Consider the following 72089-nt stretch of genomic DNA (forward strand, 5'->3'; position numbering starts at 1 on the left):
TATATTAGATTTTGGATTTGATGCCTATTTGTTCTAATTATGAATGCTGTCATTTGAGTTAAATTAAAATTGCACCTATCTTAAAATGACTCCTAGGTATTAACTACCTTAGGGAGAGCAAGCAATCTAAATTAAAACTTGTTACTCATATAGATAAGAACACAAAAGGCTTTTGAAAATGTCAAGGTTTTTTAAAAAAAAAACTTTATATTTGTTGATTTTATATAAGAATATAAGCATAATGAAACATAACACACACACACACACACATATATATTTCATTATATGCACAAAGTGGCAATAGCATATAAATAATAAATGTCAATGTTCGTTATCTGAAGAACCTGGGGACAAAAAAAAAACCCATTAATTCTTGAAGTGACTAAAAAGATAAGTAAGTGAGAACATAATCTACAAGTATCAGGGACTAATATTAAACTGCAGGGATACTGAATAGTTTCATGTGTTTCCAACCATTCTTGTATTTTTTGACAAGTTTCTATTAGTCATTTTCCCCATTAATGCATTAGTAAAGAGCTCATTCAGCTAGTCTGTGTATGAGGGAGGAATTGCAGATTTCCATTTTCTCAGAATGACTCTTTTGGCCACTAGAATAGTTACTGTAACTCATTTCTGAATGTTCTAGTAATTCCAACTCATCCAGTACCCCTAAAATGCACAGGCTTGGAGAAGGGAAAATAGTTGTATGAATTGTTGTAGTCGTGTTGGTCCCAGGATATTAGAGAGACAAGGTGGGTGAGGTAATATCCTTTTTGGAGCAACTAGCTTTTTGGGACCTAACACCGAGCTCTTCTTTACGTCTGGGAAAGACCTGAAGAAGAGCACTGTGAAAGCTCAAAACTTTGTCTCACTAACAGAAGAATAAAAAATATTACCTCACCCAACCTCTCTCTCATGGGGAAAAAGTGACACTTATAGTTTGAGACAGCACTGAATATAGTATTCCAGAACACATTTTTGACAGATATAGAGGAAGTACAAAAAGTTGGCATGTGGCACTTTGCACTTCCAACACTCACTGTATGTTGTTAATCTAGCCTTAAATAAATGCTCTGCAATCCAGTAGTACCTATTGAATATCTTGCTTTGGAAGAATCACAGGGATAAAGAACTTGAAGTATCTTTCACCTTAAGCCAGATATACTCCCAGATTTCTGTTGTGATAGTAAGACTTTCATTCTCCCATTTTTCTTTGAGACTAAAATGGAGAGGGAAATATAAAGAATTAAGCCACCTATAAGTAAATCCTACAAAGTGACTTTTGTTTCCATATTTCTTAATATGTTCTTCCAGAAAAGAGAAGGTTAAAACAGACCACTTGTCCCCTATCCTTACATGAATCCTTGAGCATAGTCATTGAAAGAAGGAACTGTTAGACAGAAGTAGCTGGTATTTTTTACACATGTAATCCAAGAATGCTGGTCTATCATTTTGTAGGTTTAATTTTAGTTAATCCCTTTCCTATATAAATTGTATTAAGCATGGAGTTAATCTACACCTCAAGATCAAGGGCATCCCATAATGGTATGAAAAGAGAATTAGTAAAATAGGATGTTGTAGTCACCTTAATGTGTTTCATAATGCCCCATGTAAATGAAAGATGAGATTTTTCCTTAAGCATGTGGATATCCTATTGAAGGACAGAAGCGCCTCTTTGTGGCCTGGGCTAAGGATAGTTGAAGAATGCCTCCACTTTCAGCTCATGTGAGTCCCTCTTCTCTGTATGTAGACAAGTTTTTTTCATTTAGAAACTGAACTATAAAAATAACCTATTTTCCAGTAACCCATTTTCCCTTTCTCTTCTCTCTTACTCTCTCTTTCTAGGCTTTTCAAAAATCTGATTGTAATATATATATTTACAGAGTGTCTAATGAGTGAATGTATTCCTAGATGCTTACTGTACCTTCCATGTAATGCTGTTAATCATTCTGTCCTACTTTCATAGTATTATCGTGTTGCTACATCTAAGATTAATGAGGCAGTTATTAGCATAAAAAAAGCTAGCATAGCTAGCTTTTTTCTATTGGTAACGTGGGGAAAATCTCTTAATTTTTTACTTTGGGGAAATTATACCTGTAGTTAAATTCTGTAGTTCTTCTTGCCAGGCAGTATAAAATGTTTGCCTTGATTGTGCTAAAAAACTCCTGTGCAACATAATTTTGAACTGTAGTCACATAGTGAAACCTATGAAAAATATATGGAAAGAATTTATTTTGTTTGCTTGTTTTTTTTTTAAGAAAATTAAGTTTATTGTATGTATAAATTATGAACCAGGTGCTACCATTTGAACTATCTGAATTTAGCCCATACTGCACAAAATACGTTTATATCTATTTCAGTAAATATATGTTTAATATATTCCATATATAAAAGAGAATCCATAACTTGCCCTAAGCAACTCAGTGTATTTATTGAAATGTGTGAAAATTATTTCTGTACAGTATTACCAAATTCAGATATTTATAATGACAACATCTGGTTCATTATTTATACATAGAATGAACTTGCTTTTCTTTAATAACATCCACACTTTTAAAAATAGGCTATATGGATTAATTTCAGTTTAAAAATATGTTGCAGAACTATTTTAACAATCAAGGGAAAAACTATAGATTAAATGATAAAAAATAAAAACTAGAAATTCTGAGTGCTCCAGCTTTTGTGTACCCAATTTTGAGACTTCCTAAAGAGACTTAAAGAGGGGACCATGACACAGAAAGCCAATTCTCTTGTCCTATTCTCTGACCCCGTCCCAAAGCCCTGAATAGTTTGTAGCCCAGGAAATATCTTCAATTGGATTGGGGGAAAGGGAAAACCCTGCTACAGAGCTGCACTTCATAACTTTCTTCTCCACAACTGCTGCAGGTACGTACTCTCAGTGACTCATGCAAGTAGAGGGGAGAATTGCTATTGGATTTATTTAAAAAAAAAACTATCCCCAGCTGGGGAATTGAATTTCCCACCTTCCTATGCAAAAGTACCTTAGCAAAAGGATCCATTTCCTAAACCAGCTTTGCTGGACAGATAGGAAGAATGGTTGAACTAGTAATGACACTTGGATTATGTGTGTTAAAACTACGTGTGGATGGAAAGGTGCATTGTCTGGCCATTATGATAACAGCAAGAGAATCTTCTGCACATACAGAATTATCATGAGGCCAATGCAGAGTGCTGGTTTTAACTCTCATCAATCTATACAGATTCTTTAAATGTTCTATTTGTTACAATTTAGATCTTATAGAGCCTGACCATTTTCCATTGAAATCAATGGGGATTGGATTAGTCCCCAAGTGTCTACAGTGTAATTAGAATTTAACAGCCTGGATGCAGTTGTTTCATTTCTCTACAAAGTGAGAAAAAGGTTAATATAAATATTTGTCTTTGATTGAAATTAACATTTTTATCAATCCTTAATTTGAATGTGTTCACACATCCATGTAATCCAATCTAGTGCATCAGCAACATTTTTCTGATGTGTAATTTCTGCTAAGTGTTTTCTGCATGTTGCTGTATCTTGTGACCAGTAAACTCTGGATATAAGATGGTATTTACATTTTATGAAAAGGGACTGTAGCAGAGTGCAGCTGGTCCCCCTTGGCTCCTGCCTCTGGTAGGTCCACAGATCAGAGGGGTAGCCATGTTAGTCTGGATCTATAAAAGCAACAAAGAGTCCTGCGGCACCTTATAGACGAACAGACTTACCGGACCATAAGCTTTTGTGGGTGAATACCCACTTCATATGCATCTGACAGTATGCATCTGATGAAGTGGGTATTCACCCACGAAAGCCTATGCTCCAATACATCTTAGTCTATAAGGTGCCACAGGATTCTTTGCCGCTTTAATAGGTCCACAGAATCACTCTGAGACCCTGGGGATAGTAACCACTGGTGCAGTTTATTTATAGACTTGTTCCCACCACTGTTTCACCATGTACAGTTGGGCCTTCTGTCAAGGTTCCTTCCCCACTCTGAACTCTAGGGTACAAATGTGGGGACCTGCATGAAAGACCCCCTAAGCTTATTTTTACCAGCTTAGGTTAAAACTTCCCCAAGGTACAAACTATTTTACCTTTTGTCCCTGGACCTTATTGCTGCCACCACCAAAAGTTGAACAAAGATAATAGGGAAAGAGCCCATTTGGAAACATCTTTCCCCTCAAAATCCCCCCAAGCCCTACACCCCCTTTCCTGGCGAAGGCTTGATAAAAATCCTCACCAATTTGCATAGGTGAACACAAACCCAAACCCTTGGATCTTAAGAACAATGAAAAAGCAATCAGATTCTTAAAAGAAGAATTTTAATTGAAGAAAAAGTAAAAGAATCACCTCTGTAAAATCAGGATGGTAAATACCTTATAGGGTAATCAGATTCAAAACACAGAGAATCCCTCAAGGCAAAACCTTAAGTTACAAAAAGACACAAAAACAGGAATATACATTCCATCCAGCACAACTTATTTTACCAGCCATTTAAACAAAACAGAATCTAATGCATATCTAACTGGATTGCTTATTAACTCTTTACAGGAGTTCTGACCTGCATTCCTGCTCTGGTCCTGGCAAAAGCAATACACAGACAGAGAGAGCCCTTTGTTTTTCCCCCCTCCAGCTTTGACAGTATCTTGTCTCCTCATTGGTCATTTTGGTTAGGTGCCAGCGAGGTTATCTTAGCTTCTTAACCCTTTACAGGTGAAAGGGTTTTTCCTCTGCCAAGGAGGGATTTAAAGGTGTTTACCCTTTCCTTTATATTTATGACACCTTCACTGTCTTCAGGCAGGGGGGAAGGAAGAACTACCTTCTTGCTTCCACTCCCTGCCTTCTCTTTCTTTCTGCTTTTCCCCCTGGCTTCCTTCCCCTGAGGCTTTTATACAGCCCCAGGCTAATTAGATGGCAGCTTTCTCTGCCTCCCCAATTAGGGCCAGGTTATCTCCAGGCAGCTGTATCCCCTTAATGGGAGCTGGTGTGACAGAGGGCTGAATCGGCAATGCTTTGCCTAGCACCCTGTCACACACCTCCCCTCCCCTTCCAACTGCCAGGTTCACCTCTCCATGTCCTCTCCTTCCTCTACCAGGGAGGGGGGCCTCTATGGGGGAGTCTTTCCCCTCTTTAGGGTCAGTTCCAGGGTTTGCCATGCAGAGTTACTTCATCCCCCATGCACAGAAAGTACTTTTTGTGGGGGCTGGACAGCTCCACCAGAACCCACAGGTCCTCAAACCATTCATATCCCCCTGGACGTTCTCATGTTTTTTCCTACTTCCTTTCCGTCAGGAGTTCGGGGTTGATCCCTGCCCTCTGTTGAACACTCAGGACTTCCTGTCCCCCAAGCTCGTCCAACGGGGCATGGGTCTTTTCCTTTGGGGGGTCTGCTAATAAGGTCTTTCTTTGGGCCTTGCTCTCCAGTTGAGGACCCTGGGATGGATGTTTCTCCCATAGTTTCCCTCTCTCTTCTTGGGCTCTGTTGTCTAGGGGTTTTCTGTTCTGGGTCTCTACCCCCAACCTCATGGAATCTCCCCTATTTCTTATCTTAGGCTTCCTCCATCTGCCCACCCTCCTGGGAAGCGGTTCCAGTCTGTACCCATCACCAACGGATAAGAAAGGCCCTTTACTACCCCAACCTGTTGCCACTTAAACTTGCTCTGATGCTTAGGGGCACCTGGGCCATAGGGTATTGTCTCCTATCCCTAAGGATGCATTCTACGTCCATCTTCGCACCGGGAATCCACCAGTGCGACCTCACCAGCTTCCCCAGAAGACTTCTAAAATATATTGGGCATAGTCTGTTCCCTTAACTCACAAAAAAATTCTCTCTCAGTCTCGGGGAGAAAGTCATTTAACAGTCCTTTTGATCACTCCTTAATCCTGAGACCAAGTCACTTTTGTAACTGTTTATAGGCCTGTGATGTTAGCTCTCAGCACTGGCAGAAGAGGTATGAAACTTGCTGGAGACAGACTGTAAGATACCTGGAGCCAAATTTTTGACCATTATCTTTCAAATATATGATGGGGCATGTTCTTATCTGAGGCTATTGTAGTCTTTCTGGGGCCAATCTTCCTTGAATTCAAACATTATAGGCACATAGTAAACATTCCATTATTTCCAATAGAAATTAGATCAATACATTCATACAGGAAATGCACCATAGCTCTACAGTAACTTTACCTCACTGACAGCACAGTGTTCATAAAGTTCTTACTGAGCAGTATTCTTAGATTATTACACAGCAGTGCCACATCTGTCACAGTAATAATTACCCATTTTTGTACAGAACTGTGATTTACTTTGATGAAAGAAGCTATGTAAGAGCATAGTATTTAAGTGGAATGTGAGATTTATTTTAATCATTTCCTGATATTACTGTTCCTTCAAAATTGTACTTACTGCTAGGAAACTATTATCTTGACATGTTGCAGTTATGGTCATCTAAGAACAAAATTTCGGCAAACAAACAATTATTTTTTCAAGAGGTCTGTGCCAGAACACATTCAAAACCCTTATGTGATACAGCTTACTTCCATCACCTGTTAGGTAAGGAGTTAAAAGCTGGTTAGTGCACCTGTGACTGACTGAATTACGCTCTCCTGGTCAGAGGGGGCGGAACTAGGTAAGGAGTATTAGGCACCTAGGCCTTTTTTAGGAACCAGAGGAAGCTCATAGGTTAGGAAACTGTAGGGGAGGTAGGATTCTTCCATAGAGAGGAACCCACAGAGAGCAGGTCAGGCACTTGTGAAGAATGCCCTGAGGCAGGGTCAGTTAAAAGTGCATCAGTGAAGCCTAAAATGGATTAGTTCAGTAGAGAAAAGAGAAGCTGGGAGGATCTAGGGCAGGGATTGGCATACTTTGGCTCGTGTCCCACCAGGGTAAGTACCCTGGTAGGCCGGGCCAGTTTGTTTACCTGCTGCGTCTGCAGGTTTGGCCAATAGCAGCTCCCACTGGCCGTAGTTCACCACTCCAGGCCAATGGGGGCTGCAGCCCGTGCCACTTCCCGCAGCCCCCATTGGCCTGGAACAGTGAACTGCTGCCAGTGGGAGCTGTGATTGGCTGAACCTGAGGACACAGCAGGTAAACAAACTGGCCTGGCCCGCCAGGGGGATTACCCTGGAGGGCCGCGGGGCAAAGGTTGCTGATCCCTGATCTAGGGAGAAGCCAGAGGCTTGAGAACCAAAGGGAGATTATGTTAAACACAAGCTGTGGGAATAAGCACAAGGGACCTTAGAGGTAGAGGGGGCCCAGGAGACCAGCAGTGTGTCTGAGAAAGTAGACCTAGTTGCTTAATACATGGTCACTGGTCTAGAACCCATGGTAGAGGGTGGGCCTGGGTCCCCCTATTAGCCCCTGAGGAAGGATTGTGGAAACCCCAAGGCAAGAGTAGATTAGGGTCTTCTGGGAGAAGCCCTGGGGGAGGGCCAGTAAAAATGCTTTAGCAAATCCTGACAGAGGTTGAAAAATTATTTGAATATTTACTGTGGACTTTCACTTAAACCTTTTGTTAACTTGGAAGGGGACTGAACTTTATGTGACTTGGCTAGAGGACCCAGCCATGGAAGATCCAACAAGAAGCAGATGAGGTGTTGCAGATGAGGACCCCTTGCAGTATTTCACTCTGACACAAGGGGAGCGCACTACCTTACATCTTAATTCTACATGTAATTCCCTGCATTTAATCCTTATGGAAAGGTAGTCCGTTGCTATTTGAAAGCTCCAGAACAAGGGTCCCCAGTCCCCAGGATCCCAAATGTCTGTTTTCTCAGGTGCCTAAGATGAAAATAACCTGTGGGGGCAGGGAAAGAAGTCTGACAAGCTAGGGCATCCAATTGCAAGCCCTGGATAGTTTGCACATCATGGGACCATCCAGAAAAAATGAACTGATCAGAGACCTCTCATGTTAGAAAAAAAGGACTTGACTGAAGATAGTTGGCTTCCAGTAACAGCAATAGATACCTCTCTTTGGTTGCTTTTGAAGGGGAAAAAAAGGCACACAGAGAACTCATAGCCCACTGTTCCAAAGGTGAACCAGTGATGAGACAGGTGGAATCAGTAGATTCATCCCGTCTTGGGGACATAAGGGTTACATAAGGTTAACTTTGTGAAAGAGATGTTCCCCTCCACACACATTAACTCCATATTTCATTATACACCAGATGACAAAAGACAACTCCATGTCTGCAAATTCAGCAAGAGTTTTCATTTAATCAATACATTGTTTCTCCAGTATGAAAACTCTTCTTTTGTGAAACATAGAAAATAATATTTCTTCCCTGAATTTTGGGTTCAGGCTTATAATCCCTTGATGTTCATAACTGTGACATTACCCAGGATACAATCTGTGATGATAACTTCAGTTCCCCATACTGAAGTATCTTTTATACTGTTTTACTGTGAGAACTACCACTCCTGGTCTGCTCACACACAGCCTACAGAATGTAAGTTACTGCCAGTTATAGGGAGTGCTATACCCAGCCATTCATGCATTACACTGCAGAGTAACACCAGCAAATTCCCAGTCCCAGATTTTCCCCAGAAATGTACATCATGTACCGCTCAGCTCTCTCCCGGAGAATAAAAGCTCATATAAAGTCAATCATTTCATTAATAGAAAATGGTATGCACAAATCCAGTTCTCCCATGTGGAGTTTCCCAAACACACTGGTTTAGATAAAACCCAATAACAAGTTTATTAGCTATAAAGAATATATTTAAGTGATTACAAGTAATAAGGCATCAGTCAGAATAGGTTAAAAGAAAATAAAAGTAAAATGCAAATAATACCAAACTTAATAAGCTAAGTGAATTCAAAGCAAAGGTCTGTCTCACCACATGTTCCAGCAGTCTTACTGGCTGAATTTCAGTCAGGAGTATCCTCCCCACCCCAGTCCAATGCTGCTTCCTCTGTTCAAGTGTTGTCAGTGCCATGAACAGATAGAGAGGGAGGAATAATTTGTGGTGCTCTCCCTCTTTTCATAGTTCTTTCTCTTCTTTGAGAAGCATCTCCAGCTGAGGTTCAGGAAAGAGAAAGTCTGTGTGGATGGGAACCCCCACATGTTTTTTCTCAAGATGTGCATTTTCACCCACATCCTCTTTCTTGATAAAGAATGACCACTTAACCAGCTGATGGTCCATTTGATTACTTAACCAGCTGATGGTCCATTTGATTTGGTTGACAACTGGCTGAGGAGTTGGATAGCCTTTTGTCTCTGGGTAACTAGTTTATGGCTGCTCCCCGCAGACTTGGGACATGTCTAGTAAAGCTTACAGAGGAGTCCTCTAACTTTAATGTGATGTTGCCATACATATTTTACTGGGACAATAATGGTCAGCAGGTTATTTGTTTTTGAATGATACCTCACAAGGCATGCTTTGTAAAAATGTGTCATAGCCTTGTAAAAGGGGTACAAACTGTCACTGTAATGGTGCCATTTATGCCATCCTTCTTTACATTAATATATCTTACTCCTCAGCTATCCTGTCTGAAATCAGAAATTCATGGAGTAAGTTATGACCCAGAAATACCCTTGACTGGAACTATGCACATACTGTACTTTTCCAAAACTAGTTTGGCAGATTTCTTAAAAGAGCAAGATTAATTATTTCTGTAAGAAAATGGCTATTTCCTATAATCAATTCAGAGTTAAATCTGCTAAAATTATTGCTCATCATAATTCCTTGCAGGATTTAATGCTATAAGCACTTTGTATAAATTGGCATTGGCCTCTGATAAAAAGTTCATTAGCCAGACTTCATTGTGTCTGAGAATTAATCTCCTTTCAGTATTTTGGAGACACTAAAGCATCTCATAAACACAGACATTAATTTAACAGACATAAACAAAGATAAGACACCATAGCCCCTTTGTTGAATGATAAAACATTGTGACTTTAGTGATACCAGACGAACAAACACACTAAGCTAATGGAGGAGGATAATCAAAGTGATATGTAGGGCAAGGTACAGAGCCAAATTTCTGAGCAGTGATGCAAATACATGTGATTAAACTAGCAGTAAGATAAAGCAACCCTATTTTTAAGTTCCTCCGTTTACTGAGAAGAGGTACAGCATGGGAAGGAGGCTCACATGCTTTCCCATGCTGGCCCAAAGTTACACAGCTGTGGCTTCAGATTTTCTGCTAAAACTACCAACATCCTCTATCTTTTATCTTTCAGAGTAACAGCCGTGTTAGTCTGTATTTGCAAAAAGAAAAGAAGTACTTGTGGCACCTTAGAGACTAACCAATTTATTTGAGCATAAGCTTTCGTGAGCTACAGCTCACTTCATCGGATGCATACTGTGGAAAGTGTAGAAGATCTTTTTATACACACAAAGCATAAAAAAATACTTCCCCCCACCCCACTCTCCTGCTGGTAATAGCTTATCTAAAGTGATCACTCTCCTTACAATGTGTATGATAATCAAGTTGGGCCATTTCCAGCACTGGAAATGTCCCAACTTGATTATCATACACATTGCAAGGGGAGTGATCACTTCAGATAAGCTATTACCAGCAGGAGAGTGGGGTGGGGGGAGGTATTTTTTTCATGCTTTGTGTGTATATAATAAGATGATCTAAACTTTCCACAGTATGCATCCAATGAAGTGAGCTGTAGCTCACAAAAGCTTATGCTCAAATAAATTGATTAGTCTCTAAGATGCCACAAGTACTCCTTTTCTTTTTACCTTTCATCTGTTTGTCTTTAGGCTGTAAGCCCTTCAGAATAGGGATTGTCTTTCAGTTTTTGTTCAGTGCCCAGCACAAGGAGGCCCCCAAGCTCCATTGGGGCTTTGGATGCTACCATTATACAGTGTCTAGCTCGACACTGAACTTAGTTGTGCATTCTAGATGCTACTGCAATACAAATAATAAATAATGCCACAGTTATCACGATGATTTTGTGATATGGACACCATTCGTTAGAAACTAGACACAGACCACCAACTCAGGTGTCACTTATGCTGCTGAAGAGCTGTCAGACTATAGGAACTTTTAGTCCACAGTGACATAGGGCAAATTTGTCTCATTGGCCTAAAAGTGTGAGGTTTTGTGTCTCATAACGAATCACATAAATCCACCCAGTAGTCCAGTTTAAAAGAAGAGATAAGAGGAAACAAATCCAAACTTCTGAATTTTGGAAGAGATAAGCTTAGGTTTGAATTACTGGGTCCAGATCTGATTCTGTGCCTCTGATTCTGAAAACAGCTTGTGAGGTTTTAATGCCACCGAATCTAAACTGGATCCCTAATTCCAGTTCAGCTTCAGATGTGATTGAACAGATAAAAGAGATGAACACAACATGTTGGGGAGGAGTCAACAGGGCTTTTGAAAATGAAAGTCATTTCTTACCAACAAATTAGAATTCTTTGATGGGGTTAACAAAAATGTGGGCAAGGATGATCAAGTGAATATGGTGTACTTGGATGTTCAAAAAACTTTGACTAGATCCCTCACCAATGGCTCTTAAGCAAAGTAATCAGTAATCAGTTAAGAGGGAAGATCCTCTCATGGATCAGTAAGTGGTTAATCGATAAGAAACAAAGGATAGCAATAAACATGAAGTTTTCACAGTTTAGAGCAGGGGTTCCCAAACTTGGTTTGCGGCTTGTTCAGGGTAAGCCCGTGGTGAGCCGCAAGATGCTTTGTTTACCTGAGCGTCCGCAGGTATGGCCGCTCGCAGCTCCCAGTGGCTGTGGTTCACTGTTCTCGACCAATGGGAGCTGAGGGAAATGGTGCGGGCTGGGCCACTTCTATGGCATTGAGGCAGTACTTCAGGTCAGATTTTTTCATGATTTCTGTGTGTATATAAAGTCTGCTGCAGTTTCCACGGTAAACATCTGATGAAGTGAGCTGTAGCTCACGAAAGCTCATGCTCAAATAAATTGGTTAGTCTCTAAGGTGCCACAAGTACTCCTTTTCTTTTTTTAAAATAGTGCTTTAAGATGCAGCTAGACACCTAGGCATGTTTGAAAATCCTAGTAGGTGCTGATGTGCATCTTTAGGCACCTAAATAACTTTTAAAAATAAATCTGACCCTTCCTCTATGCTTCCAGGACTCTTATCTGTTAGTTCCCAATAGTTCTGCTTACAGAAGTGGAGGTTGTGACAGCCTGCAATCTTTTGTCTAATGGTCTAGGCCATTTTAACAATTAACTTGCAAAAAGTATAGGAACTTATCAGTGTCAACTCATTCCACTGAGATCTTTCCAAAACAAAAGTCATACTAGAGACCTGTGGTTGCTGAATTTTGTGGAATAGCTTTATTGGTACATACAATATATTGGGGGCAAGAGTCATACTCTACTGATTGGGCACATGCCCTATACTCAAGATTGAGGGCATAATGTACCTCCAGTAGAACAGAGCAGGCTTTATAATGTGTAGAGTATGTTAGAATATAACTAAGTCCTGTCTTATTATGGACTTCAAAAAGGTTAAGATAAAACTGATGAGGTAGTTTTTGCATCATCTTCTTTTAGAGATCATTCTCCAATAATCGCCAAGATAATTTCATCCATACCTAAGCAAAACATATGATAAACCTCTCCACAAATGGTCCTTAAGGTTTAAGGGCCTGATCCTGAGAGCTACTGAGCACTGCCAAGGGGAGTTGTTGGTGCTCAGCATCTCACAGGATTGAGCCATGGGAAAGCTGATAATTTTATAGAGCAGCAATATGTTATATAAAGATTTCAGAAGCTTTTTAGTATTTTTAAAATACAATACTGTAATTTGTTACTCCTCATTCTGAATTGTGTCCTCTTGAATATCTATAAAAATATAGATAAGGAGAATTGAGTCAAGAAGATGGTGCTCACTTCTGGACAAGGTTTGTGCTAGAGGATTAGCATAAGAACATAAGAATGGCCATATTGGGTCACACCAATGGTTCATGTAGACTAGTATCCTGTCTGCCAATAGTGACCAATGCCCAATGTTTCACAGGGAATGAAAGGATAGGGCAATTTTCTAGTGATCCATAGCCTGTTGTCCAGTCCCAGCTCCTGGCAGTCAAAGGTTAGGGACACCCAGAGCAAGGTGTAGCATCCCTGACTATCTTGGCTAATAGCCTTTGGTGGAGAAATCCTTCAAGAATTTACCTAATTCTTATTTTTTAAACTCAGTTATATATTTGGACTTCACAACATCCCCTGACAATGAGTTCCACAGGTTAACAGATCATTGTGTGACACATTACTTCCTTATATTTTAAACCTACTGCCTATTAATCTCATTGGGTAAACCATGGCTCTTGAGTTATGTGAAGGGGTAAACATGTTCTCCATGCCATTCATGATTTTATAGAGCTTTATCATATCCCACCGCAGCCATCCCTTTTCTAAGATGAACAGTGTTTTTAAATCTCTCCTCATATGGAAGCTGTTCCATACGTCTAATCATTTTGTTGCCCTTCTCTGTATTTTTGAAATGTGGTGACCGGAATGGCATGAAGTATTTAAACTGTGGTGGTACCATCAATTTATACAGTGGCATTATGATATTTTATATTTTATTGTATATCCCTTTCCTAATGGTTCCTAACAGTATTAATTGTCACTGTACATTGTATAGATGTTTTCAGAGAACGATCATTGATGACTCCAACATCTTTTTGAGTGGTAGCAGCTAATTTATACCATCATTTTGTATGTATCATTGGGATTATGTTTTCCAATGTGCATTCATTTACATTTATCAACACTGAATTTCATCTGCCATTCTGTTGCCTAGTCTTGTGAGATCCCTTTGTAACTCTGCATAGTCAGCTTTGCATTTAACTATCTTGAGTAATTTTGTATCATCTGCAAACTTTGCCACCTTACTATTTACCCCTTTTTCAGATTTTTTTATGAATATGTTGAACAGCTCTAGTCCCAATACAGATCCTTGGGGAGTACCACTATTTACCTCTCTCTGCCATAGAAGTATCTCCACAGGGTTTGCACAAGGAATGGGAAGGTGAGGGATAAACTACAGAGACAGACATGGAGATGAAATCTTTCCCCCCACCCTGTGACATTTATCACCTTTTCCCCATTTGTTGTGAAATTGCTTGGCAATGTGGCAGACAGGGGAAGCCCTATAAGAGTCAGACTGTGAGGAAAGCACTGGGAGTCACAGCGGAGGAAAATAAATGGGGACAGCAGGATGGGATGGGAGTTCCCATAAATTGTGAATTCATAACAGTAATTTAAAATAAGTTAGTCCCTCCTGTGGGTTTCCCAGTGTCCACTATCTTGTAAGCTTTTCAGGGCAGAGATTCTTTATTCTGTGTTTTATACATCACTGGGCACTTGCTTGCTGCTAAATTAATATTCTAGTAATTTGATTTGTTTTTAAGCTCTTCATACACAAAACAGCCAAATAAAAATCAGTTAAGCTACAGGAAGATGGTACTACTGACCCTTTTTAATCTAATAAGGCTTAGCTATCCTATACAAATAGACAGATGGTCTCAGAAGTATTCAGTTGTCATTAATTAAAGCAATATTGCAAATCTACTGGGATCAAGTTAGGGGACTTCCAGGATCTCAAAACTAAAACCATTATTGTTTAAGTGTTTTTTTTCCTGCTTTAGCAGCAGCTATGTAGCTTTAATGAAGCAAGAAACTAAATCTCCAGTAGCTTGCTGACAGTGAGATTTAAGAACTTCTTGGTGGAAGATTAACTGTACGGAGATCAAAGTGTACAATTCAATATAAAATGAGTTTGATTTTTTTAGAGGTTTTTCAATCTTTATTTTCTTTGCCAGAATTAGTTATGTTCTTTCAGTTTCCTTCAGCAAATACCTGTGTGACCGGGTCCTAGTGGTGAACCAGCTGTGGTCACTCAATTAGGGTGAACTGCAAAGAATGGGGGAGACAATCCCATTGAAGATGGTGGATAGTCTCATACTTAGATTCACCAAGCCAGCATAAAACAGCTTCTTTATTACCTTATTGGTTACTCAGAAGTCTAAACAACACAGTTCCCTTAAAGTGATAAGCCTCAGGCCTCCATCCAGGTACCCACGTCAAATATAATGAAAATTTCTGCAAATCTTATTTCATCATATAAAAGAAAAGGTTCTACTAATCCCAAAGGATCGGACACATTACCTCCCAGGTTAATGAATGTTTCAGTTCTTACCCAAATACATGCTACAGCCAATTCTTATTAACTAAACTAAAACGTTTTAAAAAACAAGAGAGAGAGTATCGTTAAAAGATCCATATACTAGAGACATAAGTTCAATTCATTGAGGTGCAGATTCATAGCAGAGCTTTGTAGTTGCAGAGTTCCTTTAGAATTCAGTTTATAGGTCATAGTCCAATGTCCAAATCTTTTATTCAGGGCGTATCACCATAAATGGGACCTCAGTCTTGAGACTCAAACTTCCCCTGATGAAGCCTAAGCAGACCCAAGAGTCTTTTTATACAGTGTTCTAGATCCACGTGACCACACAGTCCTGGTTAAACAGTAGGGTTTTGATGTAATCTTTTGCTTTCTAAACACCACCAGTAATTAGTTACACAAATTAACATAGGGCAATTTCTCCATTAGGTAGTCTGTTACAAACTTCAAAGAGGCATATAGACAATGACCTTTTACCCAACATTCATCCAAATGTTAATATTCCCTTTCGATTTCTGAATCAATAGTTAGAGTGACAGACAGGAACTGTCTGTTTGTGGATAGCATCTAAGATACACACAATTAGTATTACTTCTAACAATATAGGTTTGCATTTCAAAGTTCTAGCCTATTTAGCATGAATGGCCCTAATTATCATTCCCATACCTTTCTAACATGCCTTTAAAGGTGTTTTTGTGTCATGCAGCCTGCAAGCTATTCAACCCTTTCTAGCCATGTGTTGCAATGTGAATTCACCAAGAGTCACATGAAACACCTTTTACTAGCTTTTTCCCAATATCGTCTTTCAGTTTTCAAACTAGGCTACTTTATTAGAGCGCTTCTCTTCAGACCAGCGGTTCTCAACCCTAGCCCCTGTGCAAAAGGTCACAGGGGCCAGGTCCAGCTGCCCTGCCACACAACGGGCTCTGGGCTTTTGGCTGCCTTGCCACGTGGCGGGCTCTGGGGCCTGTGCTGCCAACTGCTGCTGGCTCTGTGCAGCGGGCTGCTGCCTGGCCCCACACAGTAGGCTCCGGGCTCTGGGCTGCCAGTTACCACACAGCCCCACACAGTGGGGTCCACCTTTGTAGCGGGGTCTGAGTCCTGGCTGCCCCCGAGCCCACATGGCGGGGTCCAGGGTCCCTGCCCCCTGCTCTGCGCCTGGGTATTCACTCCTGTGGAGGGGTCTCTGGGCAGAGGGGTTTGTGGGGAATGGATTAAGTGGGGGGCACTGTGGTTCTCAACCTGCAGCCCAGATAGGACTTTGAGGGCCGACTATGTGGCACACAATGATAAATAGGTTGAGAACCCTTATTAAGGATCAATAAATAATACAAAATTCCAGATGGTCTGTTTGGTGGTCTGCAATGTCTCTGGATATTGTTTTGTTGTGCTTAGAGGCACTAGCCATGGAGCCAGACCTTATTGTGCTAGGCACTTCACACATACAACAAAACTCACCAAAAATAACATGACAGTCTGCATTATTTTTCCATCTATAATGTAGATGTAGAAGGTGTAGGAAATTGGGCTGAATCTGTAATGGCCCTATGACAAACCCTGGAAGCTGCTTTTTTGAATAAATCCCTGATATCAGCTTGCTTACTTGTCTCTTTCTCTTCTGCATAAAAGTAGAGTGCAGAATGTGCAATTGCATAACCTCCTGGGCAGTAGATTGCTATTCCTGGTTACTAGACTGAAGATTTGTATTGGGAGATATCAGAAATGCCAGTTAGTAGAGCTTTCTGGTTGGTAAAGTGCCAGATAACACAGTTTTGACTGTACTTGGGTTACCCCGGGTTACCATCCACCCTCTGAAACCCAAAATCTCCTCTTCTCAGACCCCAGGAAACCTTCTCTTGCAGTAATGTTTGTTTTCTGGAGGGATTGTCTGGTCACCAGCAAAACCCATCCACTCACTCCACTGCTGCTCGTGTTCTGGATCTTCACAGTTGTCCATCTAAATTTAGTTTATATTATATGTCCAGTTGCAAAGGCCACAAAGCACTGGGTAGCTGTTTCCCCATAGAATTCTGAAATGACAGGGAAAGCAACTGTCCTTCATCCCTTGAGTTAATGTCCCAGATGCCTTATAGCAGGAATAACCATGGGATAGAACTATTGTGGGGGTTGTTGGAGGATAAGGGACCTTTTATGCTTGGATTCATATTCAGTTCATATTATTTATGCATCCCTAGCCCTTATAATTCAACATGTGCTTACTGAGGGGTTTTTGTGATGCTAAAGAATGACATTCCAAAGCCTTTCAGGAAATAGAAGTATTAATTACTGTTAATAAATGCAGCACCACTGGTGATGGGTGAGACATTATGTACAGTTTCATCCTTTAAAAATACTTCAAAGCTTTTGAAAGAACCTCCATAAATAATACAAAGCAATGTGCAGCATGATGTGCAGAGAATAGCTATACAACTCACTAAAGTTGGTCATAAGAAGTAAGTGCTAACTTATGTTGTGTGGGAGTTAAGGGGATTTGAATTGTATTATCCGTAGTTTTTGTATTTCAGTAATGTTTCTTTTTTCCATAATTAAATTTTCAAAGATATATTAGAACATTCAGTGCACAGCAATACAGCCTGGAAGAGTAGGGCAAGTTTTGCATCTCAGGTGTGAATGAAGATTTTATATACACTTACGTTTTTTCTTTGATATTGTTGTGCGTGCTTGTACCAGTTTGTGTGCACTGCTATCAAGCTGTGATGAGAGAGAGAAACTGACATTGCCAAGTCATTTTTCAATTAATAAAAGTGTAACTGGAGCTGTCACTTATTCCTGAATGATTCATAATAAATGTTTCAGAATAGCAGCCATGTTAGTCTGTATTCACAGAAAGAAAAGGAGTACTTGTGGCACCTTAGAGACTAACAAATTTATTTGAGCATAAGCTTTCATGAGTATTTTTATGGTCTTATGATCTGGTTTTGTCTCTTTAACAGGAAGCCATGACTTACCATAAACTAGACATTTTAAACAAAGTTATCATATATTCCTGACAGTTCGGGGTTTTTATATATTTATACTGGAATCTGTTCCTTTTGGATTTTTCCTTTTTAGTTCTCCACAGTTTGCCTGCACATCTGGTTAAAAAGATTGTATAGCATTTTTTTTTAAGTTTTGCTTAGTTCTATTGTTAGTATCCTCTGCTGTGTTCCACAAGTATTTTTTTCTTGCCTTTTCCTACCTCTTGTTTTGAATTACCTGTACCTATATTTTTCTACTGGAATAGCTAGCTGATGCTGGCTTAAAGCAGATGGATATCTCATGGATACTTAATTTACAGCAAGTTGTTTAACTTCTTCAGTGGACATCTGTCTCTGGTGTTGCTCTTGTTTAGCTGATAGCCTTTTAGATCTGCTGATTTCAACTTCCTGACCAATGATGCCAATTGTTGCTGCTGTGCAGATGTCTCAAACATCTGTTTTTGCAGTGTATTTTTGTCCAAGTTTTGAAATTACGGACACTCTGGGGATTAGAAATGGGCTTCATTCCCCTCCTGACATAATAGTGGTACTTGGGGATGTTTCTACCTTTTTTTAAAGCTACCCAGAAAAGGAATCTATTTTGTACAGCGTCTTCATATAGAGCTTACAGAGAGTCTGTCATGACAACCAGAGAAGTAATTCAGCAATGAGATACCGATGTCTATTGTTTATAGGTTGAATTCAAATGGGCCGGCAAGTGCGCTTGCTTACAGTTGTAGTCTATAAAACAAATATTTATTTTGGTGCCTATAGGCTCCAGCAAAGATGAGGGCTCCATTGTACTAGACATCATACAAACACCTAATAAGTGGCCGTCCCTGCCTAGAAGAACTTACACTTTAAATTAAAACTTCAGAGGAAAAAAGGTGAAAAAGGAAATAATTTAAATCCCATTTTACAGATCGGAAAATTGAATCAAGGGCTCATGTTGAACAGCATGTACATAGGTAGAGACCTGCACCCAGATGGAGGCCAATTGGAGTCAACTTCAACTTCTGTTTAGCTGGGGATGAGGAGAAAATATTTTAAAACAGTTACCCTGGTGGGGTGGGACATATTATTTTTAAGTCACAAGAAAAATGACCAAAGGTTCAAAATAAGTATGTGAAACCTACAGATTCAAAACCTAAAATGTCAGGATATTCCCTCAACCCATATCCTAAAACCCACCAAGCACAAGAAATGGAGCCTCTTAATATCTTCTCAGTGTGCTATATATGTCAAAGATTAAGCCTACATAGTTTAGCAAGAAGATTAAAGAGGGAGTCAGATATATAAAATGTGTACTTTAAAGAAAGTTATTCATGAGCTCCTAATTTTGTAGCAAACTAAATTAAAAGATGACAAATATAAAACTGACAAATATTTTACACATAATGCATACTTAACCTATATAATTACCATTACAAGATATTTTTAATATATCTTGGCAAACTTTTTTCAGCCAAAATAGTCAGATTTGTGTCAACCAAAACACTTCATGGATTAATGCCAAATTTATTAAGTTTCTTGGTCAATTTCCTCCCCAAATCAAAGGTTCATTCTGACACTTTTGAAACAATGTTGTTGTTGGTTTTTTATTATTATTTTTTATTTAAAATGACTATTTTGGATTTTACTACACTTTCTTTTTACAGTGACTTAAAAAAAACACGTTGTTTGTCTCAAACTTTTTTGATTGAGCCATCAAACCAAAAAATCAGTTATTTACACAGCTTTAATCATTAACCTCTGAAACTCACTAACACAAGATATTAATATCAAAAGATTAGCAGGAATAAAACAAATATATATTTTATATGCAGTTGCCTACAGTTACATAGATAGGAGGATTTATAAGGTATATAAAAGCATTATTCCTCAATGTAGAAACTAACCACAAATTGTCTGTCTGTAATTAGACAAACCTCTCTATGCACAAGGTGTTCTATACTTGTCTATTATGGATGAGTGGGCTGTCCCCATGTGGCAGGGTGTGTCTGCTCTTCCCTTTTTTGTCCCTCTTCCAGACCCTTTTTACAAAGACTCCACACACTTGCTTGTCCAATTGCCACCTTCACAGGGCTCTGGGTTTATTCTGATGGCAGCTCTGAAGTAAAACTCAAGAGTCCCAAAAATCTGTCCCAAGGCATGGCTCTTGCCTCAAAGCCTGGGTGAATGAGCGGGTTTCTTCATCTAGTGCTCATCCTCTTTTATAAATTGTTAGTGGCAACATGCCCGTGAGTTTGGATTGCAGCTGTCCTGTTCAGAGCTGACTCCCTGGTAGACTTACTAGAGTCAGTATCTCCAAACAACTGCTTTTGCCCACTTATAAGGAAGCAGCAGCTTGTGGATCTGTTTCCACACTACATGGTAGACTACACTACTTGGTAGCTCATTTAGCAAGCCTGTTCCAAGTTCCACGTCTACTGCAAGCAGCACTCCTACTCTCTTTTTTTTTCCCTCACACATGGGGTTTCTTACACCTTCTGCTGAAGCATCAGATACTGTTCACCATCTGAGACAAGATATGTCAATACTTAAAATGCTGCAGTTGCACAGCTGCATCTGCACGGCTGTAGCATTAAGTGTTAGAGACAAGGTGGGTGAGGTGATATCTTTTATTGGACCAACTTTTGTTGGTGAGAGAGACAAGTTTTCAAACTTACGCAGAGCTCTCTACAGCAACAGGAGGGGTTCTCCCATTGCTGTAGTTAATCTTCCACCCCAAGAGGTTGTAGGTAGGTTGATAGAAGAATTATGCCATTGACTTAGCATTGTCTACACTGGTTAGGTTAACATAGTTATGTCTCTTGTGATTTGGGTTTTTCACACCCCTGAGAGACAGTAGCTGAGGTAAGGTTTACAGTGTAGACCAGTCCTTGGCAACAAAGTCTGAAAAGTTTTGTACTGAGTACCTGAAAAATAAAGGTACTTCCTATATTCATAAACAAGTTTTTCTAAGTGCTAGCCAATACTGCAGGGTGACTTTTTTTCTTCATAACTCATAGAACATGTAATGCACACAAAATAAATATGCAGAATGTCGTTATTGCAGTAGAATACCTGCAGAGCCTAATTCAAACCAGCAAAGAGCAGATAAAGGAACTCATTCTTTGGCACTCAAATGAATAGTTAGTCCCTGAGTTAAAAATAACTGGACCCAGTTGACTTGTGGGTGAACAGAGGGTTCCTGGGTCAGGTTGTAACAATGAGCATTTTTATGATTGTTAAAACCTTGCCTGATGGAATAATGTGAATAACAGCCCTATTTAAGGACTGACTTTTGCAGTCCTTGACGCTGCAAAGTCAAGCCAGTGGGAGTTCTGGATATGTAAAAAACTAAGGATAAGGCCTTGAATATCTATTTACCCCATTTTAAATAAATATTATTACAAATGCTCTGGTTCTGGTTATTTCTCATCTAATCCTATACTCGGGCCTTGGATCATTAACTTTTTGGGTTAAGTAGTGGCCTGTCATAAAGAACTTTATTAATAGTTTTAAAGAGCTATGGATTTTGTCACATGCACTGCACTTGTTAATTTTGCTGTCACAAATCTCTTTAAAAAGAAAATCAAGATTAGTTAGATATGGTCTGAATCACTGATCCTGAAGTCATCTTGATTTATAAAGAAATACCTAAACAAATTAAGCAAGACTTAGCCAACATTTCTTTTTATAGAACTGAGAAGAATTAATGAAGTATAAATAATGGGCTCAGAGTGGTTATGACCTCAATTTAAAACCTATTTTAAAATTGAATATGCCAGTATTTTTCGAATGTCATTTTTTTTGAAGTCATCCTTATTCCACCATGCCTATATTTTCCTTAGTGAATAGGCATTATTTGCATGCCTCAGCTGTAGAACCTTCTGCGTTTCCCCCATCAGACACCATTCATTTTTCTTATGAATAGATAGACCTTGATGATTTACATATTTAGTTATTGTAGGTTAAGGAATGTGTGCTAATTTTATTGTCATTTCTCATGCTGGAAAGCATAGGTTGTTTACCCCTTTCCTGATAAATGTATATATTTCCAAAGTTTGAGGGCAAATCCCAGCTTGCTATAACAAGCCCATGTATCTTTATCATGTACCCAAAATAGAGTGCAAAAAATGTCAGACACAAGCAAGATAGGCTGATTGATTCCTGTTGTAACTTCATTGTCATCAGAGGAGTTACACCTGGGATGAAACTGGTCTGACACTTCTGTTCACTGAGAAAATGAAAAGATAGAAAACAGATGAGGCTGACCAAAAGGGAAGCCTTGAGGGAAATGCAGACTGGCCATTTATTTTGCTTTTATATTAAAAACTTTAATAAATTTGACTAGCTAGGATGGCAATCATGGTAAATATTTTTTATTTGTAAGATACAAAATATTTTAAAAGCACTGATGACAGAACTGGTTGAAGGGGTGTGTGGTGTCTTTTTGTTTGGATTGTTTGCCATAGGAACAAAGTAGAAATGTGATGTCCCTCACACAATTCAACAAGCTGACTTACTTTGCCTGAAGTTGGTTGCTCCATTGACTTCAGTGGAAACAGTGCACAGTACAGTTTCTCTGCAGTGAAGGGTTTATACAATCCTGCAGGCATTTAAGGCAATCTATATTGACTCATTCTAGCCTTCAGGGTTTCTCAAACTGTGTGAAACTGCTTTTCAGCCACCAGTACAAATTTGCCCATACAGTGATGTCACTACTGGAAATGTATCTGGCACAAGCAGTACTTTGGCTGACATCCAAGGCCAGACTGAGCATTTTGGATATGGGTCTGTAATACAATTATTTGTTCATCCAGATTTAACTAACTTCTGCTCACCTGAAAAGGGAATGGTGGGTATTCAGCACTTCTGAAAATCAGACTCAAGGTGCCTCACACTGGAAACTCAAATGCAGTCAAAGGTAGTTAATACTTTTGAATATTTTCATCTAAGTATTTGACATTTTCTGTGTTCTTAGTAATTTCAGAGTTAGATGAGACCACAGGAATCCTATGCGTTAACTCTCATGCTTAGGACTAGTCTGCATCTCTCATTGAGCTGCATCTCTTGTTACCAGGGGATACACAGCTTGCAGAACAGATGTGTAGTCTGGGAATAACTGAACAATTAGTGACAAATTTTTAAGCTTAGCAATCATTTTACATTTTCAAGGCAATCTTCATCAGGAAAAGGACTAAACTTCCTTTTTTAATAAATGAAAACTGAGAGATTAGTCTGTGTACCATATCTGAATGTTGGAATGAAGGGGAGAGGAGACCCACAGCTGTGGACACACCTCTCAGCCTGCTACATGATTCAAATGTGGGCCACAATGTGACAGTCACAAATAGACATGAAAAACTCTAATTACGTGGGAAACTTAAAATTACGGGGACTTCCTTCTCTTAATGTAAAAGACTTTCTGTAACCTCACTGCAATGATTCTTCATTCCTGATATAAATGTTCAGCAATAAATTTAAGAAACATCTAATCTCTGTAGAATATCTGTAGTTTTGGGATAAAAATGAATGGTATTCCTCATAAGATGTGGCAGAGGGCTTCACAGGCTCCAAAGGTAAGTTCTGGTAACATAAATGTCAGCCTCCAGTCCCTACAAGCAGATAAATATTTTAGGGATATCTATAATAAGTTTAAATGAAAATATTTAGAGGAAAAGTTTGCTTTGAAATATGGGAACATTTATTGTATATAAAGGAGTTGGTAAGGTCTGAGAAAGTATTTTTTTAAATTTCTTTTTAAATAGGCATTTTGAGTGGTAAAATAAAAATCTGGATTTTGAAACCCTGAGATCAAGGATGTTTTTCATGAAGAATTTTTTTCCAAAGGAGAAATAGGGAAATGACATTTGTTTTCAAGATGCACCCTGAACAATGGAGGAAAGCAGATACTGTAAAATAAGATTTTTCAATGTTTTAAAAAAGATATTTACAAATGATGGCTTGGAACAGTGTCTGATCTGGGGCATGTGCAAAATAAAAGAGTAATCTTGCCATATAGAAATTGGGGGGGGGGGTGAATGGTGTTTATATACAGCTGATTTTGTACACACTATTGCATTTTTTATATGGGTGAGTTTTTCTTTAGCCACAGGCACTACTGTTAACACTGTCACTTTTCTTTTTCCAACCTGGCTTTCCTTATATGTAAAGTATTATTTAGCACAGCAAAATAAAGTTGATAGTAGCTAGTAATATACTATAATGGCATGGATGGAAGGAGAAAACAGTAGAAATCTTAAAAGGACTAAAACTCCCACAGGATTTTAACACAATAACACCTCGTTTAGTAATTGGAACGTGAAACTATTGCTTTACTTACCTGTCAGTAACAGGGAATCCTTCTGGGATGGATCTGTCCGCTGGAGACAAGATGTATAAGTAATAAAGATAATATGTAGCCTATGTGTTCTGCTGGATATAGGGACTGCCTTTGTGCCCTCTTCCATTGTAGGGGAAAGAATGCAATATGGCAGGGGACACTTCTTATGCCATCCTCCTTTCTTGCACATCCATGCAAAGACAGGGCTTGGTCTGTCCATAATCTTTCCTAAAAATCTGTAGGGATTTTGCATCTATTCATTTGAAGTCCTCTAGGGCACAATGTTTCATGACGGCAACAAACATATTGATACCAAATTGAACTCAAGGTCCACATAATCTGAACATCATTCCTTTGTCCAGATGAAAATATACATATTTCATGGAAATCAGACTTTTTCGGCTCTTACCCCCCCCCCCCACAAAAAATAATCTTCCTACATTACACTGTATCTAAATTTCTCTGACAATACCTATTACAATGATTTTTACATTTGATGTTATAGTAATTACTGTAGGTCAGTGCTAATAGATGAAGCAAAATGTCAGTACTTAATGTTAAGACAGTACCCCAGATTCCCCATCAAATGCTGTCCTTTTATGTATTTTCTGAACTGTTTTAAAGATAGTGACTATCAAGTGAACTGATATAATTAGTAGGAGTTGGTGGCAGCACAGTTAGGGTCCATTAATTCAACTTAAGTTCTGTAACCCTCTTCAGTGGACATTGTATTGGTCCTTAATGCCACTAAGCTATTCTGATTCATGAATGTCATGGGTACCTCATTGTCATACATATAAAGGGAAGGGTAACAACCTTTATATATGCGGTAACATCAAATCCCTCCTAGCCAGAGGTAAAGAATCACTTACCTGTAAGGAGTTAATCAGTTCCATTAACCTACTTGGCACCTGACCAGAAGGACCAATGGGGAAAGAAGATACTTTCAAATCTGGGGTGGGGGGGAGGTTTTGTTTGGGCTCTCTGTGTGTTCCCTTTTGAGAGAAAGAGAGAGATCAAGCAAGTAATCCAGCTTCTACTGAAATGATACATCTAAAATTACAGAAATTGTAAGTAGTAGCAAGGAAATGTATTATATTATCCTTTGTTTTAGATTGTGAATTTTCCCTATGCTCAGAGGGAGATTTATTCTTGTTTTTTGTAACTTTGAAGTTTTACCTAGAAGGGATCCTCTGTGTTTTAAATCTTATTACCCTGGAAAATTAGCTTCCATCCTGATTTTACAGAGGCGCTCCTTTTACTTTTTTCTTTATAATAAAGTTCTGCTTTTAAGACCCTGATTGGGTTTTAGTGTCCTAAAAGCCCAAGGTCTGTGCTCACCTTGTTTACCTATTGATGACATCTTGCCAGAACTTTCTAAAGCCAGAATGTTTATGGTCTGATGTGAGGAATGGGTTTTGGCACATAAGGCTGGATAGGGAATCCAGCATGCTGACCACCTTTGGAATGCCATTTGGTCACTACAGATAGCTGAGTGTGTCAAAGGGCATGGCTCAGCACCAGAGAAGACTTACCCAAGTGCAGGAAGGACTACCTAGGGCAAAGATTATTGCAGATGATATCCTTATTATAGGCAAAGGGAGCAATGATTAGGGTGACCAGATGTCCTGTTTTTAAAGGGACAGTCCTGTATTTAAACCCTCCTGCAGGTGTCCTAACTTTTTCTTAAAATTGTCCTGTATTTTCTGTCTTCCCCATCAGTACTGTCTGGTCCTGCTTCTGGCCCGATCCCTGCTCGCCAGCCACCCACCCACCAGAGGAAGGTGTGGGGGATTGGGTCCAGTGGCTGACAAGGCGGGTGGGTGTGCAAGGATGGTGGTGGGGCAAAGATGCAGCACACAGGGCTGGCTACTCCCCCTGCTGGTCCATCAGCACCCTGCATCCACTGCATCCGCTGCATGCTGGCTCATGACCAGCAGGGCCCTGCCCCCTGTTCCATTTCTAGCCGGTGCTGGCTGTGCACCATGAGCTGCTGTGGCTAGTGGGTGCAAGCAGATGCCAGGCAGCAGCCAGTTTTGTGTAGCCTCTGCTGTCCACCCATTGGCCCTTTACATGCTCCAATTCTCTCTGTCCTCTCCCTGCTTTGCCCCTTCATCCCCCCACAGCTCCAGTGCTCCTCCATATACCCCTCAGCAAGGCGCATCCCACTCCCAGCGCTGTGCGGAGAACCAGCCCCTGGTCAGAGCACTCAGCTTACTAACAGCCTGGCCAACAGGCTCCTTCCTTTTCCCCACTGCCTCTGGCTGAGCCGGTGCCTTGGGAAAGCCCAAGATCCTCTGGTCCAGGGCGCTGGCCAGGAGCCAAGCCCTGCATGTGTCAAAGCCCTGCACAGTGCTGGTTCAGGGAAGCCCCTCTGCCCCTCAACTAAGCTCTGGAGTGGGGGTTGGGGGAAAGTTATTTCCAGCCTGTTCCCACCCCGAACCTGCAGGCTCCACAGCAGCCCCTGGGGCAGGGTCTCTCCCAGGTGCCCAGCCAGGCATGGAGGGTGGAGAGCACCGGGCAGGGATGGTCAGGTAGGTCGGTCACACCCCACCATCCCCCCATGTGAGAGAGGTGTACAGGAGTGTGGGTTGGGGGGAGTCACCCCTACCTAAATTCTTAAAGATAAGAAGGGGGGGTCACACCCCAACCCACCCTAAATTCTTAAAGATAAGAAGGTAAATAAAAAAGAATCCAACTACACAGTATTTATTTTTAACAGGATCTCAGTCAACTTAATGCTAATTTGAATGTTTGTACTACATAGTTCTGATTGATTGCTGTTGAACTCACTTGAATATGAGTAATTTTACCAGGTGTCCCGTATTCAGCATAGGGAAATTTGGTCACCCTAGCAATGATAAAGAAGCTGAACAAGACCATGACAGAAAGTGACAAGCTTTTCTACAGCAATGCAGGGTCATTAACAAAACTGAGCCCAGAAAAATATGCTACTCAAGACAGTGTGAGGTGACATACATTGGACAGCTACTCAGAATATGCACAGAGACTGAAAGCAGATCCCAACAAGATCAAGAGAGTCAGACATGCCAGCTCTAGTGGATGTAAGACCAGTATAGCACTTCATAGGAATGATAAGTTTTCTGTCCAAGTTCTGTCCATTCCTGGCTACAATTGATATAATAGGCATCACAGAAACTTGGTGGAATTATGATAATCAATGAGACACAGTAATATTAGGCTACAAAATAGAATACAAAAAAGAATATGTTGTGCTGGTGGGGATGTGGCACTATATGTGAAAGAATGCATAGAGTTAGATATACAAATATTAATCAAATTGTACCATATAATTTGTTGGTGGAAATTCCTTGCTTGAAAATTAGAAGTATAGCAGTAGGAGTATACTAGCGATCACTTGACCAGGCTGGTGACAGTGATTATGAAATGCTCAGGGAGATGAGAGGCTACAAAAAACAGAAAGCCCAGTAATAAAGGAGGATTTCAACTATCTCCATATTGACTAGGAACTTGTCAGCTTAATTTGGGATGCAGAGAGAAACTTTCTAGATAACATTAATAACTGCTTCTTGGAACAGCTAAACAGCTAGTCCTGAAACCCACAATGGAAGAGGCCATTTTTTATTTAATTTTAAGGGGAACACAGGATCTGGTCCAAGAGGTGACTGTAGCTGAACAGCTCAGTAATACAGTGTAATTAAATTTAAACATACTTGGGGCAGGGGAGGGAATAACAAAAAAATCCACCGTAGCATTCAAATTTAAAAGAGGAAGTATACAAAAATGAGGAAGTTCCTTTAATTTCCATTTAACTGACCATCACAGAAGTGAAATGCCTGAAAGCAGCATGGAAGCTATTGTAAAAACACCATAGAAGTTCAGAGGCAAAAAGGCAGCATTTCAAAATTGGAAGTCAAATTATAGTGAGGAAAATAGAAATCAGCGTAAACTCTGCCAAGTCTAGTGTAAACATATAAGTAGGCAGGTCAAAGAAGAATTTGAAGAGCAGCTAGCAAAAAGACACAAACTAACAGCAAAAATATTTTTAAGTACATCAGAAGCAGGCAGCCTGCCAAATGATCAGAGAAGACAGGGGACAACAAATGTGTTAAACAAGCTCTCAGGGTAGGGTTACCATACATCTGAGTTTTCCGGGACGTGATCTCTTTTTTTGGTCTTCTCATCTCCATCTGGGAGGATTTTTGAAATATGAACAAATGTCTGTGATTTGGTACTGCCACCCTTACTTCTGTGCTGCCTTCAGAGCTGCAACGGCTGGCCAGGTGTCCTGCTCTAAAGGCAGCCCCATTGCCAGCACCAGTGCAAAAGTAAGGGTGGCATGGTAGGGGTTCGCCACCCTTACTTCTGCACTGCTGCTGGCAGTAGGGCTGCCTTAAGAGCTGGGTGTCCAGTGAGGGGCAGCTTCTGTAACCCCACACACAATTCCCTCTCTCCCTGGCAATGTACTCTATTTGGGAACTTGAATATGGTAACCCTAACACAGGGAAGACAAGGCCATTGCAGAGAAACTAAATTAATTCTTTCTATTGGTCTTCACTGCAGGGGATGTGAGGAGAGTTCATCAACAGATCCATTCTTTTTTGAGAAAATTTGGAGGAACTTTCCCAGACTGAGATGTCAAGAGAGGTGGTACTGGAAAAAAAAACTGATAAATTGAACAATTATATATCAACAGGACCAGATGGTATAAACCCATGAGTTCTGAAGGAACTCGAATATGAAATCAAAGATTTACGAACTATGGTGTGAAACCTATATAATAAGCCTCCATACCAGATTATTGAAAGACAACTTATGCTGGCAAATTAGGTGCCAGTTCTTGCCTATGCTTTAGGCCTCAGCTGAGCACTGACAAATTCATCACTGGAAACATGCCTGTTTTTGGTAGTACAGATAAGATGGGTACGTGAACTTATATCGGTGTGTTTAGTGTATACACTTTATGAAATGCTTGTAAATTGCTGCATGCATTAATCTCATGTATAATATCTTTATCACATGATATAAAGTGATATAAGTTTTTGCTTTATAAATATTTTTTTTCTCTTGAACTGTGAACCTGTCAGGAGGGATTGTGGGACACCACAATACAAAGAATTCATTAATTGCCCCTTTGCATCCATGAAAAAGGCCATGTACAAAAGGGCTTAAAAAAAAGCATTGAGTACATTAGCTTTTTCCACATCCTGTAAGGGCCCCACACTTTCCTTGACTTTCTTCTTGTTGCTAACATACCTGAAGAAACTCTTCTTGTTACTCTTAACATCTCTTGCTAGCTGCAACTCCAAGTGTGATTTGGCCTTCCTGATTTCACTGCTGCATGCCTGAGCAATAATTTTATACTCTTCCCTGGTCATTTGTCCAATCCTCCACTTCTTGTAAGCTTCTTTTTTGTGTTTAAGATCAGCAAGGATTTCACTGTTAAGCCAAGCTGGTTGCCTGCCATATTTACTATTCTTTCTACACATCGGGATGGTTTGTCCCTGTAAACTCAATAAGGATTCTTTAAAATACAGCCAGCTCTCCTGGACTCCTTTTCCCCGCATGTTATTCTCCCAGGGGATCCTGCCCATCAGTTCCCTGAGGTTGTCAAAGTCTGCTTTTCTGAAGTCCAGGGTCCGTATTCTGCTGCTCTTCTTTCTTCCCTGTGTCAGGATCCTGAACTCGACCATCTCATGGTCACTGCCTCCCAGGTTCCCAACCACTTTTGCTTCCTCTACTAATTCTTCCCAGTTTATGAGTAGGAGGTCAAGAAGAGCTCTGCCTCTAGTTGGTGCCTCCAGCACTTGCACCAGGAAATTGTCCCCTATACTTTCCAAAAACTTTCTGGATTGTCTGTGCACCGCTGTATTGCTGTCCCAGCAGATATCAGGGTGACTGAAGTCTCTGATGAGAACCAGGTGTACCTGGATCTTGGGGCTGGGAACACTGCAAGCAGTAATCTCAGCCACTCCTCAGCAACATGCATGTCTGGTAGCTTGGGGAGTTGGGATGAACCCCTGAGACAGCAGACGTCCTCAGTGGGCTCTGGCTTCAGCGGCAGAGTGAAAGTGTCTGCCTTCCCCGGCAGCTTTGGCTCACCTGGGCTACAGGACCAGCCTTTTCTACTTCCTGTTCCTGTCCCGCCCTTCTTCTTCTGGCATGGTGGGCATGGCTTTCCTGGTTCTACCCACCAGGGGGTATCTGGCTCTCCCTCACTGTCTATCTCTGAGGGAGGCCATGCTTCTTTGCTACACCCACATACACAATCACAAATTCATTTGCAAATGGATTGATAGCACAATGACATTTTCCCTCTGTTATTTCTAAACACAAATTCTGTGGCTGCAAGGTATTTTTGGTGCATTCATATCCAATCCCAGATTCTTCTAAACAGGCTCCCAATTCTACTATCTCCCACCCATGAGCCTCTTTTGATACCCATACCCTGTGGACCATGAGCTCAATCACTGTTTGATTAACATGAAGACCCAAGTCTACAATGTGGGGAAAACCATCTTATTTCTGCTTCTGACATTAGTAAAACAAATACAGTGATTCTCCAGATCCCGTATCACAGTTAAAATTTACCACTGCAAATCACTCTGTCTAGGTGGATTTTTTCCAAATAATGCTCCTAATTTCTAATGGAATCATCCCGTTCATACCATCTCAAATCATGTACATTAATACATCAGTAATCCACATCTGCCGTTTCATGCATGCCAGTGCCAAGGAAACATTACCCTGAAGGGTACCAACAGCCTGTAAGAGGCAGAGGTAGTCCTTTTCTTGGGATTGTTCCCATTCCTCTAAAACCTTTGCCACCCCATCATGTATGGAACTTAACTGATCTAAGAATACCCTTAAGGGCATTTCTAAATCCCTTAGGTGTTGCCCCATTGCATTCATTTTATTTGCAACCACCTCCTCATTTGTACTATTAATAACTCCTATCCCCATTCCAATTGCTCCCAATATGTCCCTTTTCCCCCAGTCCTTGAGGGGTCTGGGGACATCATGAAGATTAATGTAATTTTTCCATGTAATAGCTGGACAAAGTTTTTGCAAAGGGGTTCTACTGCCAAGATGTTTGCTAAGGTGAGGTCCATAATAACCCCTTTCAGGGTGTGGGTTGGATTAATCACTAATTGCTTCTTTACATTGGTTTGAACCACATATGCCCCAACCAAATTGATTACAGGTGGTTCCAAAATCTACACTTCTGTGTCTTTTGCTCCATGGGGTCCTTGGAGGAGCCATTTTCCCATCATCATATTGGGCTGCATGTTAATATCTATTTTACCAAGGCACCATTTAACCACTTTATTATCCAAACATCCTTTATCCCCATTGTAAGTTTTGTGAGAACCCAGGGCCTCCAAAGTGCAGACATTTCATCTAGTGTTTGGGGGTGAAAGGGATTGTTTCAGCCTAAAATGAATTGACTTTTCCCCTGGTGCTGTCTGGTTGGGGATGTCAGTCCATAAATGAACACATTTGTGCTTACTGTAATTAAAATAACAGTCTGTCAGTTCCGACCCAGTGACAATCATACCCACCTAGGTAGTTTTCAGTTTCTCACACTAACAAATCCACTCCTCCACTAACTCCTTGTACACACATGAAGATGGTGTTGTTGCCACCGAAGTGGTAGGGATTCCATAGTGACCAGTGTAGACTATTTGAAATTCAGACCATGGTACATTGCCAGTTCTTGCTTATTCCCACGCTAATATTTACTTTTTTCAAATCCAAGACTTTCAGTTTTGCTGAAGTGGGATCATATCTGTTCAAGGAGCCCAAAAGAGTGATTAATTCTCCTGAGATGTTGGGATCAGTGGTGATGTTGAGGGTATTGTTCACTTTACATTCCACTGTCATCCATGGGAAGTTTCCCCACATCTCAAACACAACATGTTCTGAACTCACACCACCCAAAAGATCAGGTTTGCAATCCAAGCGTCAGCAAAAGAAGCACACAGGAATGCTTTGTTTCCAAGATCTTCCAGCATCCACACAATTAATCTAAAACATAAAACAAAACAAACTTTCCCCTCCCTATATAGCATTATATCAAAACATTGAAGCTAAACGTATTTAACTTTTACTCAGACCCATTCAAGTCTTTCTTTCTCGAGCGAGGGCTATTGAATTTGTAACTGTGCTTTAAGCACCTACCAGCAGGAGAGTGAGTTTGTGTGTGTGGGGGGGGTGAGAAAACCTGGATTTTTGCTGGAAATGGACCAAATTGATCATCATACACATTGTAAGGAGAGTGATCACTTTAGATAAGCTATTACCAGCAGGAGAGTGGGGTGGGAGGAGATATTTTTTTTCATGCTTTGTGTGTATATAATAAGATCTTCTAAACTTTCCACAGTATACATCCGATGAAGTGAGCTGTAGCTCACGAAAGCTTATGCTCAAATAAATTGGTTAGTCTCTAAGGTGCCACAAGTACTCCTTTACTTTGCTGGGGATCAGCAAATTCATCAGCCCTAATTTGCTTAGGACTTTTACTGGAGAGTGGGATGTTTTCAGCAACACAGTGGATAATCCCACCAATGCTGCAAAGCCCAAACTAATGTCAAAACCTTCTTTTAAAAGGGGGTGAATCCCCTCTCTACTTCAATTTAAGGTTTGGAGGCATAGGCCGCAAGGCAGACCCCTGTTCCATGGTTCTGACTCAGTACAGCTCCCGCCCACCTCTCTGTAGTTGCCAGCTGCAGCACAAATGGCTCTCCCACTTAGGGATATGCTAAAGTTGGCGCCTGAACCAAAGCCTATATTAACTGGACCATGGCTTCTTGCTATCGAGACCCCCAGTCACACTCTGCTTCTTCTTTTAACAATCCAGGCAGTGGGGCTGCCTTCTCTGAAAACCCCTCAATTAGATCTAGGGAGAAATTAACCATTTCCTGAAAGGATTTAAGAGCAGTTACACCTGTGGGAGATGGGAGTTTTAGAATCAACTACACTCTCTGTTGGTCAGGGGAATGTCCCTCATGTCCCACAGTCACTACAAAGTAATTTACGTGTTGGGAGCACAACTGGGCTTTCCTTGGGCTTTCTGTAACCCCAATTTCCTGATTTTTTTGTAACACGCTGTTCAATACCTCCAAATTTTCTTCCCTGGTCTGAGAGCAAACCAGGATATTGCCCACATAAGAAGTCACACTCTCTCTTTCAGGCATCCCATCCCATCCCACCCCACATCTTGACTACCTGGGCATGACAAATAATAGGTGCATTGCCCATCACTGCCTAATACTTATCCACTATGGGGACCATCGTCGAAGTTACCCAATTAAGGGGATAGAAATCAACTACTAGCCTCCAGGTCCTGCTATCACTTTTAAGGACCAGCCAGAGAGCAGCAGTATTAGGGCTTGACTGTTCCACTAAAACCCCTTGGCTTAAACTATCAATTGTATCTTCCAGGCTGGCTTCTGCCTCATTTGGATACCTATACTGCTTCTGGAATGGGGAATTGGGGCCTGTAACTAGGATTTCTGCATCAATTGTACCACATTCTATTTTATTCTTGGCCCACACATCCTGGTGTTTTTCTGCAATGGCTAGAACTTCTGGGAACCACATGGGCCACTTCAGTTCTTCGGATCCTTAATGGATGCTCGCTAGTAGCTTGCTGAAATCTTTTCCCACAAGACTGTTAGCAAAATCAACCAGCATCCTCAATTCCCTTAAAAACATCAATTGCCAGGATCTCCTCTTCTCCCAAATCCAGTAAGCCAAATTGCCCTTTATTTTCCTTTGCCCCACCCAAAACAAAATCCTTCTACAAAAAGAAACAAGGCCCTCTGATTCATTACATCTCTGTAAGGTGTTAACTCCAGTCAGAGATTCAAACAGGTATTCATCAAGGACTAAGTGGCACCTGTGTCAAGGTTCCTTCCCCACTCTGAACTCTAGGGTACAGATGTTCGGACCTGCATGAAAAATCCCCTAAGCTTATTTTTACAGCTTAGGTTAAAACTTCCCTAAGTTACAAACTATTTTTCCTTTAGCCCTTGGACTTTATTGCTGCCACCACCAAGCGTCTAACAAATATAACAGGGAAAGAGCCCATTTGGAAATGTCTTTCCCCAAAAAATTCCCCAAGCCCTACACCCCCTTTCCTGGGAAGGCTTGATAACAATCCTCACCAATTTGCATAGGTGAGCACAGACCCAAACCCTTGGATCTTAAGAACAATGAAAAAGCAATCAGGTTCTTAAAAGAAGACTTTTAATTGAAGAAAAAGTAAAAGAATCACCTCTGTAAAATCAGGATGGTAAATACCTTACAGGGTAATCAGATTCAAAACATAGAGAATCCCTCAAGGCAAAACCTTAAGTTACAAAAAGACACAAAAACAGGAATATACATTCCATTCAGCACAGCTTATTTTATCAGCCATTTAAACAAAACAGAATCTAATGCATATCTAACTAGATTGCTTATTAACCCTTTACAGGAATTCTGACCTGCATTCCTGCTCTGGTTCCGGCAAAAGCAACACACACATACACAGAGAACCCTTTGTTCCCCTCCCCACCCCCAGCTTTAACAGTATCTTGTCTCCTCATTGGTCATTTTGGTCAGGTGCCAGCAAGGTTGTCTTAGCGTCTTAACCCTTTAGAGGTGAAAGGGTTTTTTCCTCTGCCCAGGAGGGATTTAAAGGTGTTTACCCGTCCCTTTATATTTATGACAACCTGTATATAACAAATTCTGTCTGAACTCCCCACTTCAAACTCCACATAAACTGTGAACTTCCCTCTCCAACCCATCGGTGTCCAAAAATGCCACTATGGGGGAGATAACGGTTCCTGGCCTCCTTCAGGACAAGTGGCACTCAGGGTTTTCCCTTTGTCCTCATCCAGACTTAACAAAAGTTCTGGGATGGGCAAGCCATCTGTCTTTTCCTTTTGCTCATACTTTAGGAGCCATCACCAAATTTCCACCCACCAGAGATCAGGGGTTCTGCTCCAACCTTTGTAGGGCCTGTCCCCCATCTTTCCTTTCTCCCCTTTGGCCTTCACCTTTCTTTAAACGGGGTTGCTTGATAAAGAGCCACCAGTCCCATTTTGGCCATACCCTCCTCCTCAGCAATCTTTGGTCCCAATCCTTCTTTTGTTAATTTACTACTTTTCTCTAAATGCTTTCCCCAGCAGGAATCAGGATCAACAGCTGAATTAACATTCCTATTGCTTTGCAACCACATCTTCAAGGACAGTAGAAATACTTTCGGCTATGGCATTGACCCTTAACTTTTAAAACAAAAAGCACACAAAAAAAGAAGCAGTGGGGGAGGGTGGAGTAAAGGGTATGTGTGGAGAAAGAAAAAGCATAAGGAGGGGGTGTGTGGAGAACAATTTAGGAAGGAAGAGAAACCTAAGCCAAGAAAAAAGTACAGACAGCAACAACAAATCTAGATGTATGGCTCTGTGGGCAAACATCTGGGAACCTGTACACCTGGCCCCGATCCTGACTTCAAGAGGAGAGTGGGGGTTGCCACCACATCCACCAGTGTGAGACCCAGGGTGCCAGCTAATCTTGCCAGCCATCCCAAGGCTGTGCTCCAGTTTAACAGGCTCAGATTTCCCTGTGGCTCTGACCTGCTCAGGAGTGAAGGGTCTGGTCTGCACCCTCCCCTCTGTTTCCCTCTCACCCCTTTGCGATTCAGTCTTCCTCACCATGGTGTTTAATATGGGCCGAGTCTTCCTCAACTCTTCCAGTGTTTCAAGCAAGAGACCATACAGGGACTACCAAGAAGGACCCAAGGGAAATTGGAAGTTTTGGGGTTCATCTCTCTCAAAATCGTAAGAAGGATATAAATTGAGGTCCTTCTCTGACCCATCTCCACTTCCCAGACTATGACTTCCTCTAATTGCAGCCGCTATTCCCTTCTTCTCTCCCAACAGGGCTCTAAGAGCACAACTTTGTCTCTTACATTCTCCATGATCTGCCTGGGTCTTATCCTGGGAATCCTTTAGTAAAGCTTTAAGGGCTGGTCTACACTAACACTGTAAATCAACCTAAATTGCACCACTTCAGTTACATAAGTTATGTAACTGAAGTCTACATACTTTACATAAGATACGTAGGTTATGTAACTGAAGTCTATGTAATTCAGGTCATTTTACAGCGATGTGTACACCACACTATGTCGATGGGAGACACTTTCCCGCCAACTTACCTTCTGCCTCTCAGGGAGGTGGAGTACAGATGTTGATGGGCAAGCACTCTGCCATTGACTTAGCTTGTCTTCACCAGATATGCTAAACTGACACTGCTGCATTGATCGCAGCAGAGCAGATTTAACAGTTCCTTCACTCTCTATTGTCTTCTGTTTCAATTAAAATACTTCCTGCTCTACCCTATTACCCTCTCACTCACTATCACAGACCTGCTTCTGCACCACCATAATCTGTACCGCCTTCCTTTATCTTTCTCAATTGTATCTTTCTTTTAACTCCTCTATTTCCTTTTCTTTCTTGACCCTATTCTTCTCTAGGTCTTCCACTCTTGACTTTAACTGATCTCTCTCTTTATTTTTTATCATCACTACGATCTGCCAACAGAGCTGCAGGAACACCCTGGGGGCCAATAAAGCTTCTGGGTTTCCAAAGACCATTACCGTGCTCCTGTACAAAATCAGTCAAGCTCTTACAAATACAGACAACCAAAGTTAAGGTCAGTTTTCCACATTTCCCCCACTTCTCATGAATCTGTTTTCACTTTGTCTATCCCAGTCAGTAAAACTGCAGTTTTCAGCTGTTTTTGTTCTCTCTGCCTAAGCAAGGCCTAACTATTCCTATGTAGTTCCTCGCTTCCAGCTTATGGAGGGGGCTAAGTGCACAAGATAGCTGTGAGTTAGGCCAAATCCCTACAGGAGATGGATCACTGGATGATTACCTGTTCTGTTCATTGCCTCTGGGGCACCTGGCATTGGCCATTTTCAGAAGACAGGATACTGGGCTAGATGGACCTTTGGTCTAACTCAGTATGGTTATTATTCTCCTATGCTCTTTCACAACAGTGCTTTCAATCCTGCTAACTGGAACAGCTGGCAGAAAGTTTAGGGAATAGGTACTGCTTTCACTCTGGCTGGTAACCCACCCACTCTGCAGTGAGGATGCAGGCTAAATCACCCCAATGCTGATAGTCTTTCAGTGCCTTCCCACAATTTCCTCCATATAACTTGAAGGACAGATAAGGTCTCACAATTAACTGGTAAAGAATCATAGAATGTATTAGTTTACTGCAGCCAAAAATAAAAAAAACAACAACAACAATAATAAAAACCTAACTATGGAAGAATGTCCCCAGAAGTCCCAGAGACACACAGGGGACTGCAGCACCAGTTAAGAACCCAGTAAGTTTCATGTGGCTTTGCAGCATGACTGCTTTCACCTTGTCTTGCTGAATAAAAGATATGACCTCTTCCACTTTGTCTCTCTAATAGCCTGAATACTGCAAGCAACACTGCAAACAAAGTATTTAAGGATTGTCTTAACTTTTATACCTGGCTAAAAATAAGGAACCCATCTTTGCAAAAAAAATCTGAAATTTCAAAGTCATTTTCATTTCTAAGTGCTTAAAACAAACCCATTTTCCATCATTTTTTCCCAATTTATTTTCAATATTTTCCCCTTAAAAGTCTAGAAAGACATTATCCATTATTTTCAATAGCATTCTTAATCTCTCTTTCTTACAAACATGCACACTCACACATAAAATACTGTGCTCTCAGTTGTCTTAATGTTGACAATTTCACACACAAAAAAATCTTTTGCTTCTGAAAACAGGATATTTTTAAAACAAACTTCTTGTTGGAAAAACTTCAATCATCTCTAATAAACTATCTGAGCCTGAATTGCCTTTTTTTTAAAAAAAAGTTTAGGGTTGTTACTTTTGGGGTGTCTCTAACATACACATCCATCACATGGGCTTTCTTGTTGACACCACTCATCCATCTCAACATTCTCATTTCTATGCAGCTGTTAATTTGGTCAAGTTTCTCCTTTGTTGTCCAACTCTCAGTGCCATACATTAAAACTGGGCAGACCACTGTTTCACAGAATTCCCCTTTTAATCTAATGGGTATTGTGGCAAGACACCTTCTCGGTCTCACCAGCCTCAGCTGTTTTTAGCCTTGGCAAGAGTTGGGTAAAACAGCCTCTCTTGGCTGCACAGGGGCAGTCCATTCCTTCTCTCTGCCAGTCTTTTGGGGTTATTTTTTTCTCCATTATGGGAGGGAATGCAGCCTCCCCTCCTGGTGAGGCTCACTGTCTTGCTGCTCCTAACTTACTGGCAGCATGACTCCTTCTCTCCCTTCCTGTTGCTCAACAGGGGAGGTTTTAAAAAGGTTTCAGGAAGCCCTTAGTTGGAATCAGCTGATCATAATTGACCTCAGGTAATTCCCTCCCAGCAGATCCTAATTGATCTCTGGTAACCCTCTTCTCAGGTGAACCTGATTGACCTGTAGTCACCCCTCCTCAGTTGATAGGGAGGAGGGCCTTTTAACCTTCTGGGACTGTTTATACCCCCTCCTTGCAGCTGTCTGTCCTGAGTTTATCACAGTATCTTCCTATCACATACTACACCAGTTATCTCTTTCCTTTTGAGAGAAGCATTTATTATTCTAGCTCTAATTTCATCCTCTTTTTCTCCAGATTCGGAAACCCCGATATTGAAACTTTGTGTTTTCGGTATTGTCTACCTTTGACAGACTGTACCGCTGTCACACTATTGTAATAATCTTTGTACAAGGTATGCTTTGTAAAGTATCATTTGAAAACTCATAATTTTCTGGTCATTATTGTCTTGGTAAAAATATGTGTGGCAACATATTATGTAAAGTAATAAGATTCAACTGTAAAGTGTTACTAAAACATGTTTCAAGTCTGAGGAGGAAAGGGGGCAGGCATGAAAAATCTACATCTAAACAAATTAAAAATGCGGAGTTCCCAGCCACGCAGTCTGCCTGTTACCATGCTTTCAGCTAAAAATGCTTCTCAAAGGGAGGACAGGACTATACAAAGAAGCGGCAGACACCCCAACATACCCCCTCCTCCTCTCTCACTCTCTAACTATCAATTCACTCCATTTCTGGGGGGAAATCTGGGAATGGGAATGTGTTGGGGTTACTCTGCAGTACTTACACCTGGGGGAATTCTGTGCCACTGTGCAATCCAGAATTTGTGCAGAATTAATGTTCTGAGCAGAATTTCATTGTTCCCTTCAGAATTGTGCTTCTGAGCCACCGGCTACCACTAAACCCAGTAGAGCCTGGCTCTACAGCTCACAAATACAGGACACTGTCAGTAGGGAGGAGGAGGGGGAGCATGAGCTGGAGGGTTCTGGGCAGCTGCAGTTCCCAGCATGTCCTGAAGGAAGGAGGTGCTGTGCACTGTAGGAAATTCTGTACAAGCCCAGGACCCAGCATCAGGCTATTTCTCTTTCTGAATCCTTGTGCTCTGGGAGGCAGGGGATGCGGGTGTCTGGGCTTGGGAGCGTCCCAGGGCAGGGATCTGTGGGGGAACGGATGTGGGTGTCTGAGATCAGAGGGACAGAGTTTTTCCCTAGGATGTGCCCGGCTGTCATGTATGACACACCCAGACTGAGATGCCCAACAAAAGCATAAGAGAGAAACAGGAATTGTGTGGTTGTAGGGGTTTCTTTAACTCTACTCCTATGAGAATCTTTTTTGTTGTCTGTATTGTGAAAGATATACTTGCTGACAAGTATTTTGAAATAAATGACCAAAATTATTGAAACTGGCATGATTATATAGTGTTATTTTGGCACATAAAATATACAGAATTTTAAAATATTGTGCACATAATTTTTAATGTTTTGATATGCAATTTTTAATTTTTTGGTGTAGAATTCCCTCAGGATGTATAATTCAGGCTGTTAAAAGCCTAGGTCTGACTGGTAGCCTGTGGATACACACAGACCAAGACTGGAGTGACTTACATGCTGAGGGCTGTTTATGAGAGGTTACAGAGTAGGGGTGGCACAGCTATTCACTAGTTTAGATTGTACCTTGGGTATGTCACACTTCACATCTAGTTTCAAGGACAAATGTGCAGTGGTCATATTATTGAAATTACCATATACTCTGTTTTTCTTCTGGTTATTTTGAGCCTATGTCTCTCCAACACATCTCTCCATTTATCAGTATCCTCTTCTAGACTATCATTCTCCTCACTGCATAGAATATAATCTAAAAACTGCATGCATCAAGGTGCCTCCTTCTCTATGATCTTCTGAGGATATTCAAGACAAGGACAAAGGATAAACAAACATAGCACTGTCTTTCCAAATGTATTCATTATTTGGAATTATATTTTCATTCAATCAGTGAGAGTACTTGCAAATATGAATTCAAAATTCACTGGCCACGAATATTCTATAACAATAGCTTGACATAAGTGGTTTCTCTGAATATTCCGTCTAGTAAACTCATTGACTATTTGCAGAAATCCAGCACAAAAGAGGCCCAACATATGTTAAACGGTTTTGTGTAAATATTCAATTAATATCATGGATTTTTTCAGTGTTTTCCCAGCACTAAATATTAATATGAAGTTGTATGATGTGACCAGGGTTTGATTATTTCGCCTTCGTCTGCTAGCGAAAGGCACTTTCATCACTTTTTCATTTGTTTTTGTTTTGTGTGAGTACTGGCCTAAGATTTCTGTCTGGTCTTTAAGTGGAGCTAGTGGACAATTTTGAATTTTAAACATTTTAATACTTATTGCAACTAGAGCTAATATTTATGACATTTGATGCAATTAGCCCTCATTAGACGTCCAAACACCTCCCCAGCATTGGCGTTTTCAGAATATGTTTTTGAATTTTCAGGCTTGTGCTCCTATTTTTTAGTCATAGTTCCAGTGATGAAGCCTTGTTTTGGGGGGGTTTCTGTCATATAAGTGTAGGGAGCAGCTTACTTGAACACTCTTACCTAAATATAATATAGAAAAAGCACATTTTAAACAAAGAAAAAAATGATATTCCTGTATAACCTTATTTATTTTTTAATTTGAAGTTGGTTCAGACGTTGTCAATTTCACTCAGTAAAGCTTAAGAAGCAAAATTATCCCATTATACAATCAACGTATAACAGATTCCAAGAATATATTATACTAGGCAATGAGACATGCCAAAGCCATAGATGGTTGCCACAGTAATATTCTTTTTTAAACCACATTTCACATATAACTAATTGTAGTTGTGCAATATGACACTGGGGTAGGAGGAGGTAGGTAGGGAGAGAGTGAGTACATTTGCCCACATTTTTAAGCCCAAAGCATGAAATCTATAATTTACTAGAGCCGGACAAAATTATCCTAATGATTTTCTCCCCACAGAGTAATAGCTTTTTTAAAGTAAATTATTTTCTTCAAATTGCCTTTCTTTGAAATATTTAATATTTTTATGTTGTTAACAATTTCTAATCATTTTTCATACTTGGTTGTTTTCCTTTTGTTCTTATCATTTTTGAAAATTGTAATATTTAGTTCAAAATTACTAGAAGGAAAAGGAAAGAGTAAGGAGAAGAAAAAAACAGAAAAGAAAAATAAGCAAAGTTTATTATACCAAAACAGTCACAAAAAATGTGTGTGTGTGTGTGGGGGGGGGTGTCAGTTTTGAACCCTGCAAAATGAAAACAACTTCAGAGCAAACTTTTAATTGAATTGCTTTTCTATTTTTCAACCATTGCTGTTAATGTCTTACATACCAATATGATTAATGGGCAGAAAGAGTATGTGATTTGGCCTTGAAAATCAAGCACACAGACCGCATTGTTACAACCACTATATAACATATATACTCTAGCTAGGGGCATGTGGAAAAAGTAATCTAAAGTCACTGCAGACTTTACGCTCCCCAGAACGCCACATATTCTCCATAGGAAGGGGACTGTGGTATTGTAGAAGGCACAGGGTGCATGGGCCTGTAATACTCAGGGAGTATCAAACTCAGCAAATCAACCTCCAATTTCTTTTAATGTCAGATCATCAAAAAGGAGGGGCTTTTCACTCAGTTCCCTGGGTTCCTCCATCTTTGTCATAGGCTCCCCAACTGGGGCATGGCTCTGTGCTGGCATAGGTCACTGTTTTCTACCCCATTTGAGAGGTTTTAGAAGGAATGGAGAGGAGCTTGATGATGCTCTGATAGTATCACCAGAACATCTTTTCTCTGGCCACACAGATTCCTTCCCAAAATGGTCTCTCTAAACATAGAGATCCAGTCATGTGTTGGCCCCATGAGAAGATTCTCCAGGCTGCCGGGGAGACGAAAACAGACAGTCGAGCTGACAATTCCCCTTCCCATAACTCAGGAGCCTTTTGGCCTCCCTTTCCTTTATGTTGCTTCCATCTGTGTCATACAGTGGAAGGGAAAATAAGTTCAATTGTTGTTGCAGAATGACTGTGGAGCTTGAGAGAACATCTGTCAGGGTTCTTTCCCCATTGTGAACTCTAGGGTACAGATTTGGGGACCCGCATGAAAGACCCCCTAAGCTTATTCTTACCAGCTTGGGTTAAAAACTTCCCCCAGGTACAAACTTTGCCTTGTCCTTGAACAGTATGCTGCCACCACCAAGCGTTTTAAACAAAGAACAGGTAAAAAGACCACTTGGAGACATCTTCCCCCTCAAAATATCCCCCCAAGCCCTACACACCCCTTTTCCTGGGGAGGCTTGAGAATAATATCCTAACCAATTGGTTACAAAATCATCAAAGACCCAAACCCCTAGATCTTGGAACAATGGAAAAATCAGTCAGGTTCTTAAAAGAAGGATTTTATTTAAAAAAAGAAAGTTAAAAATCATCTCTGTAAAATCAGGATGGAAAATACTTTACAGGGTATTCAGATTCAAAACACAGAGGATCCCCCTCTGGGCAAAACCTTAAAGTTACAGAAAACAGGAATAAACATCCCTCTTAACACAGGGGAAATTCAATAAAACGAAAGATAAACTAATCCACCTAGCCTGGTTTACCTATACTGGTTGCAATATTGGAGACTTGGATTAGGAAGTGTTGGACAAGATGGATTTCTCTCTGGCCTCTCTCAGTCCCAAGAGAGAATAACCCCATAAACAAAGAGCACAAAACAAAAACCTTCCCCCCAGCCAAGATTTGAAAGTATTTTGTCCCCTTATTGGTCCTTTGGGTCAGGTGCCAGCCAGGTTAGCTGAGCTTCTTAAACCTTTACAGGTAACAGGATGTTGCCTCTGACCAGGAGGGATTTTATAGCACTGTATACAGAAAGGTGGTTACCCTTCCCTTTATATTTATGACAACATCTTCTGAGAAATTAGGAATTAGGCTATGTCTGAGGAATTAGGTTAGGTTAACGGTAGTCAGCAGTAGACATGACCTAAAAATGGCTTTTAAAAATGCATTCTGCAGATTGAGGTTCTGCATAAAGTTTACATAATGCTATCGTATTTGAAATAAGTACTCTTACCTTTTGACTTCTGAAAATAAAGACTTTGGTTATAACGTAAGAGCACTCAGTTCAAAAGGATTTCTTTAAAGCAGTTAAAAATTCTATTAGAATGCTGCAAAGTTTTCTGTGACATATCAAAAGGTCAGCTCTTTGAAATAACCTTTTCCTAACGATTTTAGCAGTAACCCCTCCCCCTCATGAGTTTTGAGACTCTCAGAACTGGCAGGCAATCCATTTCTAAAAAATAGACACATTTAAAAAGTTAAAAAACATTCTTTTTTGAAAGTTGAATTAATTTCTGATCAGGTTAGCCATTTTTAACAATTTTCTTTCAAATGAGTTGCAAAACAAATTCAACATACATTCTAATTCTTCTGAGCTCAGATGGCCTTGTTGTAACCAATAAAAAAATAGGGATCTTTCCAGGCTGACTTTTAAGAATTGTATACAATTTGACCACTGGACCTGTTATGGGTATAAAGGATGAAAGTTTTCCCTGTACAGAGGGCCAGTAGAAAGCTCATGCACAACATAAGACTTACATAAGCATTCAGAATTCAGGTTTCAGAGTAACAGCCATGTTAGTCTGTATTCGCAAAAAGAAAAGGAGTACTTGTGACACCTCAGAGACTAACCAATTTATTCAGAATTGGGCTTTAAAGATATTTATGTGATGTATCGATCTTGTGCTGGTCCTCGCATAGGAATACATTTTACCAGTAGTGCCAAAATCTACAGATGCTTTCAGGCCATAACAAAATAAAGCTCATAAGCAAAGCTAGTTGGAATTTTTTATTCAAAACATTTGTTGATGAAAAATAGCTTTTTCATCACAATTCCCTCAGGAAATAACCATTTTTTATTATGTTTTCCTGTCTTTCATTAAAAATCCAAAACTAATTTTCAGGTTTTGGCTGTACAAAACAAACAAACAAAAATTCATCTGAAAAACAATTTTATTCAGTTGGGCGGTTTTAAATATTTCAATAAAACAGAACCTTTTGAAGAGAAATTCCAACACAAATGAAAACGTTGATGTTATTGAATTTTTTTTTTTGCACAAACAAGAAACGTTTCCCAACCAGTTCAACTCAGAAGGAAAACAGATTACAAAGTCCTGAAGGCATGGATGTATTTCATTTCTCTGTACAGACTCCTTACCCCACTATGGTATTAGTGATAAATCTTAACAAGTGTCTCAATTCAGGAAAGCAGCCCTCTCTATGAAACCATTTAAGCATGTATTTAACATGAAACATGTGCTTGTATCTCATTGAAGTCAATGGAACTTAAGCATATGCTTAAAACTAAGCATGTGGCTAAATGTTTTCATGAACAGGGATGGACTGAAACATGTACAAGTGCTTTGCTGAATTGGGTCCAACAATTTGTCAAACCTGTCAAGGTTCCTTCCCCACTCTGAACTCTAGGGTACAGATGAAAAAAACCCTAAGCTTATTTTTATCAGCATAGGTTAAAACTTCCCCAAGGTACAAACTATTTTACCTTTTGCCCTTGGACTTTATTGCTGCCACCACCAAGCATCTAACAAATATATAACAGGGAAAGAGACCGCTTGGAAATGTCTTTCTGCCAGAAATCCTCCCAAATCTTACATCCCTTTCCCCCTTGGGGAAGGCTTGATGAAAATCCTCACCAATTTGCATAGGTGAACACAGACCGAAATCCTTGGATCTTAAGGACAATGAAAAAGCAATCAGGTTCTTAAAAGAAGAATTTTAATTGAAGAAAAAGTAAAAGAATCACCTCTGTAAAATCAGGATAGTAAATACCTTACAGGGTAATCAGATTCAAAACACAGAGAATCCCTCCAGGCTAAACCTTACGTTACAAAAAGACACAAAAACAGGAATATACATTCCATTCAGCACAGCTTATTTGATCAGCCATTTAAACAAAACAAAATCTAACGCATATCTAACTCGATTACTTACTAAGTTCTAAGACTCATTCCTTTTCTGTTCCTGGCAAAAAAAAAAAAACAACACACAGAGAGAACCTTTGTTTCTCCTCCTCTCCTCTCCAGGTTTGAAAGTATCTTGTCTCCTCATTGGTCATTTTGATCAGGTGCCAGAGAGGTTATCCTAGCTTCTTAACCCTTTACAGGTAAAAGGGTTTTTCCTCTGTCCAGGAGGGATTTTAAAGATGTTTACCCTTCCCTTTATATTTCTGACAAAACCATTATAGTAAAAGGACATGTTTATAAAGAATTCAATCCAATGTTAAAATTGCAAATTCAGTTTTCCATGTTTATACTTTTGAATGCTCAGTTTCCACATCAACAGAAACTATTTTATTTGTGAGTGCAAATTGTATGTGTACAATGCCTTCCAGATTGTGTCTCAACTACCTGATCATCCTGTGTGAAAATGCAGGGTTTTTTTCTTTCACAAAACTTTTTTTTTTTTCATGCATTGAGTGAAGACATATGTCTGGTATTTTACAGACTGCTTTCAAAAAAAATTCATCATATATCATTTTGCTCTTGCTTTGACTTATGTAATTCTGAATTGAGAAGTAATGTATTATGCTGTATCACTCCAGATAAAGAATTAAATAATTATTGTGGACCAAATTCAAGGAAGTATAAATGCCAGTGTACATGATCAATAAATGGTGTGCATATGAATGAGTAACCTTAATACTAGAAATGGGCAGGAGAGCTTGGTTTTGGCAGAAAAAGGAACCAATACCTCTAGCCTTTAAATTCCTTTTCATCCTATAATCTCTCCTGTTTTCCCACTAAGCAGGTTACCAAAATATGTAACTAATATCATTTTGTTATGCTGCATTTGAATATGGCTTTTTTTGTTCATCAGTGAATTATGAAAATATTTCATATCTACCAAATTCAACAAATTATACTGTTCCAGGGGTGTTGTGCAGACTTGTTAGTGTGTGCAACTCTGTGAAAGTGTTATGCACTATTGTTATTATAATTACTACAGTGTATGTCCTTTCCCAGTGAATGTGTTTCCAGATGTAAATGCACTATTGGACAGCAGCATCAAATCATTGACCTGTGGAGTAAAATATCAGTATTTATCTTTGATGAAAATGTGCAGATATGAACACTTCTATTTATATTCTTATTGTGTCACCCATTGTCATATTGTTTAAGCACTGCCCAAGAATAAGTGCAAGTTATATTTCTCTCTTCCTTCCCAACCACCAGGAAGCAAGCTACATGGAGTGTGATTTTTTAAAATTTTATATAAAAGTGAGTGTGTTGGTTTATGTCAGAGTTCTAGTATGTGAAAGCACAAACAGAAAGTTGTGTTTTGCCTTTAGTTCTTAATATTGTGGAGTTGTTGTTAGTCACTTTCATTTCTTCTTGTAGTGATTTTCAGCCTCACTGCTGTGAAGGTTCTGTCTCCTGCAGTCATGAGTCTCAATAGCTGGTTCACAAATGCAGGTTGATCTTGCAAATGAGACCTTAAATGCACACAATAGTAGCTAGAGTATCATGTTTTACATGCCTCTAGTTTGCTCATCCATTTTGCTTAATATGCTTTTTCTTCATCTTCCCTCAGTTTCACTTGTAAATGTATTATTATCCAATTTTCTCAATAATGTGCAACTTAATTATCTCTTGTTTTTAGCGCATTGCTGCAGGACAGCGTGCAACTCATGACATACAATGCAATATCTTCCTATTCATAAGGCTGTAAGAAAATAGCAGACAACAACTTTCAATGCTCACCACACATTTTTCGCAGTGCTCAAAACTCAAATATGATGTGGGCATGGCTGCCTTTCTGTCATGACAGAGGGGCGGCTGGGAAAAAATTCTGTGAGTGCGGTTGTTATCTGGTACACACAGTGGAGACAAAGGCGGAAAGGAGGAGGATTAGGCCATACCCTTCTTGTGGTTGGGGATGAGCTTCCTGGGGAGCTCACCTTGCTGGCTGCTCAGATCCATACCCAGCTCCAGTCCCTGCACTCAGCCTGCTGGCACTGGCCTTGCACTTCACACAGGTGCAGTTCTGCCTCCACTGGGTGGCATGAGCTGGGCCCACCTAGCAGCAGTAGCTCCCGCATAACTTCAAGGACTGGTGTTTCACAGCCACCAGTGAGTGGGGATAGGAATTGTGCCTCCTGAATGGCAAAAGGCTGGAACAGGGGATTTCCATCAGTACCATCTCCCCAGAGGGCCTCCAGTGGTCTCTGAGTTGGGTTGGTTCTAGGGTGCAGGGCCTTGGGGACTGCAGGAATGAGGGAGGGGGTGGTAGTCAAGCCCCGTTGGAGGACCCTGCTCCCAATTTGACATCTAGTCAGTTACAAAATAATTTAGTTCCTGCACCCCTGCAGTCACTCACATACACTTGCATCCTTCACACCTCTGCCCTGAAGGCAGAGTATGGTACTTGAACTGACTGCATCAAAATACAACTTTAACAACTGTGGCTGCAACTTTTGAACCAAAAATCTCACAACTTTCTTATAGGCTTACCTATTTAACTGTTCTGTAACTAGTGATATTAAGACCTAGAAGTAGGAGCAAGGTTTATTTGCCTATCTCATAGACTTACACAAACATCAGATGGGCTTGAAATTCAGAGTCTGAGAAATCTTGATGCACTGTTATTTTTCCATTGATATCAAACCAGCATTCAAAAGATCTCTACCAGAAGAAGAAATGTATCCGGATGGCAGCTATTAATTGCAAGCCCAAGTAAAGAACCTCCCTTTAGGCAAGTATTAATTGGATGGGTATTGAATTTTTTAAGAGCAGAAGACCTACCATAGGAATGGGATTCAAGGATCAAAACTCTGAGTTAATTGCAGCCAGAGAGGAAACAAGGAAAGAAACAGAACAAATGGCACTAAAGTGGATTATGATGGAAAAGGAACTAGAACATGAAAAAGCCATTGCAGCATGTCTCAACAGCATCAGCAGCCATGTTTTAACATTCTGTCTTAAAACGTTGGTAGGACCCAATGGCCCAAAGGGCTTAAGCATCTTAGTTCTAGATTTAAGTATCGCTGAGACCTACACACACTCCCCACCAAGGTTACCACCTAAGCTGTTGGTGCCTAAATTCACTGAGTTGCTAGATCTTTGCTATAAAAGTCCAGGGCACCAAAGTTTCTGACTCTGGGCATGCACACAATGCTTCACCCTAGAAGTCCAGATGCCTATCTCACACCTAAGCCTTGTCTGGATCCTCAAATCACATGAAGATAGGTGTTCTCCTGCCAATCACTCCTGAGGGGTCCAATCTGGTTGGCATACTCTCATGCCTACTGGATCAGGTCCAATTCAGAATTCAGCCAGTGGCAGTGTTGCTGCTGCCACCTCCCTATAACTTTTATCTGAGGAGTTAGAGCACTCACCCAAGATGTGGAATTCCCAGATTCATTTCCCCCCTCTGCCTGATGAGGAGACAAGATTTCAAGAGGAGTCTCCTACCTCCCAGAAAAGTGCTCTAACCACTGGGCTCCCTCAGTCTCTGCTCTTGAAGCTGTTCCAATTTGGATAAATCATCAAACAGTCATGGGGGTGGGGGGAAGGGAGAGACAGAGACAGAGACAGAGGGAGAGAGAGAGAGAGAGGATTTCAACTGGGATTTTTCAATCTCTCTCTCTGTGGCCTCTTTCGTCTTCAACAACAGACCCTGAGGGAGCACTGTATCAGACTATCCCCCGACTCAGTGGTAAGAGCCCTCTCTCAAGTGGTTAGAGACCACTGTTGAAATCCTCTCTCCCTGTCAGGCAGAAGGAATAATTGAGTTTGATTCTCCCACATCCTGGATAAGTTTTCTAGCCAATGCTCTAAAAATTGAGAGGCACCTCCTTTGGTGTTTTTTGCAAGAAAGGCATAGGCACCTGTCTCCTGACTCAGTTCCTCACTATGAATCACAAGCAGACAGGCACCTCCCTGCACCTTGGATTTAGGCACCTAATTCCACGGGAGGAACAGGTTTAGGACACACCCTTCCCCTAAACATCTTGCATTGGCTAGCTTAGGTGGCTCCCTCCTAGCTTGCTGACATTTGTGGATCCCGTTTTTGGGTGTTTGTCTCTCCCTGTTCATTGTATAGGGATCATAGGTACCTAATCCAGGGTTTGTGAATTCCAGTGATTTTTTGAGGCACCTTGTTACAACTCCTATTTCATTTTGTGAATCTGGCCAAAGTGTGTAGCTTGAGACCTCCTTTCCCATTTACAAAAGCTATACACATTATTTTGACACAGAAGTCTTGTTTTCTTGATGTACAGATAAGTTGCAGTGTGTTTTCCCCCTCAAATGGTCTATGCTTTTGAATGAGAGGAGATGGACCATTTGCCATAGAAAGAGAACTCAGATGACAGGGCTGGTAAAACAGGACAAACTATGATTCAACAAATTAATGTGCACACGCAACAGCAGCAGTTGAGACAGTCACTTCTGTTTATTGGCCACTAGGGATACTCATTTACAGTTGATAAAGTATGGTGGACAGAACATCCTAAATGAAAGAGTAAATGAAATAAACTGATTCCAAAAAAAATGAGGCCACCCAAAATCACCATGTGAAAATAAAATCTTATGCATTTGAACATGAACTGAATACAAATCTGTACAAATCAACACAATGCATATTGAGAGAAATATAAGAATGAAAGCTTAAGCTGGTAGTTGCACCATAAAGCTACTCTCTCTACTCAACTTCATGATAGTTAAAAATGCCCATGTATCATGTTCTTTCAGGAGAAGGAACCGATGATCTGGTGGCCAAATTTTTTAAGGCTAAAAACCCGTTGAGATTTAGATGCCTAGGCACCTAGTGGGATTTTCAGAAATGCTCAACTGAATCTTTAGACACCTGAAGCCCTTTAAAAATCTGGTCATAGGGAACTTCTGTAATATAAGTCTCATTGCAAGTCACTCTTGAAAATACGTTTTAGGCTTTTTAGTCCCTGAGGCACTTTTGAAAATTTTACCCACACTTTTTCTGGTTGCGTGGACACAGTCTTTGGCTTTCAGTAACAGATAATCTGTCACAACATGTCAGTTGTTAGTAAATATACAAGATGCTTCAGGTGGTGTTTGAAACAGTTTTGAATTGTTTTACAAAACTGATTTTGGCAATAGCTCTGCTGCTAGTGCTGTCAGCACGTGTTAATGGCTATTTGCCATGTTTTGAAGGCTGAAGTTGTTCTTTTGCTTAGAAATTAGATTTCTTTCTTTACGTGGGAAAAACAAAACCAAAATCTTTACTTTTGGAGACTGGTGCCATCAAATAATACAACTGGACAGAGTGGACATGTCAAAAGGTGGAAATTATCCTGTGCTGGAAATGAGGTATAATCAGAGAACTGTAGGACTGGAAAGAGATTTTTATTGGCTATCTAGTGAGGTAGAATAAATTATATCTAGACCATCTCTTTCAAGTGTTATCTAACCTGTTATAAAAACCTTCAGTTATGGGGATTGCACAACCTCCCTTGGTAAACTGTCCCAATGCTTAACTATCCTTTATAGTTAGAAAAGTTTCCTAATATCTAACCTAAATTTCCCTTGCTGCAGATTAAGCCAATTACTTCCTGACATATCTTTTGTGGACTTAGGACTTGAGGAGCAATTGGTTACCATCATCTTTGTAACAGCTGTTAATATATTAAAAGATTATTATGTCCCTCCATTCTCTTTTTTAGACTAAACATGATTAGTTTTTCAACCTCTCCTGATAGGTCAGGTATTCTAATCCACTCACCACTTTTGTTGCTTTCCTCTGGATTTTCCCCAACTTCTCCACATCTTTGTTAAAGTGCTGTCCCCAAAACTGGACACACTACTCTAGCTGAGGCCTCACCAGTAAGATAGTAGAGCAGAACAATTACCTCCTGTGTCTTACATACGACACTCCTGTTAATACACCCCAGAATATTAGTCTTTTTTTGCAACTACATCATAGTATTGTCTCATAATCAATTTGCGATCCACTGTAACCCCCAGATCCTTTTCAGCAGCACTACCACTTAGCCAGTAATTTCCCGTTTTGTAGTTGTACATTTGATTTTTCAGTTCTAAGTGTAGTTCTTTCCACTTGCTTTATTGAATTTCATCTTGTTAATTTCAGACAAATTTATCAAGATCATTCTGATTTCTAAAGTCCTTGAAAGTGCTGGCAATCCCTCCTAGCTTGCTTTCATCTTCAAATATTATAAGCACTCTCTCTAGTGTATTATCCAAGTCATTAATTAAAATATTGAATAATAAAGGACTCAGGAGAGACTCTTTCAGCACCTCACTAGATATGTCCTCCCAGTTTGAGAGCAAATCATTGATAACTACTCTTTGAGTATGGTTTTTCAACCATCTGTTCATCCACTTTACAGTAATCTCACCTAGACGATATTTCCCTAGTTTTCTTATGAGATATCATGTGTGTCAAAGCCTTACTAAATCAAGATAAGTCAAATTGACTTCTGATGTTGGATGTTTCTGCTGGATACCTGTCCTTCCCCCTCCTCATCCATACACGCACACACTTAAAAGTCACGTGGACTTTTGTGCTTGTGGGCATCATTTTTTTTTCATATTATTCATTACTGTACTGTTGACAAGAATTATTCACACACAGTAATTCATTGCAAAGGTTCCTGGAGACTAGACACATGCTTGGAGACAGAAAACTTGTGTTTTATTCCCGACTCTTCTGCTAACTTATTGCACAATTTTGGGCAAATCATTTAATTGCTATGTAACTCAGTTGCCCTAAATATAAGGTGGTGATGAACTTTCCCCACCCTCTTCTCCTGAAAGAAACTGTGTCTGCTGGCTAATGTGCAATAGGGGTGTGCAATGTCCTTCTCCATATTTGGAGAGGCTAACAGTGGTAGCATGTAACTGTGACACTGCTCTGAGATGCACTTTGGCTAGATCCTTCACAGAGGCACAAATGTAGGGTGTAGAGGAGTATCCTTGCACCCTTTTCTCCCAACCCACACAAGACTATATATATATATATATATATATATATATATATATATATATATATATATATATATATATAATATAGTGTTTCAAATATACTTTCTATATTTCATTCAAACAGAAAATAAAATATGACAATTTAAATATACATGGGAATATTTAGACACAGTGGATCTTAATTATCCAGCCACTTTTGTTCCATATTAATCCCATTGATGTCAAGAGATGCATCCAGGATGAATTGAGACCATTGTCTCTTACTGATGTATTGTCCTGACAATCAAGCTTTTTGTAGTATTATAAGCCAGTTTTACATAATTAAATTATGAAAGAATGTTAATTAAAAGAAAGCAAGTTGTGTTTTCTGGTGGAAAAAATGAAATTATGTGTGCAGAAAGAGGATAAAATCTGTTAGTCTGGTGACAGAACTTAAAGTCAGAAAATTCTCCACATCTAAAATTGTAAAAAGAAATGAAAAGTTGCTCCTCTTTTCTCAGAAAGCAAAACCCAGTGGCAGGGGGAGAAGGTACAATGAAACAATTAATTTTAGATGTAATAGAATGTTACCTGTCTTTCAAGCTTTTAAGCTACACAAGCCTTTATACTTGGGATGCTGGCAAAGCTTCGCGGTTTGCATAAGAATGTAATTTGGGCAGTTTTGAAAATTGAAATGTGGAGTGTACAAGTCTACATAGCAAGAATTACTTGAGATTCAGTGGAGAGGAAAATTGTAGTTTCTCAGATCCCTGAACAGGATGTAAAAAATATCCGGCGTCAAAAGCAATCAAATTGACTTCCAGATGTGATTGTGGACCAGGCAGAGTGAATACAAGCAGCTTTTTAAATGTTGGTACACACCTGCTAGAGCTATCTGAGCAAACAAGAAGGTTACCATTAGGCACTTTTGTGTATACATAACTTCACCCACTGTATTAACAAATGAATATTAACCCATTATAACAGGGAAGTGTTTCCTAGGAAATGTGTGAACTTAAAATCACTCTTCAACAAATCACTTACATTTTGAGTGACATGCACATTGTGGATTTATAATTGTATAATGAGAACTGAAGTACATTTTAGTGATGGGGAATTACCAAAAAAAAAAAAAAAAAGCCAGTGGAAAATGGACTTTCTAACACATGTTTGAGGACAGAAGGTGATCATTGCTTATTCTGTGACAAATATGAGACTGGGTGTGGGATTGAATGTATTTCTGAACCAATGTATTTGTTTAGCAGGACAAAAGTTTAGGAAGTGGAGTAGAGAAATGGAAAGTGAAAATATTAATCTGTACAGAAGTTATTCTAACATTTCAACTTTATTATTACTTGAACAAAAGGCTCAAGAGACTTTTTTCTCTGTAGCAAGGATCTTATAGTATGTACTAATACTCTAATATTTCATAGAAGTTTGGCCTCTAAAAGAATTTGGAATTAGTTGAAAAAATCATGAGCCTGTTTTTTTACACATCATATTACACAAAGATTTTCTGATAAAAGTTCAAAAGTACTAAACTTAATATTTTAAATTAATATCTAACCCACAGAAAATGTAAAGCTACTGCAGATGCACTCATTTAGTTAACTTGTGAAGGGTATATGGATGGGATCCAAAACGGGACTTAGGTGTTCAAGTTGCAGTGGGGGAGGTTTAGGTTGGATAATAGAAAAACTTTTTCACTAAGAGGGTGGTGAAACACTGGAATGTGTTACCTAGGGAGGTGGGTGGAATCTCCTTTCTTAGATATTTTTTTAAGGTTAGGTTTGACAAAGCCCTGGCTGGGATGATTTAGTTGGGGATTGGTCCTGCTTTGAGCAGGGGGTTGGACTAGATGACATCCTGAGGTCCCTTCCAACCCTGATATTCTATGATTCCATGAGTTCTGAGTGTTGTGGAAGCCTACCATTTAGATGCCTAGAAAATCATAGGATCACCAATGCCATCCACAAAGCCAAGTTAGGTGCCTTGGTTTAATTTCAGTAAGAATTTGACATACTTCCACCTGACATTCTCATAAGCAAACTAGAGAAATGTGGTCTAGATTAAAGGAGGGTTCACAACAAATAAAAGACTGTTTTCAAACAATATTTATCAATGGTTTGCTGTCAAAACAGGGAGGATGTATACAGTGGGGTCCCACAAGGGTCAGTCCTAGCTGTGGTAATATTCAATATTTTCATTAATTACTTCGATAACTGAATGGAGAGTATGTTTATAAAATTTGCAGATGACATCAAGTTGGGAGTGGTTGCAAGCACTTTGGAGGATAGGATTAGAATTCAAAATGACTGACAAATTGCATATGGATAGTTGGTCTGAAATCAACAAGATGAAACTCATTAAAGACAAGCACAAAGTACTTCACTTAGGAAGGAAAAATCAAATGCACATCTACAAAATGGGGAACACTTGACTACATAGTAGTACTGCTGAAAAGGATCTGGGGATCATAGTGGATCTCAAATTGAATATGAATAAACAAAGTGATGCAGTTGCAGAAAAGTCTCTTGCTCTCTTGTGGGTTTAGTGACTGTTCCTCTGTGAATAAATATTTAAATAGCCATCAGGACAGAGAGAATGACTTTGTAGTCTAGGGGTTAAATCACCCATTTGAGATACCCAGGGTCCAGTTCCCCAGCTCCATTCACTCTTTCGTTTTTATCTGCAGTGGAAGAGCTTGAACAGGAAGACTGAGGAAGAGCCACATTAGAATATCCTATAATTCAGTTGTTAGTGCATTCTCCTGAAAGGTGGGAGACCTCTATTAAAATCCTTTCTCTCCCTCTGCCAGAGGGGTGAACTGGACCTGCATCTCCCATACCCCAAATGAGTCTTCTAACCACTGGGCTAAAAGTTGTAAGGTGGGCTCCACCACCACCTTCTAGTCTTCTCCTGGTGCTGCAGCATCCAGATTTTGAGCAGGACCCAAGACTGTAGGCACATTCAGAGGTTGCCTGCTACATCAAGCCCTGCACACAACTTATGTGGACAAGCGCCTATTTTCTTCTGGTTTGTGAATCGCTCTGGACTTAGGCAGGAGAAAGGTATCTGTATGCCTAGAAAGAGGATTCAGCACACAAGCTCAGATGCAGAAACATAGGCTTTGAGGGAATGTTTACCCTCCAAATTTAAGTGCCAAGTGAGTTTAGAAGCCTACATGTTTCAACAAGAATTTTGCCGTTGCAATGGAGCCAAAACTGGGACTTAGGTGCCTAAACCTTAGACTTGCTTTTGTGGACCTGGGCCTTAGTAAGAGTGATGGAAAGACTCCTAATAATTCAATGGGCTTTTTTTTGAGAGAGAGAGACCCTAAAATATATAAGGATGAAATGGAATAAGACAGTGCCACAAGGACAGAAAAACAGTCTTAGAAATGTTTTAGAAATGGTAGCACTTCCTCCCCTCCCCCCGACACACACATTTTGACAGCTAAAATATAAAAAACATTACCTTTAAGATATGCCCTTTGTCAGCCTTGCACTTGCTACCTACATTTCCTTCATCAGCAGTAGATGTAATGACCTGTGTGTGTGTGTGTGTGTGTTGCCTTCCTTCTTTCCGAATCCTTCTCCCTGTTACTGTTTGTTTCCTGGTTTCTGCTCCCTGAAATCAGTGTTCGTGTGTCTGCATAGCACTGGGTGTGTGCAGTTACTCAGGGCCTGCTGCTACATACCTGCTATTTGGACTGTTGTTCTGTTTTGTTCAGACAGTTGCTTACTGAACTGGTTCATGGTTATTACATGTTTTGATTGACCACCTACTTGTGTGTCTTGCTTCAATTTCCTTGAGATTTGGAATTGCTGTTCTGGTGTGCATCAGAGTGTAATAGTAGAAACCATCTCTACTTCATGGACTATTACCTGCTCCCACCAGCTTTTAACAAAATAAAATAATTATACGTATGTAGCTGAGAGCTTAATTAACAAGCAGACACACACATTAGAAGACTCTAACACTTAAATGCTTAGAGTTGTTCTGGTTCTGCTGCAGGCAACAAAACAAAACAATTACCAGCAGAACTTCAGTCAAACAATGAAAGTGAAATGAAAACTAATGGAATGCAAAAATCTCCAAAGCAAAACAAAAATCTCCTGTACAAAATCAAATCATGTTAGTCAAATGCTTTCGCTATAAAAAAGACATTGTAATTCTTTAGTTCTAGCCATCCCTGTATTTCAGTGGAGTGTCTTTTGATATACTGCTGCTACACATATTTAGGACAATACAGTGTATAAACTGCAAGAGTAAAAATATCCTGAAAAATGCTTTTCTCAATAATTTCTTCTCTGCAGAAATCAGAATTCTGAGATAAGGAATATAGTCCTTCCACTTTCAATGATGGGATACTTCATTGTCCTCTGTGAATAAAGCAGGGGTCTTGAGAAAAAAAAATATTATATGATCACACAGTCTATATCATAATGCATATGCATGGGGGTTGAATAAAGTTGCACAGGTAATCTTAATTACATTAAAATGACATCATTCATGACATTCAATGGTGGTTCAGCAAGACGGAACACTACTGTGCTTCATGGGAGATGTAGTCAGCCAGGGAGCCTAGGCCACAGAGGTGAGTGAGGCATGAGACACCAGAACTACGACTTCCATGAGGTACCACTACAGTATTTGTGAGGGGGGGGAACCATTTTCTGACCAGCATGATATAAGAGCAAATGGGGTTACCCATAGAAAGGATGTATAGCAAAAAGAGAAGGATACCAAGCACAAAGCACTGGAGGATAACAGCTGAATGGGGAAAAGGATATATTGTCTAGGGAGATCTGATTAGTGTGGTAGGAGGATACTCAGTCAATCACAGAGCCACTAAACCTGAGAAAGAAAAGATTCAAAGAGAGTGGTCAACTGTGCCATAGAGTGGATAAAAGATGTAGTTATATTAAGTGTTTTTGTTAATTCTTTCCCCCACCCTATTTTGTGCACTTTAAATTGATTAGTCTGAGTAATCTTACACCAGTCCTTTTCCCAATAACTGCTGGAGTACCTGTTTGAGTTTGTTCATTGTGTAAAGTAAAATCATTAGCCAAATGACTGAAACTATTTTAACCTATATTCCAAGGATTTTGAAATAAAAATGGACAGTGAAATCAGTGATAAAAGGTTTGTTAATTGGGTGTTAAAATGAAATTTAATGTGAAACTGAATTCCTTGAAAAAAATGCAAATGTATTTGGGATTTCCAGTGTTTAGTTAAGATGCCTTCTCTAGCTCCTCCTTAATCACAAAACCATGACAACTAGAATAATAAATTTATGACAGCAGTAGAATAGGATTACTTTTTTCATGCACTGTTGGCACTAGCTGGAAAATCTGTTCATAGGATGAAGGGTCCAAATCCATGAGAAAGTGAAGGATCTGTAGTTTTTCTTCTTTGAAATACTCCACACATATGCTGTGATGAATCCATTCTACTGCATGTATGCATAATCTGAAGGGACACTGTATTCTTCCTTTGAATATTTGACTCCACCTCTAATGAGTTCAGGTCAAGAGAGATAAGAGTGTTTAAGAAAGGGCTGAGTGAAAGAAGTCTGTGAGGAAAGGGAATTTCTTCTACTCTTGTAATATACATTCATATGTGCTTTTACTTGTCTTCATTTTTAGAACAAAACTAGACATAAAGTTGTGATACTCACTGCATTCTCAGACAGTTAGGAAATATAAATCAGGAAAGTTACTGTCTCTGTTTCAGTTTAGAAAATGGGCCAGATTATAATTTTGGTTACATCAGTGCCTATGAGATCATAATCTGGCTCAGTGATTTCCAACACACAAAATGATCTCTGTAAATGACATTGGCCATCACAACTGTATCTTTATATCTGTTTGTGCTGCTGTCATTTCTAATGTTCAATTCTTATTTTCTTAAATTAATCAAGCCAGGAAATGACTTGGGATTTCTCTGGCTGTTCCTCATTTTCTCAGTATAGCTTCCCTGATTTATAGTCAGGAGACACTCCCTTTAGTTAATTAGCAGAACAATGCATAATAGACAAGTGCTGTTGAGCATTTTAAGATTTTCAGAGTTATTTTATTTGAATTCCCTTGCCCTTAATGAAAATGTAGTTTGGGCAACACTTACATGGCTTAGTCATTTCTAATTAGCATAAAGTTGGTTAAGGTAAAGATGCTAGGACAAATCTAACTACCCTTCCCAAACTACCTTCTATGTTTTCTATTATAGCAATTATAGGGATTTTTTCCCAGACACACTCAGGAATTAGACTAATGTGTTCAACTAAGTTTTTTATTTGTTTGAAAAATCTAATACAACCTCTAACAGGACATTTTATTTTTATTAAATGGAGGAGGAAAGAAGGGTATGTCAAGTAGCTTACTTGACATACCCTCTTAACTGATTGTTCAAAAGTGGCCGGAGAGGGTGGTCCGGTACATGTAACAATGTGGATGAAGATCAAAGTCACAAATCCACTATCCTAACTTGGTAAGAAGCTAGAGGAAGAGGCAGCCACTTTTTAGGAAAATGATAAGTAGTATTTTTTGAAAATCTTGGTTTAATATTATTGTACAGAAATTAAAATAAAAGTTTGAGGAAGAACATGTTTAAAAATGTTGGGTATACTACACAGAGCACTAGTGTGATTATGGAATTGCTTTTTCTTGTTCACAAGTGTCATTGTTTACATTACATTAAAACAGAACAATTTATATTCCAAATCACATTATGGAATATTCTTAATTATTTTGGTTGTTAGAAATCCATAACTCAGTTTGGTGATCGTTGCACACTTTTGGACTAGGCTTTTCAAAGGACCCTAAAGGGAGTAACGGTGCCAGAGTCCCTTTAAATATCAGATGCCTCTCTCCCTTAGGATTTTGTGAAAGTGCTATCCTTTACAACAGGAATATTCTGAGACCATAGGTGAGAAGGCTTTGTGCCAATATGTAAAAGGGATGTGCAGTCATGCACATGGATGTATTCATAAATTGATGTTTGATAATAATAATGTTCATGCTGTTACCAAACCTAAAGTATGTGTTAAAGTTAGCTGTAAATCTGAGTTTCTCTGTCAGGTTTGGCCCATTCTCTAGTGATTAGGACATAGGCCAGGGAGTTAGATTCCTTGGTTTTGCTCCTGTCTCAGCTACAGATATTATATGTATTATGTGACCGAAGGTTAAATCATTCTGTGATTAAACTTCCCCATGTGTAAGACATGTGTAATATTAAAAAAAGGAGTACTTGTGTACTTCTTTTTGCAAATACAGACTAACACGACTGTTACTCTGAAACATGTGTAATATTAGTTACTGTAGCTATTGCATAAAAGTGATTTGAGTCCCTGGGATAAATGATGTTCTCAATGTGAAAAGTAATATTGTTACTAAAGGAACAAAAAGAAAAGGAGTACTTGTGGCACCTTAGAGACTAACCAATTTATTTGAGCATAAGCTTTCGTGAGCTACAGCTCACTTCATCGGATGCATACTGTGGAAAATACAGAAGATGTTTTTATACACACAAACCATGAAAAAATGGGTGTTTATCACTACAAAAGGTTTTCTCTCCACCCACCCCACTCTCCTGTTGGTAATAGCTTATCTAAAGTGATCACTCTCCTTACAATGTGTATGATAGTCAAGGTGGGCCATTTCCAGCACAAATCCAGGGTTTAACAAGAACATCTGAGGAATGGGGGGGGAGGAAAAAACAAGGGGAAATAGGTTACCTTGCATAATGACTTAGCCACTCCCAGTCTCTATTCAAGCCTAAGTTAATTGTATCCAATTTGCAAATTAATTCCAATTCAGCAGTCTCTCGCTGGAGTCTGGTTTTGAAGTTTTTCTGTTGTAATATTGCAACTTTCATGTCTGTAATCGCGTGACCAGAGAGATTGAAGTGTTCTCCGACTGGCTTATGAATGTTATAATTCTTGACATCTGATTTGTGTCCATTTATTCTTTTACATAGAGACTGTCCAGTTTGACCAATGTACATGGCAGAGGGGCATTGCTGGCACATGATGGCATATATCACATTGGTAGATGTGCAGGTGAATGAGCCTCTGATAGTGTGGCTGATGTTATTAGGCCCTGTGATGGTGTCCCCTGAATAGATATGTGGGCACAGTTGGCAACAGGCTTTGTTGCAAGCATAGGTTCCTGGGTTAGTGGTTCTGTTGTGTGGTATGTGGTTGCTGGTGAGTATTCGCTTCAGGTTGGGGGGCTGTCTGTAGGCAAGGAACAAAAGAGCTTTTCTCTCCTTTTTTTCCTGGCAGACTTATTCCAACCAGTTTCACAGTAGTCAGAATCATAATAATAAACTACTTACAGACATGTTAGCAAAAGAGGTTGAGTACTCTCATCTCTTAATGACTCAAGTAGACTGAGGGTGCTCAGTATCTGGCAGGATCTGAGTCGGGTGATTACTTAAAATTTGAATCTTTCATTATTACAAGTTAACACCAGAGTCCCCTCAGTGAATGTGGTATGTCAAACCTTTCTGAATGCACTTTGAGATGCTTCCAGAAGAAATTTGCCATGCAACTGTAAGGCCATTTATATATACCCTGTATGAAATAAAACAGAAAAATGCCTAAAACTGACAGAATTTTAGTGGTCTACACTAGACAAATAGGCTTTGCAACTGGTGACACATGCAACAGTAGGGAGCAATTTTTTAAAAACAAACATGTTTTCAAGTGAACTTTTAGAAGCCAAGAAATGTGGATGATTGCCTATCCTCAGAGCCTGGAAGTCACCTTTGCAAACAGGAGTGAATTCATAAAGATCATATTTACATTTGTAGGATACAAATTATTACCAATATTTTCGTATTAATAATAATTAGTGCTTATATAGTAGTTTTTGTCCATAGACCTAAGACTTCAAGACAAACATAAATTTTCTAGTGATTTATTTTGCACAAAGGACATAACTTTAATCAGTAAATGTCCATAACTGACATCATCAGAGTATTAAAATCTCAAATGAAAACCCCAACAAGTCAGATCATCAGAGTGAATAGTTAATAAATGAAAGCCCATCTCATGATATTTGATTGCAAGAGCCTTTCCTGGCCACATGAATGGGTCAATTTGATCACATGGACAATGACTTGTAATTGACAGAACAACTTTTCTAATCAATATAATCATTAATGGAATCCTCTCATGACTCTGCAAAATCTGAATCAGGTAGTATAGGCTGGAAGCCTCCTTCGGCTCCATGCCCCAGTGGTGAAACCCACAAATTACTATTTAAAAAATAACCCTAATACCAGAAGGGGTCAGCTATCCCACCAGCCTTAATTTCACTAGGAGTCTTCTTCTACAAAACAGCAGGAAGGGCAAAAACTGACTTCAAGTTGCTTGCACCTCTTCCACAGTATTCTAAAACATAGCCATAGCAGTTCATACGGGTTCTGAACTGGATAAACCTGAAACAATCCCCCAAACAAAGGAAATTAATGTGGGTAGGCCTGCTTACCCTTAAAGGGTCTCATTTTGAGCTCTCACAGCTTGTCTTTGTTAAAGGTACAAATTGCACTGGTACATCTAAAACTCAGGTGTATCAATGAGCATATTAAGCTAGAGATATTTTAACCTCCTGTGCATTATTTTTCATACTTTAATGGCAATTTCAATTTTTTTTTATAATCAGCTACCAGAAAATCCTACTTTTCCCTGTACGATTTCATTACAAAATGCATGCTTCCCTCTCCAATGAATTCAGCCTTTTGAAATATTTTGGAACTCAGTGCAGAAATTTCTTTAGCACATGGAATATACCTTTTCCTTCTACATTGCCAGCAGAAATAAGAGTTATAAGATTATTCAAAGAATGAGGCATCTGCTTTACAACACCTTACTTTCTGCAAAGAAAAAAAAAAAGAAAAAACACAGTGGTCATTGGTTCCCCATTGTTCTTCCTTAATTTAGCATCTTGATATTGTAACTCAATTAAAGTTCAAACCCTACAGACAGATTTTAGCAATCACCTTTCTTTCTCTGGATTCACCTATTTTGCCAGCTTCGCAGAAATATGTAAAACCTGAGATGACTCAAATTGAAGTAGTTTATCAAAGCAATATATTACCTTGTTATATTTTCTAAGCCCCAACTAATGGTTGTAATCTCTCAGGAATGGATAATAGCTTTGATTCTTCATATTAGGTATTACAACAATTGGAGAGAAGAGATGATTATGGTTCATACTTCATTAATTTTATGTGACTGATTAGACTGAGCCATATGTTCATCAGAAGTTATGGGTCTAGAAACTCAAACTTATTCCAAGTAAATTAGTCAAAAATCCCACTGCATACTAGCAATTCATGTTGTACTAAAATGTCATTTATTGATAAAGTTGTCAATCTTTTAAAAAATAAAATGGTTAGTGAATGTTGAAGCTTCAGAAATGTTATATTAAAAATAAACAGAAATTAATTGGGTGGAAAACCAACAGGCTTATCAAAATGCTTGAGCTATGTGAGAACATATGAGCACAAAAACAATAACATCATTTTCTGACACATTGCCTCCTTTGGAAAATGTTAAGTTTCCTGTACTCAAAGAACAAAACATTTACTTTCAATGTAGATGAGTTTTATTTTTACATAAAGGGTAAGAATAAATAAAAAGAAAACAAACAAGATTTCCATGACTGAGAAAGCTTTCCATCTTCTTCTTAAAGTCCCTCTCAATCCTGCCTCCTAGTGGACAAGATAAAGGGCTTCTTATATTTAATTCTGTACACAGAAATTAGAGTCATGCACAGATGTTGGTATTTTGGAGAGTAGTGTTTTAGCTGCACCCAGTCATGGGCTTTCATTCTTGTTGTTTTTTTTTTTCTTCAAGAAGCTTCAGAAGGAAAGTTATTTGTACATGTGCATAATATAATAACAACTATTAGTTTAAGTAGATGTAATGTGCACAACATAAGGAAACTATCCAGCCATTTGGGGTGTTGTCAGTATGAATATTATTACCCCAAGAATTTTGAGAGGTTCAAATTAATTTAGAAACATTTCCCTTTAAGGTACACTGTATTGGCATTTTATTTACCTTCATGGCCATTTATGAAATGGGAAGCTGGTATGCAGAATGGTAAAAAAGGAAGAAGAGGGAAAAGAGGAAGTTATAATTGATAGTTGCATCTGAACTCATGCCAGGAGTTCAACAGTAGTCCTGAGCTAATGAAAAGGGAAGAAATATCTAGAGAAAGTAAGGTAAGAGAGGCCTTGAATATTAGAGAGGAGGAAGACGATCTGAAAGTAGGGTGAGTAGGTAGCAACAGAATGAGGGAAAGAGCTGAACATCAGTGAGAAAGTGTCCTGCAGTGCTTGTTTTTATTCACATTAATTTCAATGGGAACTGGATCAAACTTTAAAAAAAGATTAGGCTCTGCATAGAAAACAACAACATATTGGGACATATCCACTGAAGTGTGTGTGTGTGGGAACACATTAACAAGCAAACCTGGGAGATGTTAGTGAACTACTAGTCTAAAAGTGACCAAAATTTAAAATATATTTTTTCATATTTTCTTTGGAATCCTTTTTTAACACCATCTAAAGGAAGCAAGCAGCTCTCAACCAAGATACATATATTTGCAATAACTGCCAAATATCATGCAAATCTTGGATTGGACTATTCAGTCACATGAGACTTTGCAAACTATCTACATCATAGGCTGCAATTCCCACCATCTCTCGCAGATGAAAGGATGTGAACATAAAGGTTTCACAAAACCCCAGGTTCTTCTTCTCCCTAGGCAGCATATCATTTGAGATAGTCTTTCATTCCCCTCTACATGAGTGTGCCAGAGAGAAGAATTTGGCTTCACTTCAGGATAACAGGCATGAGCAAAATTTCCATTCTGTATCTTCCAACTTGTCAAACTTCTGCTCTGAGAATATCAGTGATGTAAGGAGAAAAAGAAAAGAAATCCTTCTTTTATGTCATTCAAATTTCAGTGTAACTTTGGCAAACTCCTACTCATCTCTCACACATATTTTCTCTCTGCCAGAATTTTAACTTGTTGTGAGATGCACAATTTAATGCTATAAAATCACAATGCCAATCTGAATATTCTACTTTGATAACTTGAATTCTGACTAGCCCATATTTAGATTTGAATATGTCTAGTTCAAACTGTATAAGTACTTACAAAAGGTACAGAACATTTCTCACTACATTATCAACAATATTAAAGTTGCACTGTTCTTTTAATCAATTCTTTGTATTTTTCTGTCTTTTTAATACTATCTCATTCTTTCAATTCTTCTACCAGAGAACAACAACTTTCTCATTTTCAGTGCATATTTTGTATTATAAATATGTGCATGTTCTGTAATTGTTAAAAGGAATGAAAAATGCCATAATGAAAAGGACTCAGTGAGCCCTTGTGTCAAAACATTTAGTTGATAAAAAAAGACATTGCTGTATCTGTGGGATTTTGGGGGTGTGCTGGGGGGATAGAACATATGGGGCATCAGCTGCATATAGAGGTGGTGAGAGGAAAAATGTTAACGATAAGAGAATTTTTTTTCATCTCTGAGCTGCAAACTTTATGTCAAAATGGAGGAGGTGATGAGTAGGATCTAAGTATATCATTAGGATGAGAACATGTAACCCATGCAACTTATAAATTTCAAACACTTTCCTTTCTCAAGTTGGTAAAAGACTAAATGATCTATAAAAAGTGTATTTTTCTGGAAGATAAGGAGTGCTTGTGGCACTTTGAGATGTAGCTCACGAAAGCTTATGCTCAAATAAATTGATTAGTCTCTAAGGTGCCACAAGTACTCCTTTTCTTTTTGCGAATACAGACTAACACGGCTGTTACTCTGATTTCTGGAAGATGTCATCTTGGATCTTTGAAGCAGGTGATTGTTATGCTGAGGTTTGCATATGAAGTAGTAGAGAGATGTTATTAATGTTAAACCCCTTTAGTGTCTGATTAAACTACCACTGTAGTCAATGGGAGTCTTTCCATTGACTTCAATGGTAGTTGAATGAGCCCCTAAAAATATGAGTGCCCACCTTCTATACTTTTATTCATGCTTATGTCACAGGTAGTTTCACTGAAGTCAATGTAAGGCAATAACGATCTGGCACATAATGACCAAGGACTAGAGTCAACTCCATTGAAGTCAGTGGACTTAAGTGGATGTGGGATCAGGCCCTAGACAAATAACACATTGATAATGTATTATGGTTAAGGTTAAGATTTTGTCATGGTTATTTTTAGTACAAGCCATGGACAGGTCACGGGCAATAAACACAAATTAATGGAAGCCATGACCCGTCTGAGATTTTTGCTGCTGAAGTTCCATGGTTTCCCTCACCATCGTGGTGGCTGGGAGCTGTGGGGTTCCCCCTCTGCCCGCAGCAGCTGGAAGCTTCAGCCCGTCCCTCTCCCCACTCTGCCCGTATCAGCTGGGAGCTGCAGGATGAGCAAATTTCCCAAAGAGAAAATGGGACCCCCACAGCTGCTCGCTGGTGGTGTCCCCCCCCACCCCATTTTGTCCACGCCCGCACGAGGCTGTTGCTCATTGCTGGAACCCTGAGGAAGGCCCCCTCAGGAGTCTGTCACCTGTCCCTGGAACCTGTTGCCAGTCACTGCTGTGACCTGTTCCTGGAACCCTGTCAGGTCCCCGCTGGTTGCCAGCTCCAGAGCCCAGCAGCCCCTGAGGCTGAAGTAGAGAATGCCACAGAGGTCTCTGGAAATCACAGATTCCGTGACTTCCATGACCACTGTGACACAAATGTAGCCTTAACCATAGTAAATTTGATGTAGTGTGTGTAATATGTATTGAAATCTATTCCATTCATGTAGAACATTTAGAAATTGCATCAGCAAAGCTATGATAGTGACTTAGCAGCTAATGTGATTTTGCTTGATAAGATTAATTACGCAATTTGATTAAGGGTGCTATATGCATTAGAATGATGGTTTACAGCATGTAGGTTATTTCTATGTGAAGTCATGGACATTAGAATGAGTTCTCTATGGGTTTAATAAGGTAAAATGAAGGATATTAAAGAGATTTTATACATTTTGGTCTGAAGGTGGTAGACAAAAAGTTGTTGAGCAAAAAGTTTTTAAAATGATTAAAAATAAACATTATAGCTGAAGAATGTTGTACTGTGACTAGCAAAGATGGCTTTCATCTGTCACTGCCAGAAGATTGCCTTCCATCCTATCATATGCTGCGATGATTCTGACCTGCAGGCCTGATTATTGCAACTCATTATTTATACTTAGGAATGAAGGCAACAGACTAAAAATCTAGTAAAAACAAAACAAAACACAGTAGCCCATCTATTTACCAGCCTAAATCATTACAAATACAGCATCCCCTGTTCCTTTCTATGCATTGTGTCCCCTTTCAACATAGAGTCCAGTTAAAGGTTTCTGTTCTCTTCTTCAAAGCCTTCTGTGGGAATGGCCATAGATCCCAGGAAGATAATTCTCCTTTCATGAGTGTTACCTTCCAAAAGAAAGACATTTCATTGGTATAGTAAACCAATACAGGGAAGTAGGGGACAGAATTTTCTTAGGAATTGGATCTAGACTAAGGAACTCACTAAATGAAGACATGTTCCTAACTAAATGCAAAAGTGACAAGTTAGCTTTCCCTCCGTATGGTCAATAAGTGGAGTGTAGGTGCCACAGGATGTACTGCTTAAGGGAACCAGAGTGACTGATCTGTCACATTGATTGTCCAAGTATCCTATTTAACCCTAGAGGGCTGCCTGGGAAGTTGTCTGGATAATTACAAAGGCTTCTGGCCTGTTGCAACTCTAGATGTCCTCTGGCCTCTGATCCTCTGTAAACATAAGCGCCCACCTAAGAGAAAAGGTGTGTGTGAATCAGCCTAGGAGCTTTTGGCAGAGTATTATTTTGGGTAGTATTGTGCATATGAGAGAAAAGTAGATCTCACAGAAACTGAGATCAGACTGAAGGAGCAGCTGAAAGCACAGTTGGAAGAAACCTCAGAAGAAGTTATTGGGTCAGTGGTGCAAGATGAAATAAGTGTTCTTGGCGTTGCAAACAAAAGAAGCTGTTCCCTGGTTTTTTTTGTTTTGTTTTTTTTTAATTTCTTTTGCATTCAGAGGCAAAGGCCTCTGTACTTTCTTTGTAAATAAACACAATTGCATCAAAGAAATACCTTACTGTCACCAATTTCTGCTCCCAACTGGAAAACCCACAAGACCCCAAAATTTTGACTAGCCATTTGGATTGAAAGGCTACAGCATTATTATATTATTAAACTATTGATAAGGCTGTTTTGATATTGCTGAATTGAAATAGTTTGGAATTTTCATTCTCCAAAGTATTGTGAGATTTCAACTTTTTGTCTCATTTTGGACCAAAAACATATTTTGAAATGTTAGGAAGGAATGTTTTTGAAATGTTAGGAAAGATGGGAACAAAACTCCTAGTCTGAGAAAACAGTCTTGTGTTAGTGGAGCTTGTCTTAGTGAGATAAAAATAGCTGTGTGATTGTTGTGGCACTGGTGAAGGCTTGGGTTACACACTGGAGCTTGGACCTCGGGGATATGATGGGCTTGAGCTTGGGTAGCTAGTCCAAGACTCTGCTGGTGCCACAACGTCCACATAGCTATTTTTGTGTGCCCGAAAAAGTACTGCTAGCAACACAACGTGTACCCAGGCTGAGAGGCTCATTCCCAGTTTCAGTATAAATGTATGCTCAGTGTTTGTGGATCACAGTATTCTTCCTGTGATTTTCAAGGCATCACAAAGCTCAGCACCACAACACCTAAATCTCTTTGTAGATCTCACCCACAGAGTTTAAGGTGCTTGAGAGGGCTTTGCTTTATTGTGTGTCCAGTTCTTTGTGCATAATCAGAGCTTCACCGTGCCCCGCTCTATCTGCAAAGCTCAGCCTTTAAAGGCACAGTCCCCAATACTACAGCATCATACTCCCATTTATGCTCAGCCCGACTTGGCATTGACATAATCTGGCCCAAAACACATGCTGAAGCCAGCTAGAGATATCTACATTATTTTAGAATGTAGAACACCTTTGTTTGCCCATCTTATTCTTTTTTTCAGTTTCTGCTCAATATTGTTTAGTAAATAACTGGAGCCTAGACGTTTTACTAAGCCTCAGATGTGATATATTGGAGTTAACACTGGAAGTCTTCCCTCTGGTACTGCATATGGCATCACCACACACATATACATTCACAGCATTAATCAAAATAATAATAAGCGTACTCAGGGAACATCAGTCAAAATAGACCTTTCCCAATGAGTCTAATCTGAAGATTGCCTCCACCAGTAACACTAATTTATTATTTATCATAGAGCACTGTCTGTCAGTGAGCTATGGGTGTGAGGGGAAATCATGATAGAAACTTGTACCAACCACTAAGAAAAAATGCAAACCTGGAAGTGTCAACATTTGTCACAAGCAAAATCACTCAAATATAAATACATAGTCTCATACCATGTTAGCAATTTAAAACTGTCAAGCTGAACCACCCAAAAGTAGGGATGAGTGAAATGTTTCAGATAAGATCCCTTACCACTGTGAACTCAACCTCATTTGAACCTTTTAATTTTTTTTTAAATGTTTAAAGTTTGACTCCAAAGAGAGATGGGGAAAAGTTCAATATGCCTGTATGTCTGTCCATTCACCCAGCCATTCATATGGCCCTCATCACCATATTATTTGAGCACCATGTCATCTGTGCACTCCAATCACTGTTCCTTCCTTACGTTTCTCACATGTAGCAGCAAAGCCTCTTAAGGAGAAGACTACAGTAGTTTTGGGGACTAATTTCTAGAAGATGATTGGCTGCCCATTACAACATTTTCAAAGGATGTTCACTCCGCCTCTCTCATGGTGTTTAACATGGCAGAACCTCTCTTTGTGTCTTCAAGAAGAAGTCAGCACACCTGATTCCCTTTGTGGTTCTTCAGAGGTGGCTTTCTCCCTTCCTACTTTATCTTTTGCGGTATATGGGGCACCTGGCTGGACTGGACCAACATTCTAGAGTGTTGAAATACAAACATAATTTTTTGGGGTCCCATTTCTTTGCTCTTTAGGGGAGAAAAAAAACCAAAGCAGGAACATGTACAAGGAAGCTGTGTGTGTCGGGGGGGTGGGGTGGGGTTGGAATAATGACCTGTGTAGTGATGGTCTTAAAAAAAAGTATGTGGGGCAACCCTCTCAAAAAGTTCTGATACTTCAGATTAGCATCAATTGCTTATGGAGTAGATTAAGAGCAGCCATAACATTGTCAGCTTCATGTGAGCTTCTTTGGCCATCACATTCAACTATCTGCTAACCTACTGCACCTTGCCATGAAATTCAGTCACATGTTTCATAAGACTGCTCTTCATTTTTATGAAAAATCTACTTCTTTTCAAGAGAAGTAGAAAAAACAGATAAATGCCAATTCTTTTCTCCTAAAATATTAATTTGCCATGTATTCTTAGAGGCTTCTAATATCTGTTTCATTTTAAATGGAAAGTAATGTAGGTCAAAATGACAACTATGAGTTGCTTTTATTTACCAATGTCTGATAAAATAGAAGATGCCAGTGTCTACTACAGATTCCAGTCTTAAAGTTCAAAGACATATTTTGCAGAAACAATGTACTACAAAAACAACAGTGACATGAACCATTTCCAAAACTGGACTGAACCATTTCCAAAACTTCACCTTAGTCCTTTACTCTGACATTTATTTTTTATTTATTTGGGTGGAAATAAATGCAGTAGACCCTTTCCTCTTCCTTTGTCTGAAGTATCTCTTCCCCCATTTTGGTAACCCTCTGTAGCGTCCCTGGAAATTGTGCATTTTTGTACTTAACGACTAGAGTAAATGAAATACATCTCTCCCTCCTTCCCAAAGATTTCCCCTTCAGTGAAATGTGTGTGTATGATAGCAGGGAAAGAACCAAGTTGAGTGACCTTTCCCTGAAGAGGAATGTCTGGGAAAGTAATGCAATATGGGAAAAGCAGGCTTCTTAAGCACCCATCAAAACAAAAAACAAAACAAAACAAAAATAAAAGCTATAGTGGACCTTGTGTGAGGAGAAAGATAAAGCTAAAGGGAGAATGGAAAACTCTGAGTTTCTTGTCACAAATAAGTAGCCAGAACTTTGGATTCTTATCTAAAGTAAAAAAGGAATTCAAAGGAAGTTCACACATCAGCCATTCTAATGTGATTTTTTTTAACCTCATCACATCTTCCAAAGAAGATCTTTCCATCTCTTTTTTTTCCATCTGTGATTAAACGTACTGTAACAAATTCATTTCTATCCAGGAACCTAAGGGTGGCTTCAGGCTGCTCATTATGGTTACCTAGAACTTCTCAGCATAGCAGAATAGATCCAAGGTTCTCCTGTGGAAGCTACTACCACCTGAACTAAAGGATCATTTCTGTTAGCTTCTAAAAGTTATAAGGCACAAAGGTGAGCAATTCTGATTCAATCCAATAATGGACAGTGTCACAGTTAGGTACTAACCTGATGTAATAATGTGAATTTAATAGTTCCTGCACAACTGAGATTTAGATGGTATAATTTTGTTTTAAAATTTAAAGCATGCTTAACTTGAGCAGTAATCAAATGCACACAATTATAAAGTGCTACTGTTACCCTTCCACTAAGGACTTAATGGCAGCAATAAGGACTGCATTCAAGAAACGTAGGGTCCCTTTTGACAAATAACTAAATGATCTCAAGCGTTTACCAAGAAACCTGAGAAAACTAAAAGCTCCCTCCCTGAATGCCTTTAACAGGCAGATAACTGCCCCATTTACAAGCACTCTGGGACTGTGCACAAACAAGAAAAAAAAATTGGGAAGGGGAACACAGTTATAAACTTGAGAAAATAGAACAGCAACAGAATATATATGCAAATAAAAAGTAAAGTATCCCCAACCTCTTCCAGCAACAGTCTACTTATCTCCATTCCTACCCACTAATGAGAATGTCCCACAGTGATAGTCCCTTGTCCTCACCACTTTGTCCATCTGCCATCTGCCACTCACTTTTTGGATTAGCAAGGAGCAGTCATTCAAGTATTTATTTGTAGGCCTGTTTCCAGCCTAAACGGAGCTGTTTGGCCAGTCTCACTGATAGTCACCACTACTTCTCCCAGCTTATTCAGTTATTCAGCTTTATTAAGGTGCTGCATAAGCAGGGCCTTACCCAAATCCACCCAGTTCTTCTTCTGTCTTCTGCGTCATCGCTCAATGCAAAATCCTCCATCAGCGTCATCTCTCA

The sequence above is a fragment of the Lepidochelys kempii genome, chromosome 1 (assembly GCF_965140265.1).
Source record: "Lepidochelys kempii isolate rLepKem1 chromosome 1, rLepKem1.hap2, whole genome shotgun sequence".
Classification (NCBI taxonomy): Eukaryota; Metazoa; Chordata; order Testudines; family Cheloniidae; genus Lepidochelys; species Lepidochelys kempii.